This window comes from Cibotium barometz, chromosome 16 (assembly GCF_041138505.1).
Source record: "Cibotium barometz isolate CiBa-2024 chromosome 16, ASM4113850v1, whole genome shotgun sequence".
Lineage (NCBI taxonomy): Eukaryota > Viridiplantae > Streptophyta > Polypodiopsida > Cyatheales > Cibotiaceae > Cibotium > Cibotium barometz.
Genome location: NC_141061.1, coordinates 11847479 through 11919567, shown reverse-complemented (window position 1 = coordinate 11919567; position 72089 = coordinate 11847479). Strand labels below are relative to the sequence as shown.

General features: G+C 42.1%; 1 protein-coding gene across 4 annotated transcripts; it reads right to left on the bottom strand.

Annotated features, from left to right (window-relative positions):
• Positions 1–30620: 30620 nt before the first annotated feature.
• Positions 30621–50777, bottom strand: LOC147630367 (putative boron transporter 2). Of its 4 annotated transcripts, none has more exons than XM_086810232.1 (13): positions 50291–50777; positions 49973–50055; positions 49686–49878; positions 49210–49348; positions 48927–49092; positions 36338–36504; positions 36076–36249; positions 32600–32695; positions 32318–32455; positions 31921–32237; positions 31570–31840; positions 31321–31474; positions 30621–31118 (listed from the first exon to the last, which is right to left on the bottom strand). In XM_086810232.1, the coding sequence occupies exons 1-13, from the start codon at positions 50410–50412 to the stop codon at positions 31087–31089; spliced, it is 2052 nt and encodes a 683-aa protein (XP_086666358.1). In that variant the 5' UTR covers positions 50413–50777; the 3' UTR covers positions 30621–31086. The 4 variants fall into 4 exon arrangements, with proteins under 4 accessions (XP_086666358.1, XP_086666359.1, XP_086666360.1 ...); XM_086810233.1 differs by having other exon boundaries at positions 30621–31112; XM_086810234.1 differs by having other exon boundaries at positions 36076–36237.
• Between the last annotated feature and the right edge of the window lie 21312 nt (positions 50778–72089).

The window sequence follows — 72089 nt, the reverse complement described above, 5'->3', positions numbered from 1 at the left end:
CCAAGTACATGCTTTTATTGGCACCAAGTTTTGACTCTAAATAAGAGGGTTTTCATACCATAAAAGCCATTAGACTCCAGACTAACTCCGAAATATCCAACAACATGAGTGAGAGGTTGAGCTGCGAGAAGGGTGGAACTTCTCTTGTGCTCGACAGCAACGTGGAGGTCAAGCTCTCACATGCTCCATCAACGATGCTTTCTACGAGGATCAAGATATCCGAGCATTCATGCGGTAAGTGATGTACCATAACCATGCATTATAGGTAACGCCATGGTATATTGGTTGCTTGATGAGCTCTTATGTGCTCTTAATAGTGGTTCAGCAATTCTCCCATGACATTGGTAGTACATCTACACCTTTCCTGTGGCATTAGAGACAACCAAATATGTGTGGTACCTTCACATGCCACACACAAGCAAACATATGTAACACATGAATATAATATTCCCAATAAATAGGCAGTATTGCAATCAAAACATATCATAATACCATTCCGAAGAAGAGTAAAACATCGCAAGCTTGACGAGACATCAAAGCTCTCGAGTAGAAACTCTGAACAAGTCGAATTCCTCTAACCATTGTAACATATCGTGGCAAGGTCTTTTTAAGAATCTTCCCTTCTTAAGGATCTTTCCAAATTCAATTAATCTTGTCTGTCTTTTTCTTACAAAGATGATTTCCAACTTTAGGACATAAGCTTCCAAGTTTCATGGTCTAGCTACACTTCACATCAAAAATTCTTCCAAGAATCCTTAGTCCATTCTTGAGGGTCTTAAAACTACTTTCCTTTAAGGGTTTCTTAGTATATGTCTTTGTAATGAAGTAGGTTTGGGTGCACATGCACATGAAAAATGGGATCTAAGCACTTGAGCTTAAGAACATTTACATGTGTACTTTTAGAGACCTTGGGCTATATTAGGCATAGGGCTCATAGACATTGTACCCTTTTGATTATGTTGTCTTCTTGGTGTTGGAATTAGGGTTGCAGGAAAGCACACAAAGCTTGGAGAAGAAGAAGCAAGAATGCACACAACACAAAGTGTATTAGATTGTGTCAATGTACAAAAGATAAGTTAGCCCTAGAAGGATGGGCGTATATACAAGCCGGGGGAAAAAACCTCCTAAAGAGGGAAAAAGTGCCCTGGCGGTCCTAAGTGTGTTCACACACATCACTGCCTATATATATGGCAACAAATCCCCCCTGGGAGTGATGGTGTGAACGAGAGCTGGCACTCATGACAAGGGGAGTGCCATGCCCGAAGCAGATCAATCCACAAAGGGGAGCAAGCCCAAAGCTTTGCGAAAAGCTTCGAACTTCTCACGAGGAAGCGCCTTTGTGAAAAGATCGGCGAGGTTGTCCTGTGTTGGCACATAGGCCAAGCTGATCTCTCCTGCTGAGAGTCTCTCCCTGACATAGTGATAATGCACCTCAATGTGCTTTGTGCGAGCATGAAAAACTGGGTTTCTCGCAACTGCCAATGCGCTCTGACTGTCAGTGAAGATAGAGGTGGCAGACTCCTATCCAACACCCAAGTCGGCCATAAGCCGTCTGAGCCACACACACTCAACCGTAGCTGTGAAAGCTGCCCTGTACTCAGCTTCACAACTAGAAGTGGCCACAGTAGGTTGCTTCTTACTCAACCAAGATATGCATGAGCTACCGAGCATGAAACAAAAACCACTTGTGGACACTCTTGTGTCATAGCAACCAGCCCAATCTGAGTCCGAAAAAGCATGTAAATTTGGCGGCAACGATCCCCCCTTAGGATAAAACAACCCAAGATGTATGGTGCCACTCAAGTAGCGAAAGATGCATTTAACTGCCTTCCAATGCTGAGACCCTGGGCTATGCATAAACCTGCTCACCTGTGAGACTGCAAACTGAATGTCCGGCCTCGTAATGCATACATAAATGAGGCAACCAACAGCTGTCTGATAGAGTGTGACATCAAAGTGATCTCCAGCATCATGAAGACTCAACTTCAAACCTGTCTCCATTGGAGTAGCAATAGGCTTGCAGTCTTCAAGGCCAAATCTCCGCAACAATGTCTCGATATACTTTGTCTGACACAAAGCAATACCTCCATCACACTGCTTAAATTGTATCCCCAAATAATGATGCAAATGCCCCAAATCTGACATCTCAAAAGAGGCATTCAAATCAGCCTTAAAATCAGTAATATGACTTTCATTTGGTCCTGTGAGCAGCATGTCATCGACATAGAGAGCAATGATTAGATGTACACCATCCACACGTTTAACATACAAAGTGCTTTCTGTTGGACTATTCTGAAACCCATGTGCAGTCAAATATGCATGTATCTTTTCATACCAAGCTCGTGGAGCTTGCTTTAAACCATATAAAGCCTTTTTCAACCTGCACACTTTGTTTTCCTGCCCTCTTTGAACAAAACCACGAGGCTGCGATACATACACCTCCTCATGCAAATCTCCATTCAAGAACGCAGTCTTTATGTCCAACTGATGTACATTCCAACCATTATGAGCTGCCAATGCACAAATGCTACGAATGGTAGTCATACGACAAGTGGGAGCAAAGGTCTCATCAAAATCAATGCCCTTTTCTTGAGCATAACCCTTTGCAACAAGTCTAGCCTTATAGCAATCAACACTACCATCTGGCTTTCGTTTCAATTTAAAAACCCACTTACATCCAATGGCCTTTTTACCAATAGGCAAATCACACAAAGACCATGTACCATTCTTCATTATAGCATCATATTCACTTTGCATTGCAACCAACCAATTTTCTGAATTTTGTGCCTCATCAAATGAAAGAGGTTCTTCCTCTTCACACATACTAGACACAGCCAAAGCATAAGAATCTGATGCATAAGAGGCATGCTGAAAACCTGAACGAGTACGACTAGTCATAGGTGCATCAATCTTACTATCACGCAAGGTTTGCACCAGCCATTTAGGCATACCTCTAGCCTGCTCATTTTCAGCCCTATCCTCATGAATTACATCCTGTAAATCTGCATCAGAAATAGGCTGATCTATGATGTCGTTTGAAATCTGCATAGGCTGAATATTTGCCTCATTAGGACTTAAATTTGAATTCCCACCTGTAAAGAGAGGCAACAACGTATCAAATATATCCCGTGAGCTCACATTTGTCTCTTTGGTACATGATAACAAGGGCTGCACAGCATCTTCCACAAAAACAACATCTCGACTAATCAAGATACGCTTTGACTGCGGATGATACAATCTGTAACCCTTGCTCTCAGCACTGTAACCAACAAAAATGCATTTGACAGCCTTATCATCCAATTTTCTGCGTTGTTGCATAGGCACTAAAGCATAGGCCAAGCAACCAAAGACACGCAAGTGACCAATAGAAGGCTTCCTGCCATGCCAAGCTTCGTATGGAGTAATAGACTGCAAGGCCTTAGTGGGACACCTGTTGAGTACATATGCAGCACACATGACAGCCTCAAGCCAAAACGCATGTGCCAAAGCTTGGCTCTTAACCATACATCGTGCCATCTCCATAAGTGACCTATTCTTCCTCTCAGCAACACCATTTTGCTGAGGGGTATACGGCACTGTACATTGGTATTTTATCCCACGACTAGCCAGAAATGCATCAAACTCTTTAGACGTGTACTCCCCCCCTCGATCAGAATGGAGGGTGCCCACAGTACAATTGGATACATTTTCAACCATAAGGAAAAACTGTTTGAAGCACAAAAACACTTCGGACTTTGCCTTCAGTGGATATACCCATGCATGCCTTGAGTAATCATCAATGAAAGTCACGAAGTACAAGTGTTTACCAAATGATGGAGTTTGCATAGGCCCACATACATCACTATGTACAAGCTGCAATTTGCGAGTGGCCTGCACAGAACCATCCTTTGGAAACGCAGAACGCTGCATTTTGCCCAAAATACAGCCTTCACAAACATGTTTCAATGGTGCCTCAAGAGGGGGCAATGAAGCAACCATATCAAATTTCTGCAAACGCAGCAAACTAGCAAAGTTCAGATGACCAAAACGAGCATGCCATAGTTTTGCATCTGAAACTGCCTTTTTATCAGAAACTGCATTTGCTGAATCTTCCACACACTTGTCATAAGAATTGAGCCTATACAGCCCACGAAACAAGGTGCCAGATACAATAATCGTATCACCAGAAGTCAAATCATGAACAGTACATCTGTCATCCACAAATTTGACTACAAGTCCAAGTCTAGCAAGTGCAGAGACAGACAATAGATTCTTCTTTATCCCTGGCACATACAAAGCATCTGAAAGTGTGAAAGGGCTGCCATTTGCAGCAGTAAGCATAATTTTACCAATGCCCTTCACTGGGTAAGAAGCATTGTTGGCACATGTGACAGTATTCCCATTAGGGACAGCCTCAAGAGAAGTGAACATATCACGATGCGAGGTAATGTGCTTTGTAGCACCACTGTCAAAATACCAAACATGAGAGTCAACAGAAACTGCCAAACATGCATCATGTACAGATGGGTCATACTGGCAATACACGCTAAACGCCCATTCTGTATCCCGCACAACATTTGCAGAATCTGCATTTGTAGAAGCATCCGCTATTGTGGCTGCATTTGACTCTTTCTTCTTTGCCTCTTTAGCCTTTAGCTTAGGGCAATTCTTAATGACATGATCATTTGCCTTACAATAGTTGCACCTGGTCTTTTTCTTGCCTTTATCAAGAGCCTTCTCATTCTTATTGTTGCTACCTGTGGAAGGAGAAGAAGTTGCAGACCTACTAATAGGAGAAGAAACAGTGGAAGGGGCTGCCTTACCACTTCTTCTCTGTTGCTGGGCAGCAATAAATGCTTGATCAACTGCACGCTGCCTGGCCCTGTTTTGCCTGGACTGCGCTTCTTGCAAGAGCTTGTTGACTAAAGTATCATATTTGACAGCATCAGGTCTGTCCTCATTAAGAAGTCTCCACGTGGAAGCAAAAGTCTGATATGTCTCAGGTAAAGCATCAAGAACAGTCTGCACAAGAGAATGATCAGGAATAATCTCACCTGCAGAAATCAACTGTTCTTTGAGATCTTTAATCTCAGCAAGAAAAACATTCATGTCATCATCTTCCTGCATAATCTTCAATTCTAGCTCTTTACGCAGGTAAGCGATTTTTGCCTCGTTACGACCTGCATACAAACCAGCTAGAATATCCCAAGCCTGTTTTGCTGTTTTAGCTGAACGAATATGTGGGGTGATGTTACGTTTGACAGAAAGTGCAATCAAGGCATGAGCCTGCGCATCTTTACCATCCCAACGAGCTTGTTCAGCAGTGGGTAAAACAGCAGCAACAGTAGAGCTGCTAGAACCTGCAACATCCTCAACAGATCCTACATCCACAGAACCTGGACGTACATCCGTACCCTGCACAATGTTCCACACTCCTTTTGCAACCAAAACATGCTGCATCATGTATGCCCAAAGTGGGTAGTTGCTATCTCCATCCAGTTTGTCTTCAGCAGACAACATGCGAAATACATCATTGCTGTTATCAGCCATGGCCACTGACTGAAACTGATGCAAAAGCTGCCTGTAATGAAGCAAAGACTGAACAAAAAACAACTCGTGCTATGTAGCACGGTCCACAATAGAATACGTATGCCTGTTTTGCAGAAAACTGCACTGTCGAAATTTCTGCAGAAAATGACGAAAACACTTGTGCAGAACTTGAAATGCAAAAACGGAGCCCGAAACGACCTCAGATGTGAATTCTGAGTATAGGGACCTGCAAGCGCTCGTGAAAACTCACCTCAATTGGAGAACGTGAGTCGGAGGGTGCTGGCGGCGTAGCCCTGGGAGCCGATGCCTGCTCTGATACCAATTGTTGGAATTAGGGTTGCAGGAAAGCACACAAAGCTTGGAGAAGAAGAAGCAAGAATGCACACAACACAAAGTGTATTAGATTGTGTCAATGTACAAAAGATAAGTTAGCCCTAGAAGGATGGGCGTATATACAAGCCGGGGGAAAAAACCTCCTAAAGAGGGAAAAAGTGCCCCGGCGGTCCTAAGTGTGTTCACACACATCACTGCCTATATATATGGCAACACTTGGTACTCATGCGCAAGCTTTCATGGCCTTGTACTATAGGATATTATAGATTTCTGTGTGTAAAGTTTTGAGATTGTTATACAAAAATTTGATACATTTTCAAAAAAGTATGAATAAATTTGATACATTTTCAAGAAAGTGTGTAAAATATCGATGCAAATTTCAAGATTATATACAGTTGATACGAATTTTCAAGGATTGGTACAAATCTACAATACAAAATAGAGCAATTTACAAATTATGCAAAGTTTATTGTGTTGAAATCAAATCTTGATGCAAAAATACAACAATAAGTGATTCTTGATTAAATCTTTCTAATCTTGATACTTTCTTGCAAAGAAGAAAGACAAAGATTACAAGCCATTAGAGTAGTACAAATCTACAGACATATATAAATCTTGATGTATTAAAAGTAAAAGCAAGAAAAGTGTTTAGAAAACATTGTTTGTGAGCACATATCATGGATTACAACATTTTAACACATTTTCATCACTCACAAGAAATGTATAGTATATTGTTTTATTACAAATCCGAATATCAACACTATGCAAAAAGCATTTTCATGACTAGCTACTGCAAAAGTGTATGAGCTTAACAATTTCAAGTGCAAAAATTCAAAAAGTTATTGATTGACACATGTTTGCAAGTATGGCCCTACTGGGAATTGAACCCAGTCCACTAGTGTGAGCTAGTGTACCCCCCATACACCACAGGGTCCTCCTAACTTGCATACAAGGTTTCTTAATTGTGAAGATATCCAAGCAATAAGGCAAAGTTTGATTAAGAAGGCAAACAATTTGCAACTTAGTTCTTGCCATCATACAACCTTGAGTTTCTAGCTCTAGTAGAACATCATCATGGACAAGATGAGTGAGCAAAGAGACAAAACATCATAGCCTTGTGGAGTTCATCAAACAAGAATGCACAATGCTTGCGCATTCTAGCATTGTGCATTCAACTGATGAAGAACAAAACAGAGTAGATCGTGTGTTACACTGGTCCCTACCATCATACAGCTCAACAAGCACACGGTCACAACAACATGTTGCAAGCAAAAGACTTAATGACCAATTTGTGAGTGCAAAGAACTCTTGTAAATGCAAAACATTCAGTGCTAAGAACTCTAGTAAATGCAAAACATTCACACGGTTATCAAGGAAGAGAGGAGTTGAAGGGCCATTGGAGCTTCTAGGAGCTAGCCATTGCATTTGTAGCTTCTAGGAGCTAGCCATCGCATTTGGAGCTTCTAGTATACCTCCTAGACAGTCTACATGGAAATTGATTCGGGTGGAGTTAAAGCCCTGCATGGAGTTAAAGTAGACCAAGCGCAATAACAACTCTATATACTACAATATTCACAGCAATTCAAGGTTCTTGATGCATTGAAACTCACATCAGATAGGCGTTTCTACTACAACACATATATCATCAAAGCTGATGCACATCAGTGCAGCTTGTTAGACATCGTTTGGGCTTCATCGTTGGTCTAGCCAACCTACTAGCATTTGGCTAGTAAACGTGGCTTAGAGGCTAGTGATGAGCGTGGCACAAAAGGCTCAAAGGCTCAACAAGCATGGCTCAGAGACTTAACAAGCATGGTCTTGATGAAAGACTTAACAAGCATGGTCTTGATGAAAGACTTAGTGCTAACACTTTGGGACACCCGATGCTTGCTTATAAATTTCTCATTTCACACCCCTAACTTCTTATTCTAAGGAGGAATATGTAGAAAAAAGAAGTCGAGAATATGCAGTTCCCCAACCCATTCTTTCAAGAACTACTGAATCTTGCAAGATGCATAACTCTTCATAGAAGCATTGGATTGCTTTGCTATAAAAAGAAAAATTGTAGATACTTATAACAATTCCTTTATTCCAATGTTGTTTAGTATAGGATGATATGGGCATAAGCTCTAACAATAATTGTACATACCTAATCTATAACGTTTCTTCAGATGTAAGGTAAAAACTATGCCTCCATTTCTTGCTATTTCTGCAAGCAAGTACAATCAAAGGCACACCGTTGTGTAAATTTCTGCAAAACTTGGTAGCATTGGAGAGGCCATAACTCTTCATCATTTGAAGCATTAGATTGCTATACTATAAAAAGAAAAGTTGTAGATCTCAATCTAATATACAACTTCTATTCAGATGTCAAGTGAAAACTATGACTCATTTTTTTACTATTTTTTGTTGCAAGTGTATAGTCAAAGGTGTATATAGTTCTACAATTTTTTGTAAAACTGGGCAGCATTGCAGAGGTCATAACTCTTCATAGAAGCATCGGATTGCTATGTTGTAGAAAGCAAAGTTATATCTCTCAACCTAATCTGCAAATTCTCATCAACAAAATTAGTTTCAAATTCCGTATATTTTTGTGCTATAATCTATGTAAGCAACAAAGGTCATTATACAATCCAATTGTGTTTTTTTTATGGATATTTCTAATGCTTTTTGATGGGCACTTTCTTCCCTTCCACTTCACCTCTGAAGATGATTAAAATATGATATATTTCCACTCATTCTCTCTTATTTTTTCATATTAAGGAGTCATACACCCATCCAACTTGGATTGCCACCAATCAAAATGGAGAAAAGGAGAAAGACATGTAATTTTTATGGAGGAGAAACTATTAGAACCTTAGAGCAAAAGTATATTTTGTTTGATTCTGATATTGACCATGCAGAGTTGGTTGATGTGGATGACTACATCCACATCCACAAAGAGAAAGAGGAGGTTGAAGTTGGCCAAGAAAGCCAAGGAGAATCCTTGAATACATCTAACCTTGTGCAGGACATTCCTCAATGTGATGAGGATAAGAAAGTTGCTTACTTGCAGGTTGAGGATCCTAATGTGATAAGGGTATGAGAATGATTGCATATAATGGATTTGTATGTAATGTCATGATTTTTATCAGGTTGATGCATGTCAAGAAAGTCTGTCATGTAGGATATATCCTTATGGTTGCTTTATGATGCACATGATAATGCTTTAATGACATTGATGCACATGTTTTCTTGAGGTTATGCCATAACAAGATGATGTGGCTGATGCAAATTTTGTTACGTACAAATGGTGCTTTCTAAAAGCTCCTAAGTTGTTCACATGCTTTACTCACAACATTAAAATGAAAGTTTAAGTAAAAAATGAAAGTTAAATGACAAAGTGTTAACCCATGGCGGACATTGCGACATACTATATTTTACGTCATTAATTTAAATATTCTGAGTCATGGGCCGGGCTTGTCGGCACCATATGTTAAGGATGAAGGGATTGGGTGATCGCCGATGAGAGGCGCACCTTGGATATCAGTAGGATAAGGGTTAGGGTCGGCCGGCCATGTATGGGCGCCCAAGTGTGAACGGCCAAGTCACCTATATGAGTCAAATGTAACCCTAAAATCCTCATTCTCATGTGTTGTGAATACAAGAGTGCTCTTGCCTTATCTCTTTGGTTTCCTTCTCCTGCGTTTGTGAGAGAGAGAGAGAGAGTGAGTGAGAGAGCGATCGAGCACTGTGTAGCGGCACGGCGGCGGCGGAGAGGCGGTAGAGCGGCGACGGCGGCTCCTCCTTCACGGCTGCGACGCGGGAATCCTTCAAGGCGGCAGTTAAGCGGTGAGTGACACACCTTTTGCATTCTGTTTTGAGCTTGCCTTCCTGGTTGTATGCTTGCAGCCATTCGTGGCTCGCATACGGTGTCCGGCAAGTCCCCAGCTACGACCTGTGCGGCAAAAGCGCACATTTTTGGCGCCGCTGCCGGGGAGTTGCCCTGCACCAAGCTCCAGTTTGCAGCTCGGCTACTGCGTGAAGTTTAATCGACACTGTAGGAAAGGCGTCTGTGTTGCTGTTGAGGTGTTTCTGTGGTTTTCAATCTCTGTTTCTGCAATTTGTCTTCTGTATTCCTGTTTCTTTTGTTATATTTTCGCTCCGCGTGTGGGCGTACGTTCTGTTATCTGGTTTCTGCGTGTGAGAGGGATTTCTGAATCCCCAGATCTGTGCTGTGTGTGCGAACTGCGCCACGGCCAAGGTTGAACCGTAAGGAAACCCTAGAAAACTTATCCCACAAAAAAAACAGAAAATAAAAAATAAGAAAATTATAAAAAAGAAAAAAAATTAAATTTTATTTTCAAAGAAAGAACCAAACGTGTGGAGAGGAAAGCTTTTCTAATTGGAGAAAATTTTTTTGAAAAGAAAGAACCCCAATTGACCCACGACCCACGACCCCGACCCCGGTCTCGGTCTTTTGATATATATATATAGGAGAGTGAGCCTCCATAGCTTTCTCTCAAGTGAGAGCTTATGGGAAGTCGTGCCCTATATGTAGCCCACTCCCCAAGGAGTAAAGTGAGCATGTGGGATAAAGCCCTCACCCTTTCCTCCACAAGCAAATAGGCTTTTGCCCCTTTCCCCCAAAGGAAACGGACTGTTTTGAGGACTACAAGAGCTCTGGATAGGCAAACACAGTGCTGTAAAGCACACTAGGACCCTTTAAACGATACGCTCGTTTCGAGCTATCACACGCCCTAGTCCAAGTTCGACCGTACGTAAGGGGGTCAAAAACGGGTTAAAAACAACACAAAAACAAGTAAAAACGGGGTGCGAAACACCTAAGAAACCACTTGTGTGAGTTTCAAGGGTAGTTACCAACGCACGTAGGGTACCCACGTCACATGCATCTACGCTCTGGTCGGGTGCTAGAGCCTGAACCACTAGAAAGCGTTTCAGTCTACGCAGGCTCACACCATCCCTCCACGTTGGCATCTTGGCCTTCGGCTGGAACCCAAGGGAGTGCAACCCAAGATCCACGAATAGTGGATAGTGACTCGTCCTCTGACTCAGAAGCCATGGAAAGACACCCTACCAAGAACCCTGAGGAGACAAGCCAAAACATGCCAGTGTGGGCCCCACAACCCGGATCTAGCATGTTTAGTTGTCTAATAGAGACCTTTAGTAGAGCTACACGCTCTGAACATGCGACAAGCGAAGTAAATGAGGAAGGAGGGGTAGTAGATTCGCCATTCACATCTTATGTAGACCCTACCCTCCCAAAGAGTGTCCATGTGGATATTCTACCCACTTCGTTTAATGAGGGCCCTACTGAGCTACCACATTCCGATGCTCTTCCTAAAGTAGAGGTCCCTAGAAGCCAATCCATAAGAAGTGACATTGCGTCCACTTCAAGAGAACCGTTTGGCACACCAAGTCTAGATGGGACATTTCTCAATGAAAATTGGGAATATGATCTACACACAAAGACTCTAACGGACCTATACACGGGTTACACATACCATGTAGGTTGGTTAGAAGTCCTACGATCTACATCTAGCGCTACTAATCTAGAGGAGCAACAACACATGATATGTGAGGTGATTCATAGAATTATCCAAATTGAGAGGAAAAATAGGGGAGTGAACCTAGTTTCCACTGGCCCTATGAGATTTTTGGATACGGGCAAGGCCAAACAACCAACCCTATCACAATTGGAGACTCCCTCCGTGAGTCCCATAGACCCTTCATATGTTGTTTTGCCTGGAGTCTCAATGCAGGTTGAGCCCACGAGTAGTAACTTTAGCTTTCCAACCTTGGCTCAACTTTCCATTAGGGAATCCGCAATGCCTACCCCAATGATGAGCATGACAGAAAGTGCACCTGTTACCACTGTAGTTAGTACGACACCACTACCTAGTGGAACAGTACCTACAACAGTGCATGGTAGTGCCTATCGGCCTTATGTACCTATTGCTACTCATGCCCATGTAGCTCCTACGCCTCCTAGTATGCCAATGGCGTATGCTCCACGACCGCCTTATCACCACCCTTATCCAAGAGGAGCTAGGCCTAGCCACATATCATATCCTACGTCATTTGCCAACCTACTCAGACCAATGCCAACTCCTATCAGCCAGGCTATCCCAGAAGTGCCTCCACCAACTATGCCTGCTCACTTAGGTGATCTCGCAGCATTTGCTCAGACGATCGGACGATCCATTGCGGAAAACATGCGGGGCATGCCTGAGAGAGAACCTAGAAGCAAGGCAGTACAAGTGGCTAAGCTCACTCAAAACTTCAGTGGTAACGAGGATGTTAGGAAGCACATTGAAGTCTTTGAACACGTGTGTGATTCCTTGGAAGAGCACAATGAGCTCCATAAGTGTAAAGCCTTAGGCTTAACCTTAAGTGGGAAGGCCGGAGATTGGTATCGAACCTTAAGGGTTGAAGAGCGCACTCACTACCCCACTCTCAAGAGATTGTTCTTGAAAGAATACATACGCGAGGGTGTGCTTTGGGGGGTAGCATCTCAACTCCAAAAAGCTAAACGCGAGGAAGGGGAGTCAGTGAGAGACTTTATAAGTCGATTGAAGCATCTAAATTCTCGCTGCACTCCCGATGAACGCTTCAATAACAACCAACTCCTCGATAGATTCATCCGAGGATTGCGCCACGAGGACATTTACAATGGCCTAGTCATTAGAGGTCTTACAACGTGGGAAGCAGTCACTGCCAATGCAATCCAGTTAGAAGACAACTTGATGATTGCAGGTAAAAAGGTGTCTTCAGAAACAAAATCCGTTAGTTCGCAAGTATCTGGGCACGAGCCAATGACGGTAAAACCAATTGCCAAGGAGCCCAAGATATCTGAAATGTCTGTGACCGACCTTACTAAGGCTCTCCAAGAATACTTCAGGGGTAATCGAGCTCCTCAGAATAGCCATATGTACCCAAGGAGAGAGCAACAATGGTGTTCGGTGTGCTTAGGACCACATAGCACGAGTGAATGTCCCACATTCAGAGTCAAATTCAATGGGAATTGCAATGCATGTGGTAAGTATGGCCATCAATCTAAAGATTGCCTAACACTTAAGCGAATGTTGGCAAACCAGGCACCACTAGCTTGGTCAAACACACCTCAAGTACCCGCGCTAATGCCTGCACAACCTATCGAGCAACCATCACAGCACATAGTTCCAAGGAATCCGAATGTAGTCCAGTCTGTGCCATTACCACCGCCAGTGCTAGGACCACAACCTCCACATCCAAGGATTACCCCTGTAAACCAGATGGGTTGTGAGTCACATAGTGCATGTGGGGATTATGAAGAGGAGATAGACCCCACTGCTCCATACGGGATTGATACGTTTGAAATGATTCCCCAGTACTACATGGAGGATCATTTCGGGCAAGTCAAGCCTGTATATCAAGCGGCTGCTCTTGCCACAAGAGGGCAAAACCTTAATACCATGGCGAGGAGACCACCTCTTCAATGTTACGAGTGTGGTGGACCGCATCGTGTAGCGGAGTGCCCTAATAGGTTACAAAAGATCGCTACTCAGATGCAACCAAATCAAGGGAGCACATCGGGAATGCCGGTACTTACATGTAATCGTTGTGGCATAGATCATTTGATCGCTCAATGTCCACATAATCCTAATGCACCCAAGATTACGCCATTGAATTTGGTTGAGGTCACCAACCAAGCACGAAGAACCACACCCGTTGTACCCGCGAATGTAGTTACACGGTCAATGCTTCAAAATCAAAACTACATTCTTGAAGAAAGGGATACTGCATCAATCGCTCAGGCAAAGAAAAAGAAAACACGGCGGAAGAGATCGCTTAATGCCACGAGCTCCAAGCCTAGTTCAAAGACTAACATAGGGACAGGAGACGACCCCGTGTATATGAATGATCCTGAAGATGATTCCGATTCAATAGAAACCATGGGGACCAAAGCCACTACCTTAAGGGAGGAACCCACTCGGGAGCTCAATGAAGGAGAATCAAGCGAGTACAAAAATAAGGGGAAACGGAAGGAAACTTCCTCGGCCCCACAACCAAGTCAGTTAATGCCCCCTCGACCACCCAAACTGACTGAGACTCCCCAAGACAAGCCACGTGGGCCAAAAACCCTCAAGAAAAAGATTGGAACTTACCCAAACCCAGTTGAGGAGATTGAACAAGTGCAACACTTAAGGGGTTTGGTGGAAGAAACACAAAGAGAACTGGAGCCAAACCCGAGAAAAATCAAAATTCCAGACACAGTGTTTCCTACGCAAGTTCAGCCTCACCGGAACCATAAACCGTTAGCTATACCTAGTATCATTCGGGAAGAAAGTGAGGATAGGACATCTGGAAGTGGGCAAACACCCTTCTTGCTGGAAAGAATGTTTAGTGAGGGAATGCCTGACCCCATCGAAGAGGAAGTGATTCCATCTTCACCAGTCCCTAGTCAAGGGGCGATGTCTCGAAAAGTACCGTTGAATGTGTCTAAGCTAATGGATTTCATGTCCTCTGAGATCAGAACCACGATCATATCCAAATTATACGGAGATCCTGAGCTATTCTTAGCTCTTCGGGCATTTCTCAATGGAGAACTAAAGGCGGGGCTACCACAATTTGCAAATATGGATAGACCCGACACGCTTCAAGATGAAGGGGAGCATTGGGATCTACAACCCAACTTTGATGAAGATTCGGTCGTGGAAATACCTGTGAACAAGTTGGGACAGTACTTTGAAGGTGACGAATCTAATGCCACCCTCCCCATTACTACCAAGGGATTAACTCTAAAGGGAATCCTTGATGGTGGTGCTGGAGTGAGCATTGTGACTAAAAACTGTTGGGAATCTATGGGAAGGCCTCACCTCGAAGTCACAAACATAGTGGTTAAGATGGCAAACGGAACCATAGCTAAACCTATTGGGATGTTAAGGGACCTTAAGATCAAGGTCCTAGGATACAAGGTAAAACATACCTTCATTGTAATGGATTTCTCCAAGCATCCTATGTCATATCAAATGATCTTAGGATGTCCTTTCATGAGGGAAGCACAAATGGTACATGACTGGTCGAAAAACCATGTCTACCTACAATTCCAGGACTCTGTCATTCGAGTTGATCTTGAGAATGGTCGTGCACATCCTTTAGGAAGCAAGGTTATCATCGATAATCGATCGGATACCACTGTTCACTCTGCCCCATTAAGGTATTGCTATACATGCAAAAAAGAGACTGATGATGGGAAAGATTCTCCTTATATGGATGTCCTACCGGGTATGACTGAGTCGGATAACGTGGATTGGGTACACCTAGCGGCAACCATAGACACATGGGGAAATAGAGGCACAAGTTGGGTAACACCTGAAGGGCAAGATATGCCACCGTTAGTGCCAATAAACATGATAGGTGTTATGCACATGACTCCTGATGGCGAGAACATGGCAAACTCCACCGACACTGAAAGTAGCGAAGACTCTGACCAATGCAACTCTGAGTATGAATCTCAAGAAGAAACTGACCCTAAGCCTGATGGGAAAAATGAATCAAATATTCACCCAAATGTGGAAGCAAGGTGCTCAAGGCCTAGGACAGTGGCCTCCTGCAGTTCATCCGAAAGTGAAGATCGACCAAGTGAGTCCGAATCGGATAGAAACAAAAATCAAAAACTTGGTAAGAAGAAAACGAGACATAAGCGCCAACGCTATCGAGCTAATGTACGAACTGCAATAAACAAGGAAAGATCCACTGCAGAATGGCTTAGTTATGTAGGAGCCATTGATGCTCATCGGAAGATAGCGGATAATTGGGGACAATACCTCCAAAGCGTCATGTGGTGTATTCCGCAACCTCATGACGTCGCCCAATTAGAAATCGAAGAGAAGCCGAAACTAAGTCGTACTGCAAGAAGGCGGCAAAACCAAGAGTTGGCTCAACAACAAAAGGAAGCGGAATTGAAAGAAAAAAGTCTGGCACAACAAGAACCAGTAGACTTACACCCCACACCCGAGCATTTCAAATCATTCACCACAGGGGAACGTAAAGTGGTCTACACAAAAGCCCAACGAACGCCTACCAATGGGAGTAGCGGTGTCTACGATGGCCCTGCGGTAGTTAAGGAGATAGACTTAGCAGATCCGGGTGAGGAGTCTAAACCAGTTTATATTGCTCAAGACCTCACCAAGGCGGAAGAAGCTGCACTTACGAAGCTTCTTAAAGAATTCAAGGACATATTTGCTTGGACATATCATGATATGAAGGGTGTTCCACCCTCGGTGGTGCAACACACGATTCCAATGATTAGCACTGCTAAACCAGTCCAGCAACGTCCCTACCCAATGAATCCTAAGTACGCAAAGATTGTACAAGAGGAAATTGAAAAGCTGGTAAAATGTGGATTCATATATCCTATTGAGCACTCAGAATGGGTTTCTCCGATAGTCATCGTGCCAAAGAAGAATGGGAAACTCAGAGTGTGTGTTGATCTCAAAAAGGTTAATGCAGCCACCAGAAGGGATCATTACTCCTTGCCATATTCTGAACATGTTCTTGAAAGAGTGGCAGGCAAGGAGGCATATAGCTTTTTAGATGGGTACTCGGGTTACAATCAGATCACAATTGCAGTCGAGGACCAAGCTAAAACAGCATTTATCACGGAGTTTGGAGTGTTTGCCTTTCGCGTCATGGCTTTTGGCTTGACCAATGCACCTGCAACATTCCAACGATTGATAAACACGGCCTTTAAGGAATATCTAAGGGACTTCTGTGAAGCTTTCTTAGATGATCTTTGTGTTCATTCCTCTTGGGATGAGCACTTGATGTGTTTACGAAAAATATTTGAAAGGTGTAGATTATATCGCATCTCATTGAATCCTTTCAAATGCCAATTCTGGGTTAAACACGGAGTTATCTTAGGGCATATAGTGTCCAAAAATGGGATTTCCACTGACGAGAGTAAAATCAAGGTCATTCTGGAATTACCCCCACCCACCAACTACAAGGGAGTCCAACGCTTTATGGGCCACGTTGGTTATTATCGAAGATTTATTCTCTTCTTCGCCGAGATAGCTCGACCATTGTATAAGCTTCTCATCGAGTTTATTTGGACCGAAGAATGTGACCGTGCCTATGAGCTATTAAAGAAGGCCTTGGCGAGTGCTCCAATCTTGAGAATGCCTAACTGGGATTTACTCTTCCATGTGCATATTGATGCATCAAACTTTGCTATTGTGGGTGTGTGTTAACTCAACCTGGAGAACATAAGCTAGACTACCCCATTAGCTTTGCCAGTCGCCAGTTGAACGATGCTGAGATGAACTACACCACTACGGAGCGAGAAGGGTTGGCAATGATATATGCAGTAAGGAAATTTCGTTATTACCTCCTTGCCACCAAGTTTGTTTTCTATGTGGATCATCAAGCATTGTTGTATCTGGTAAATAAACCATGCTCCACAGGAAGAATCACACGATGGCTATTGATTCTTCTTGAGTTTGATTTCATGGTTGTTGTGAGACCTGGCAAGAAACATGTTATGGCTGATCATTTGTCTCGCATACCCAATGGTGAGGCTCCTACAGGGGTTGATGATGAATTACCTGACACTTCCCTGTTCATGGTGGAGACAATGCCTGAATGGAGTGAGAAGATTGTTAACTTTTTGGTTAATGGCTTTCCACCCAAGGAGCTTCGTAAAGATCTAGCTCGAAAGCTGATCAAAGAATGCGAACCCTATTGCCTGATAGCCGGGACTCTTTATAAAAGAGGAAAGGATGACGTTCTTAGGCGTTGTGCCCGAGAAGATGAGTATCTATACATTTTGCAAGAGGCACATATGGGTGTAGCCGGTGGTCACTTCTCAGGAGACTTAACTGCGCGAAAGATCTTACAATCAAGGTATTGGTGGCCCACTATGTTCCAAGATGCATCACTCTTTGTGAAGGGTTGCGATGAATGCCAACGATATAAGAAACCCCAGAGGAAATATCAGATGCCCCTACATCCAATCAAAGTAAACCAACCATTTGAAAAGTGGGGTTTAGACTTTGTAGGTCCAATTAGCCCAGCGGCCCGAAACACACAATCTCGCTATATTATTGTGGCCACTGACTATATGACCAAATGGGCTGAAGCGAAAGCGACACGTAAGGCAGATGCGAGGACAACAGCCAAGTTCCTCTTTGAAAATATAATCACACGCTTCGGTTGTCCTTTTGAACTTGTGAGCGACAATGGAACGCATTTTATAAATGACGTGATTAAGGAGCTCACAACAAATTTCATGATATCCCATCACAAATCTACTCCTTATTATCCGCAAGCGAATGGCCAAGCCGAGAGTACAAACAAGACATTAATCTCTGTTTTGACAAAGACAGTTTGAAGCTCATCGCACGGATTGGGATCTAAAGCTCACGACAGCTTTATGGGCCTATCGTACTGCGTACAAAGTGGCTATTAATTGCACACCATTCAAAATGGTATATGGCCAAGAAGCAGTCATGCCGTGGGAATTTGTCATTCCTAGTCTTCGTGTTGCTACTCAAGAGGGTTGGGATGGTAATCCCTTAGCAGAGCGTCTGTATATCCTTGAGCGACTAAACGAAGAAAGACAATTGGCTGTATACAATGCCCTTGTGGAGAAGGATAGAAGGAAAAAATGGTTTGATCGCCATCTAAAGGACAAGGACATCAAGGTTGGGGATAAAGTCCTGATGTATGGAGTGCGAAACGAAAAGAAGAAGCTCAAATATGCTGGTAAGGGACCATATAGAGTATGTGAAATTACACCGCAAGGTACCATCAGAGTGGAGACTCTCGACAGAGTTGAAACCATTGGATTCCTTAATGGGAGTAAATTCAAAAGATACTATGACCCCCTGAGCCAGGAGGAGTTACACGCAATCCATCAAAAGAAGGCAGCTAAAGAACAGGCTGAGCTTAAAAAGATACAAGCAAGAGTCGAAGCCAAAGAACGTCAACAGCGTGCTAGGAGACAACGAGAAGCCAACTTGGGAATTACGCAAGTATTTTTCGAGGAAGCAGAGGAGGATGCATTGGAATCTGACCCACCTCTAAGATACCCAATTGAGTTACAGAGTCCTTACGGGGAGGTGCTGTATAATGCATTATTGGATACAGGAGCTCAACACAATTTGCTATCATATGGCGTGTGGTGTCAACTGGGAAAACCACCTTTATCCAAGAGTTCTATCCAAGTTCAAGGAATCAGCAAGAAGAAAACCCCTGTCTCAGGAATTCTGCACACTCCGGTTGCTTATGACAAGGGAACCATAATTCAAAGCTTTTTGGTTATGCCTGCTGGTACCATGGAAGGGACTGTAATCTTAGGGCGTAAATGGATGATGGCCACCAAGTGCAATATCGATTGGGCAACCAGACAAGTCACAACGCAAGAACCAACACTAGGTCTGACCGCTCAAAATCCCGCACCTAAGTCATCCACTCAAATATTAGATAACGAAAAATCACAAAGTCCAGTGGCAAAACCATCTTCGATTGTTGGCCACCTCTCTAACGCTTCAACGCCAAGAGTGGAAACAGGCAAGGTGGTCCCTAAAGCTTCGCTTACTATGCCAAAGAGTACATATAAATGGGTCCCCAAAGCTTCGTTAACAGCTACTTCCCCTGCTCAATCTCGTTCAGCCACCAAGAAGCCTCGTAAAAGGAAAGTAGCTACCCACCCGAGAAAGGGCAATGTAACATTGCGGTGGATCCCTAAAAAATTATTAGTAGCCCAAGGGTACTACGAGGGGAATGACCAGATTTGGGTTCCTAAACATAAGGTGAATCCCTCTACATCACCTATAAAACCTTGCAAACCAATTGTTGCCACCCCAATGACAATTCAAGACCGTGGTAAGGGAAAGGTAACAGAGTGCTCCGCACCACTTCCAGAGTTAGTTTGGATTCCCAAACGATATCGATCATTACCACCTAGCTCAGGAAGGGGGGAGCCACATGAAGCTTCTAGCTCCTCATGCCAGTCACACAATCATATAGAAGTTTCTACATGCTCTACACCTACTCTTGTCAACACCCAACAAAAAACCGATGAGTCTACGTCTCCCCTTGTAATAGTATCGTCGGAAACCATTTCCTCCATTCGTCAATGGGAGCGTACACTACCATCTCTACAATTGGATGTGGCCACAAGGGTCATAAAAAGCTATTTGCCCACATCACAACCTATGACCCGCTGGACAAATTGGTTCCAAGAGGCTGCAACATCATTGCAAATAATATGATCTACCCAAGGAAAGGGGGAGTATGTACTCACGCTCGACATTCTAATGTTTCCTCCTTAACCTTCTCCCCTGACCATGTAATTGCCAAATTCAAGGGGATGTATATATATAGCTTCATACATAAACAAAACAAAGAAAACAAAATAAAAAAATAGTAAAAAGAGCAAGAGCACGTTAAGAGCAGAGATATCCGTATACAATCAAGAACTAGATTGTCCTGTCATAAACCTACTGATGCTATATCTGTGTTTGCAGATATGGCAGATGCCCGATCATCATACACTTCATCCACTCCTACCTTTGGTGAGAGGTATCATCTGTACCTTTCTCAGATATTCCACATGTGCTATCCTGTAATTGAAACTGAATGGGATCATATAGATGTACTAGCCAGAGAGGAAAATATTGAGGAATTAGAATGGCTAATTCGCCTATTGACCATGACCGACCCCTACTCCGTAGAGGACATATCCCCGATAGCCCAATGCTTTCCTTTTCCACAAGATGACTATCCTCGCATGGTTACATTTTTGATGAGTTTATGTGGATTGGGAAATGAAAAGGAAATATCTGACAATGATGAATGGACGGATGAAACTCATGGCACTACTGAGGTTGATTTTATTTATTTGGATGATGCGGATAGAGGCTTAGCCTTAGGGCTAGAGCCAAGACTCTACAACATCCTCTTACCGTATCCTCAGTAGTAGTGTGGTGACTGGTAGGTAGGTTAGCGTTTCCAAGTTTTTTCTAGTTTAGATTCCTTAAACAAGTCTTGAAATTTTCACACTGATGTGCCTCTCGAGGTATAGTGCTTGTTAGTTGATTGTACAGGTTAAAAAGTTTGAGGTGGGTTCGCTTCCAAGTCCAGAGACTGCCGCAACGTTCATCAAAATATATCTACATCAAATTGCAAGCTGTCTCGTCAAATCAAGGAGATCTCCAATTACAGGTGTAATTCTTCCATACCCACTCTCTTTCGTTTTTACTGTTCAATCAATTGCATAAACTATAATGCATGACCACATGGAAATTATCAATGTACTACTTAGTTTTTGAAGTTGCTTGCATGCTAGTGTAAATCATTAATGAGTTTAACTTTATTGGAAATATTCCTAGGCAGCATGACGTCTTTAGTTAACCTTGGAATACGATTGTCTTAGGTCTAGGGTCAAACCATCTTAATGTTTGAACACCTGGCTGTGTGTGTGTTGACCTCTAGGACATAGATTTTACCCCTTGTCGAAAAGATGTAAGAACACATTTTAGTTCAGGAGCGAAGATCAAAACAAACTTTTAATAAATAAAAAAAAGCCTACAATAAATGGCAATACAAGTCTATGATGTGCTTTAATGTTGGCCTATCGCCTTATTGATACTTGGTAGGCGAGGAGTATTCTACTCCAGACCGATGCCTTGGTTGGTAGGGGGTAGCCTTGCCTAAAGTGAGCTAATAGATTCCTGGATAATGCCTTGTGTTAAACATGGTACCAGGATCGATGTTAGTTTTGCCTTAGGAAGGTCGCCATTGTGTATAAAAATTGTCATGTGCAAAAAAAATAAAAAATAAAGGCAAAAGGCTCCTGTAACTCTGATGTTTCTTGTGTCCCTAGGCTCGTGGTAACTACTTGTTCTTAGAGTAGACATAGTATGGTCATCTGTTTATTTATTAAGCTTGGTTATTTTCCTTGACTTAGGCCAGTTATAAACCTTGATTAACCTTTGACACCTTGCTAACTCTTGAATTCCTTTCAATAATTTTAAACTCCTATTAATTTGCTACACTAGCTCACTCATGTACCCTTAAACTAAGTTCTAATAGCATCATCCATTGTGGTCTCACACGCTTGAATTTATACACTTTATATCTTTTGAATTCCAGCATACCTTCACTCTACTTCCCTGTTTTGCAGACGGTCTACCACAACAACCCTCTCGAGCTTACCATACCATAGCTTCCGAGGACGGAATCTACATCAGGAAGGGGGGCATGTTAACCCATGGCGGACATTGCGACATACTATATTTTACGTCATTAATTTAAATATTCTGAGTCATGGGCCAGGCTTGTCGGCACCATATGTTAAGGATGAAGGGATTGGGTGATCGCCGATGAGAGGCGCACCTTGGATATCAGTAGGATAAGGGTTAGGGTCGGCCGGCCATGTATGGGCGCCCAAGTGTGAACGGCCAAGTCACCTATATGAGTCAAATGTAACCCTAAAATCCTCATTCTCATGTGTTGTGAATACAAGAGTGCTCTTGCCTTATCTCTTTGGTTTCCTTCTCCTGCGTTTGTGAGAGAGAGAGAGAGAGTGAGTGAGAGAGCGATCGAGCACTGTGTAGCGGCACGGCGGCGGCGGAGAGGCGGTAGAGCGGCGACGGCGGCTCCTCCTTCACGGCTGCGACGCGGGAATCCTTCAAGGCGGCAGTTAAGCGGTGAGTGACACACCTTTTGCATTCTGTTTTGAGCTTGCCTTCCTGGTTGTATGCTTGCAGCCATTCGTGGCTCGCATACGGTGTCCGGCAAGTCCCCAGCTACGACCTGTGCGGCAAAAGCGCACACAAAGTGACGTTTGAATCTAAGCTGCTTATAAATCCAAGAAGGTATGGAGCTAAGCTGCTTGTAAATCCAAGAAGGTATGGAGCTAACTGCCTATAAATCTAGTAAGGTTTGGAGCCACAGAAGAGGCCCAAAGAGGTCCCTATACCGAGCTGCCTATAAATCCAGTGAGGTTTGGTGCTAAGCCACGTGTAAATCCAAGAAGGTATGAAGATAGTTACCTATAAATCCAGTAAGATAGTTACCTATAAATCCAGTAAAATATAAAAACCCAAAGAGGTGTTGACTCACATGATAAGTGTTTAAAAATTTGAGGATCCCATTGACATGGATCCAAAGATGATTTGTGATTATGTTATTACACATGGTAATATGATTTGTGGATAATACTCATGATACTAGGATTCCTCATAAAGGACCATATGTCATGTAATGATGATACCCATGAGGTTATGATATCTCAAATGATGATGTTCATAATGATGATTTGTTTGAAGTCATGCCACACAGGCAAATGGTCTTTCCGTGAGATAACACCACCCAATTTGACTTTTGGGCTCTAACTGCTCTTAAGAGGTCACTTTATCATGTACATGTTCCACATGATGTGGATAGGGATCTTCTTCGACATGTTGTCTTTGATGATCCAACTCATCTATGCTTACTACATGGAATGCATCCTTCATCTCTGTGGGAAACTCGGGGTGGACAACCTAATGGACATAGATGGTGAGTAATTGGTCAATTCCAAATACATCATTTGTTGTATGTTGCCTTGAAAGATTATTTTTACCAAGAAAAAATTGTATTATTAAAGCATTAAAAAGAATACGGCATGAGGACTAGAGGAGAGTCCCTATTGAATTGCTTGTAAGTCTAAGAGTACTGCATGAGGGCTAGTGGAGAGGCCCAGAGAGGTCTTGATCGAGTCACCTATAAGTCCAAGAATACGGCATGAGAGCTGGAGAAGAGGCCTAAAGAGGTCCCTACCGAGTCACCTATAAGTCCAAGAATAAGGCATGAGGGACAGAGGAGAGGCCTAATGAGGTCCCTACCAATTTGCGCGTAAGTCCAGGAGGCATGAAGACCAGAGGAGAGACCCAAAGAGATCCCTACCGAGTCGCCTGTAATTCTAGGAAAAACGAAAAGAAAACCAAAATGTTAAAAGCATTAGAAAATTATTTAAAAAAATGACGTAATGATTTCTAGAACGCGGTTACTTTTTGGGTGCTGTAATTTCAAGACCCAAGGGAGGACTCACTTTGTGGACACAGAGTGGAAGCAAACTTCCTAGACTCTTGGAGACGACTCTTGGAGACGGACTTCCGGAGACGAAACGCTGACTTCCCAGACACATGGAGCAGAAGCAAGTGGCTACATAGAATCACCTACAGAGTTGATTGATGTGGATGACTACATCCACATCCACAAAGAGGAAGAGGAGGAGGCCGAAGTTGGTGGCCTAGGCTGTTAAGCTTCACTAACAAATAGATGGTAACACACTTGCTCATGGACAAGATTCTTTATTGGCATATGCTTGCGGATTCTTCATCGGATTGGTGGAAATCATCTTCCCACCATCTCCTTGGTCTACCATCAGTTTTATGTGGTTCTACATGATTATATTGTATCACTTGAGATGGCTTACGTTATACCTTCTAGCATCCACTTAATCACACATTTTCATGATGTAGGTATCTAAACCCACATAAAAGGATAGCTATGAGGTCTTGAGACACACATTCATTATGGGATTCATGGAGTCCCATTACATAAATTAACCTCAAGTAAGAGAAGGGTGAAACAATGCAAGAATATATTGCTAGAACCAATTATCCCACATGAGATGCACATGTAATGAGAGACTAGATGATTTGTCACTCATTAATCGATTTATAATTAGTCTCATTGATCGATTTATGATCAGTCTCATTGATCAATTTATGATCAGACTCAAGAGTAAGAGGCTTCATGACCATCTCTACAAGTCTAAACACTACATCTTCGTCGATGAATTTTATCAAAAACGAGGTAATAGAACTAGTAGACAATGTACGAGACAAGAATAAAGAAGTTTTCCACTTAAACCAAGAGATAGGGGACAAAGCCTCATCGACAAAGGGTGCCCAACTAGCACTAGCTAGATTCCTATTCAAGGACAAAAGCATGGAGGATTTGGCAGAAAATCTACTTGACCATTTAGGCTAGTAGTGATAAGGCCAACCCCAAAGGGTAACCTCGAGGCCATCCCTAGCTAATTTCTCAGAAGTGAGACACCCACATTTATTTCGCTATGCAATTTGCCGCCCAAAACCATACACGCATAGAGTGTCCACCACTAGTGCTAAGGCCTAGACAACAACATTATTCTGCTCATTGTAAGTGCCATGTGGGAACCATGATACAACCCATTGTTGGTACCAACAGGGGAAGCACCACAACCTATGGTCTTGGCTCCAAAGAAAACATTAGCCCTATACCACCCATATCAAATGCTTCTCAACTAGTGCATAATCTAGAGTGCCTATTTTTTCAAAACCCTATATTAAGATGTATGTATAGACTACCACCAATGCCAAACCCACCTCTGGTGTTACCACCCCAATCGTTTCCTCCTAAAATCGCACAAGACAATGGTACTCGGTGACTTTGCTAGCACACTCTCAAAGTCCAGGTTAGGAATATAAGTTATATGAGCATTCCTATTCATAGGGATAACTAGAATAGCCCCCATCCATTAACCATGCATCCTTGTTCGAGGCTAGTGCAATAAAGGGCCATAGACTTTAATAACATGTCACGAAGGCCACCCCTTCAATATTTTTATTACAAGGCTGGCACCGTGTTTCCAAGTATTCTACTAGAGCCGTTGCACCAAGTGCCCTAACTCTATCTTTAAATCGTGCGTGCTAAACCCCAATGTCATTCTACACACAGACACATGTTATCAATGTTTACCAATGTGGATTCAAACATACTTTCAAGAATTGTCCCAACAAAGTGACAATCACCTTAGTGATCAAAGCATCAACTAGTTTGACAAGCCTTAACTTGTTAAGTGTACAAGGTGGGCTTATTCATATAGTCCTCCTTAATGCCACACGATCCCAACCATGGGATGGTGTGAGGCATGTGAGGCCTTAGGCTAGGGAAAAAATGGCAATGCGCTACCATCAACATTCAGATCTCTTTTATTTCCAAATGCAAATTATGAATCAGAAAGAATATAGTAGGTTTTTAACTCTACTACCTCTGATTAAAAACATATACATTTTGGTTGGAGAGATGCACTAAATGAAAACCACGCTAATCATAAGGCTCCAGACTAAGGCAAACCAGACCAAGATGAGAGAAATTTCCAAGGAAACATCCAAGGCACCTAAGAAGCCGAAAGCTCAGGCTTCAATCTTCAAGCCAACAGTAGCCAAAGATCATGAGGAGCTGTAAGGCCCAAATGTTACAATAGCCCCAGAAAAGGCTAAAGGACCAAAACTAGAGGTCTAAAAGAAGAAAAACTTAAAGAGCATGCAAAAATGTAATCCACGATCACTTGTTAAGGATAATGACATCGTGAGACCATTGAAAGTGGTTCATATGATAGCTCTCAACCTACCTCCCTCGTGGAGACAATGGGTGATCTCCTGCTCAAACTAGCTCTTCCCAAACAAAAGAAACCCATTGACTATGCAAAACTCCCAAAGAAACTCAAAGAGTAGCTACCGAAACCCTATGTTGGAGAAGGGGTGTGAATGAAGCAAGCCCAAGCACTTATAAAGAAGGTGTAGGCTGAACTAGAGTCAAATACTTGAGCAAGTGATCAAGTATGAACCACTAACCCCACCACCTGAGTCTATCCAGACCCTATAGAACCAGTAAGGTAACCTCAGAGCACACCAAAGGCCGTAGCTAAACCCATGACCATTCTTAAGAAGCCTCAAAAAGAGCTAGTTTCGGAGCATCTTCCTATGGAGCCAATACAAACAAATTTCGGATTACTAGAATTCAATGAAAGAGGACTCAGTGGAGGTGGCCTTCCATGGGTCATCATAGTCACCATTATATTTTCTCATGTGTGATAGGTGGCGATTTTATTTAAACCCCATCAGGGGTTGAAATGACAATTTCATTTCACCATTATATTTTCTCATGTGTGATAGGTGACGATTTCATTTCAACCCCATCAGGGCACCGCCTCTCTCCTAGGGAAGAATCATTGCACATTCCCTGCACATTGGCAGGTCTAACCCCACCTCAAGTGAGTACGAGCCAAGTGAGAATATTGCATGAGGGACATAGCAAGCCTCGCAACCTTCTTATCCTTAGAAGTCCGAGTCATGATAAGTTCTCTTTCACAAGTAAATTCTCAACTTTTAAGAGACTTATCAAGCTAGAGATGATTGGAAACCTAGAAGCCCACACAGTTAAACCTAAAGAGTAGGATGATGAGTTGTGCCATTATAATAAGCGCTCTCCTTCCATACCCAAGCCAAAAGGACAGCCAAAAGTTCCCATGAACAAACTAGGACACTACTTCGAAAGTAATAAAATGAATAATGTGTTACATGTCATTTATAAAGTCATGACCCTAGTGTGGGCATAATCATCAAGAATTGTTGGGAGACTTAGGGAAGCCCACCACTTGTAGTCAAGTTTGCTTCAGACGGGAACACATCAAAACCTTTGGGCATGTCCTTCAAGATGCAAGATTAAGACCTTCAAGCTAAGCTTCTACCACACATTTGTGATGATGGATTTTCAGAGAAGAGTGTTATACACCATGACCCTCATAAGGCCTTTACATATGAAAGATGCAAGGCTGGTTCATGATTGGGAAACCAATCACATTTGCATACACAAAGGTAACCAATCCTTAAAAATAAACTTGATAATGTGATTAGAAAACCAAACACATTTACATACGCAAAGATAACCAATCCTCGTCTCGAAGACCATATGTAAGAGATGCAAGATTGATTCACGATTGGAAAACCAATCATATTTCCATACGCAAATGTAATCAATCCTTAAAAATAAACTTAAAAATAGGGGAGACATCCCATGGCTTGAGACATTCTCACCAATGAGTCTAACACAACCGCTCTGATCACATCAATTACAGAGCTTGTAATATAACAAGATGTGGGATGGTGAAGATGAGAACCAAGAATATAAGTCCCTCCTAGAACCTGTCAATTCGTGTTTTGAAAACCATACACTCTTTCAAAGAAGCTTGGAACAAGGTTTGCATAATTGGATGGCGTTGAAATCACACCCATGTTTATTCCAATGCATTTGAAAGAGAACCACAGTGAAATCCGCTCGCCTTGAGCTAGTGTTCTCCCAGAAAGACCACCTAGTTGCATGGCAAGCCTTTGTTGATACCGAGGCTAGCCACAATATATTATCTTGGAAGACGTGGACCTCATAAGATCACCCATCCCTCACACCATTCATAACAACAATTATCACAGTAAACAATCCCCAATCTATGACTTGGTTGTTTTGAAGTTGGATCTTATATTGGAACTAAATCTACGTCTTACAAGTTTTATGTGACTCCCTCTCCCCCCCCCCTCCACCCCTTCTGCAGGTACAATGAAAGAGAGTATCATCCTTAGGAGGGAATGGATTATAGTCACTAATTATGTAGTCAATAGGCAAGAAGAGAATCGTAACACTCGAGCTTTCCCATGGAATAGTTATATCATACCCTTGGTGAACGAGAGCACCCTGCACCTATCAACATCCCAAGTCTCCTCCTCCACTTGGAAGCCATCACCCCAAGTAACTCCTAATACTAAACACTCATCTTGCCTCATCGCACCAACCACCTCCTTAAACCATTATGGAGATCCAAAAGACGAAGACCAACTCCCAAATCTCAACCTCAACCTCCCTTCAAGGAGGTCACCAAGGAGTGGATACCCAAGAGTACCCTGGCTAACCAAGGAAAGTACAATGCCCAAGAAAAGACCGAACCACCATTTAGCTAGAACCCTACCCAAGAGAAGAGATTTACCAAGTGAGTTTCATGAAACAAAGTTTTATCCAAATCTTGATCCCTATTGGATCCCCCGTTAAGATGTTAGAAGCTCAAGACTTCTACAATGAAAAACCTTCCATTTGGGTCCCAACTTGGTAAATGTATTTGCCATAAAGAAGCCTCATCTATAAGCATCATATTGTGAGAGATCAAAACATACTTTCATGCCATTCCATCAGGATCTGGACTGCTATCTACCCATGGTAATCCTAGCAATCATAAGATATAGATCACAAGGATCCATGCCACTTCCACAACCAACAAATGCGGATACCTAGCAGCATGAAGAGCCTCCAAATTGCCTATCACTTTCCTTGCCACCACTACAAGCTTCCTCTAGAATTATCCAAGGTTCTCACCACTTGACCCTCCATTTAGCTACGGATCAATTCCAAATCATACAATTTAATCACATGCCAACTTCATGGCATAACGTGGACCATCTACACATTTCTCTCTTGGTAGCAACTTCACTACACACGCTTGGGTGACACAAGGACACGATCACTATTCGAAAAGGGAGTACACATAGATTGACATAAGTTCTCGCCCAACCTACCATAAGCTGCTTTACTATCTTACCCATTTGAATGAATACTTATCCTTAGTAAGACGACACTAGAACATGTGAGTAACGTCGAATAAGGAAACTCTAAGGAGTCGATGTATATACTTTCTTAAGACTAGTGATAAAGGCTGTGCAATTTTTAAGTTTGCCCCATCAACCTAGTGCCAAAAATTAAGTCATTTTTTACAATAAGTAATGGAAAATCATTTCCTTATAATGGAACACTTGTGAGCTCTTTTCCTCTCTACTCTTACTTGCTCATGATTCATGTATGCTAGATGAAAGCTTGCTTGTAGGTTTTCTTGTTCTATTAGCTTCTTCTTCCCCCACCTTTTGTGAGAGAACCACCGTGAAAACAAATTTTAATTTACCCCCATCTAAACGAAGAGAGCTCTTCCTCCACCCCTTTGGCAAAGAAACATTCCGGTGTGACAATTGAGTGAAGATGCAACAAACGAGCTAGAACACACATGACGAAGTTGCATTTGTGACTCAAATGTAAGAACCAACGACACGTGCCCTAACAAGGCTACAATAAGCTCAACTTGAACAATGCACTACATATGTATCTTACTACTCTTTCCAATCTCAATTCTATATCATATTTGAACCTTGCCTAAGTTCAATGCATGGCCCTTTACTACTATGTATACATACAATTGTGCATCTTGCCTTGCGTGGCCTTTACATGTATGCTATGTGTCTAGATATTGACACGTTATATAGAATTTTATCATGTTTCATTGCACTTTAACTAAGTTAAAACGCTTCATGTCATCAAAGTTTTGTATGTTAATTCTTTTTTATGTTATTACTTGAAGACTTCTATTTATTTGTTTTTTTGTTATATGAGCAGCGTGAAGCTGTACGCAATCAATGAAAGCTATAAATAATACTGACGAGAGGACAATGATCCAACAATGATAGAGAACAAACACTCTATATATGGCATTCTAGCAAGAGTAAATCACAAAAAGTTAGGCTTTGCATTATTCTCGTAGGTTTTTATTTGTGGGTTTGACAAATTCAAATGGAAGCGAATTGAAGCTGTGGTGGAAGCCTTTATTAGCTAAAATAGTTCTAACTACAACCTCCTTGCCTTCATCAAGTGGGCCACCCTCGTGCACAGTATATGGTGCTTGTATGCCATATGAGAGTTCGGTATCACTAAGTATGCTGATCATCCAAGAACATATTTGATGTGTAGATCTTTGTAATGAGCTTACAGGCAAATATTTGATTACTACATTTGTCATTTGTGCCATGCAACATGGGCCATTAATCTCATTTGTCAGAATGCAGCAAGACATTACAAAGGCTCCAATCTTTTCACTTCAAAATCTTTGACAGATACCCATTTAATATATAACTTGGTTACTGAATTCAAGCGTTCAACCAAAAATGCCACCACAAAAAACTCATCTGCCCCTCCTGTTTTGATTGCAAGTTCCTGTGTAATGAACATGCATGTCTCCCCTAACCTCCGCACCAAGTTCTTCAGCCTATTGGTGCTCATTAAAAAAGTAATCTATTTGTACCTGATTCAACAGACAATCTCTGATACATGGGATTGCTCTGTAAGGTCCTCCATGCGCTTATACACCATGCAACCACACCTCATACATAAGGGTGCCTTAAAAATCCATTAGTTTATAGAGAAGAGAGACAGCCATGTCCGAGTTACTCGAGTTATAGCATGATTTAACTTACAGCTTGAGGAAGCCAGAGACTTCAGGCAAAACCTTTCAGTGGAGGACAGTACGTAAGAGACCGACACTTCAGCTTAAGCACTTCAAAGATCGACTATCCGAGGAGAGCCTGGCACTTTCAAGAACAGAAAATAAGATGAGGAAGAAACCATCAAAGAAAGCCTAGCCACACTGATCCTTTCACAAAACATAACAAGGGTCTTCATGTACATCATCTCCCCCGCCCATCAGATGTTCAGGGGAGATACCCCACCTATGAGGAATGTACACTAGATCTCTCCTTTCATAAAGACCGAAGGAAAGACCATTTCACATACCTGAGGACTTCATGGAGGACGATCTTGACAAGGATGGGCCATATCGATGCTTGATTTCTCCCCGGCTGTTAGTCATGATTTCATCAAACAGATCACCCTCCTCGATCTGAACATCCAACTCCTTCGCCCTTCCAAACCCATGCATCTCCGCCTCCTGAAACAATCACTTGTGAAGACCATACTTTTCACTTGCTCAGACAAAACTTTCAATTGCATTGGCACATCATCTGAATTGTGGGAGTTGCTTACTCTCACAGCACGATTGTATGGCATGGCTGGTGCTTCTTCGTACTCTGCTGCATCCAGCTCCTGCAGATGCTGACTTTTGAAGAACCTGGGTAAAACATATTGTCGAGCAGGTACTAGCAGCATAATCAAAAGTGGAAAGAGAACCCCAACCAAAGGGATCCAAGTAATGCTGAAGCATGCAAACAAGTACACCAGCTGGAAAATGGTAAAGAGAGCAATCGTCTTGAAGGGGACAGCCTCTAGGAAAGAAGCATGCGATTGCTCAAACGCTCTGGAAGTAAAAATTTAGATGTCAGTTTCAAAATAGTGGCTAGTAAAACTGTGACAGTGAGGGCTTTGAGGAATCCATACTTGTAACGTCGACTGGCCCCAGTGAAGAGCAGTAACAGCCTTTCCCAAAATTGATTACCAGGCAAGCTGTCTATGGCCATGAAGGCAAAATAGCCCCACAAGACAGATGTCGGGATTTTCTTGAGAACAGGCATCGCAGCTAAACAGCCCACCACCATAACTGACTGCAACAAGTTGCTTAGCCGCTGCTCTTTCACTTCTACTGGCAGCAACTCATCCACATCCTTCTCAGGGTCGAAATTGTTTTCATCAGCTTGGCCATCCAATTTGCCACTTAGTGTTGGCTGCAGACTACTACTTCTCACTTCTTTCAAAACCTGCATCGAAGATTGTTGGTATTGGTACAGTTTCCACAAGAATGTCAATGAAATCATTGTGCGACCTCTGAGCAACATACCCGAGACGACGGAGGTTGCAGGACAAGTGGTGACCCTGTTTGCTTAAAAGCCTCTTGCATGTTGCCATAAAGCTGTGACAAAGTAGTGTTTTGCTGGATACTCTTCCTTGCAACTTTGACCAGCTTGTTACGCACCAACTGCAAAATACTCAGCTGAATAGATACATGTGCCTAGCAAAAACTATCAATACTATGGATCGACAGCGTACCTTAACACTCAGTAGTTTACAATGTTATGTCTTTAACATTCAAAACTACGGGTACACGTTGAGTATGATTTACCTGGTGCTTCAACGTCGCCAAGCTTTTCGTGTGCATTGGGGATTGAGGAATAACACCATTAGAAGGAGGAATACCAAGAAGCCCACAAGTAATGACCTGCGTATCATTGGAAAATTGTGAGAGTGAACAACTGCAGGGTGAGAGTGGGGGCATGAAGGGGCATGAGTTGGGAGTGGGAGTGTGAAAGGCTACTAGCTGAGTGTGGGTGTATGTAATGCTACTGGCCAGGTGCAGGTGTTAACCGAAATGATGAACACAACAAAAGACTTAACGGAAACACAAGCACACACCAATAACCTACAAGTTACTATATTTATATCATATCTCGAGAAAATGCTCTATGTACAAGACTGTCAAGTGACATCATGAGAACCTCTGCCTGCAAGTAAACCTTGGTCGAAGATGGAAGAGGAAATGTACTGCTGAAGTTCAAGGCTGAAATCTGCACCTACTGGCTGCTCCAGGACTTAAAGAAGGTTGGCTTAGGTGAAGGAAAGATACTATTGCAAGAAATGAAGGAAGAAGTGGGCCATTTATGTTTCACAGCTTGGTAGGCAAATTGGTAAGGCATCAAACTCTAGAGCAGAGGGCTTGAGTTTCGCCTCGGCTGAGGAACACGGAACCTTCATTAGTATTTGTAGCCTCTTCCCCGCTCCCAATGGTTGAGCTTGGAGAAGTGCAACCTACTGCAGGATCTCTGCCCAGAAAAAAAAAAGTGGACTATTTAAAGGTGCTGAACATTTTTAGAGGAAAAACGTATTTGCAGTCAGCTTTGTCCTTTTAACCTATTTCTCACCGATGAGAAAAGGTCCCTTGGGCTCATTTTTAGGGTCCAATCTCTTGGCCCAACCATGTACTATGGTGTAGAAACTTTTCTAACACCATTCTGGCCAACCACTTTTCACTGCCCAACCTGCTGCTGAATTCTAATGTCCAATAGTATCCCAATGTCCGACCAAGTCCTGTGCTGCCTACATGGCTGTATTAGGCAGCCCATAATGAGGTGTGTAACAGAGTGAATCAGAGTGTTAAGTATGGCATGAGAGCAGGACATGGGGCTGGGAGTAGTGGGAGAGAGTTTGTACATGTGTGCGTGTGCGTGTGCGTGTGTGCGTGTGCGTGTGCGTGTGCGTGTGGGTGGGGGGGGCATGGTTGTCACGGTACAAAAATACGATACCGTACGATACGATACCGTACGGGAATTTTTGGTACGATATGAAATTTTCGGATACCATACGATAAAATACGGTTTTTATTTTTTACACTTACAACCTATGGAGCTTCAAGCTTGAATGTGAGGAAAGGTTTGGGAGGGGAGGCGTCTACAGTGCTTGAGGAACCAGAACATGGATATGTGTCTCTCCCAGTTGGATCTCCCGATTGTCTCCAAAAAAGAACCTGGATGGGTAATGCAATACCAAAGGTCTCCCAGTGTAGCGTCTATGACTAAGGGACCATCCTTGCACAAATACGAGCAGTGCATCTAGGGTGATAAGTTTAGGGACTCCTCTCTAGATCAAAATGGCCATGTCCAAATCTTCTCCCTCATACATAACTTGAGAATCTAATTGTCTAGCCTACCTATACCAGGGATCTCCAAGTGACGTAGCAAGATTCTCTCATCCTACCAATCAAGTGTACACTACCGATCTACCTCGCCAGATTTTTTAGGTCTCTCAACAAACCCAAGTGGACACGAAAGTTACGAAGTATTGCGAGCATTTGGGATCTTCGTTAAGCAGGGTTTCTATATTTTTTTTAAGCATTTGGGAAAAAAATTTCAAGGAAAAAATTTTTAAAAAAAAACACTCGTACCGTACTGTATCGTGCTGTACGAACCATACGGTACGAACCCATTCGTACCGGTACGAGAAACAACTGGGGGGAGGGGGAGAGGAGAGTGGGAGAGTGGTGTACATGTGCGCATGTGTGTGTGGGTGTGTGTAACAAGATATTGACAGTTTCATGTCAAGAGCATTGGAATGTCTATGGAAAACCACAGCTGAAGGCGCTCAAGCTATTGAAAGATGAACTTGTTTGTATGCCTAAGATGCATGGTAGTTTGAATATTCTCAACATACATTATCATGTGTCAGCCAGAAAAGCCACTATGATTGCTGATATTCTGTGACAAAAAAAGTCATGGGCAAAATTATGCTAGCCACCTTATGTGCAAATATGCAAACCTTGGCATTTGGCAACTAGATCCCTACACATTGGGACATTGTTCTTGGACTTTTTGATGGTAAAATACCCGGTTGTCCGTATTCCACTAGGCTTATTCACGATTGGAAACAGATCCTCTCACACTTGCATTGGTCTCGCAAGAATGCCAACACCAAAAACTCTTTGGCTTTGGAAAGTATACACTGGAGCAGAGTCATCGAGGAACTACTAGCATTATTGGAAATGGAGCAGAGTCATCGAGGAACTATTAGCATTATTGGAAACTCAAAAGGCTTATTTTCTGTCCACCAAAGGTATTCAATATATGTACAGGATGTTACAGATGCGAATGGACAGGTTCTCAGCTTTCCTCAAGTAAATCGTCAATATGATTTGGCATCTCAATCTTGCGGCCCAGACGGAGTGTATACTCAAAAAAGGGGACGTGGCATCCTCTAGGACGAAGGGATCGTGCCATTGCCACTCGCTTAGATCCCACTGCAGTCTCGTCAGTGGTCTGCCCTCCAATCACCATAACCTCCGTAATCTCTCTCTGGCCATTTTGACCAGGGGAGGGTCAACGTGCCACCTGTGTCGTGAAACCCGATCACTCACTCTATAAAGTGCAGCTGCCAAGGTCCTCTATTGAGGGGAGGGAGCGGCTCAATCTGGCCTGTGGCCCAATAGAAAAAGTCATGAGAGTGCCTCCATTTATCTCATAGAATGGATCAAGCTCTCGCGCTAAGAACTCCTCTGGGGCACGGAAACAGAGAGCAGGTATGGGTGGTGGTCTCTGAAGTCGAGCAAAGGCAATGGTATGGGTGGTGGACTCTAATGTGCATACATGTACCATAGAAATCTGTGATGCCTCTTTGAGAGGTGTCCTATCAGGGCTCGGCCTGTCTCTCAACCTGCTGCCTCAACACTACATCCCTATGTTGTCTAAAGTACATGCCCAGGCATCTCTGATCCTCATATTGTTATCACATGTGCGAGTGGCCCGAATCCCTCTCGGAAAAGGCAGTGGAATCTCCTCCATATCTCGTAGTAAGCCAATGAGACACACACACACACAGAAAGAAAGAAAGATTTTATTAACGTCTTCCAAAAGACCGAACTCGGCCTATGAGACAAATCGGTGGACCTGTATGGGGTATCCTCTGTCATCCCAACAAAATGAAAAAGTACTGAACTAAAAAGCTGAGAGAGAGAGAGAGAGATGGGAGTGAGCGATAAGATTTCAAAACCTGCCACCAGCTTTAAAGTCAAAGAAATGCACTAAGTTTTCACAGCGAGCAAAATGTCATTACCAGGAAACCCAACAGAAGTAAATCGTAATGGTACGTTGAAGGCCGCCTCAAATTAAATTCTTTCTGTTGAGCAAGTTGAGATGCGACACTGTGATCAAAATAGTAAAGGACGGCTATCATCGTAGCCGGAATAAAGGCACTGAAAATATGTAATACTGGGACCTGTAGCATTTCCTGTCAGCAACCAAAAAAGAAACACACTAAAATCTCATTTGGTACAAAGCACAAAAAACCTCCCCCAGCATGGCTGAAATCAACATACCCTGGTAACTGTCCAGTTCGCTGCCGCACTGGATGACCATGGGTTTGGACTGAAAAGCCGTCTGGGTACACCTTCAGGTACACGTCCTGTAGGTACATAAGATACACCAGTCCAAAAGAGGACCATCAAAGGCACTCCATAATCCGCAACAAATCCACGAAACCAGCCTGGAAAAATTACGCAAGATATATGACACCAGCCACAGATATCTATATACCCATTTAACGATACACACCACATTCTATGGTAAATGTTAGTTGTACTCAACTTGCACGTGTATATAATGAGTTCAGACCTTCGCATCATCAAGCATGCAAGATGATATAACTGGCATCTTGCATCTCAAAATATGTTAAAAGCTTTTACATTAAATAAATGACTGAATTTCCCGAGTGAGATATTCTTACCTTTTCTATGACAACTCTCTCCAGACCCTAATCAGATGGTACAGATGTGAAGGCTCCAGGCAACTGGACATGAGAAGTTGATAGACAGACTCCATCAGAAACTGCCTCCCCAAGGATAAGGCAATTTCACACATGGACCGTGTCTGGCACCTTCAGCAGGCCTCACAGTACAGCGGGCAGGTTGGGCAGGCCACTGGACAGCAGGCAAGTCACCTAGCTGTGAGCACCTGATTTGCTGGTCATGAGCAGACCTGCAACAATTCACTTCAGGATTTCTGGTTGGGCTGCAAGAATGCAGTAAGGGCTCTATAAATAGAAGCCCAACCCCCATTCTTTATCAGAGTATTGATAAACTTCAGCCTTTGAAATCTGCCTGGACAGCCTCTCCCTTATCTGAAACAGTGGGTAAAAATCAGCAGCGAGATCATCTCCCACCAGTCGCAGCCACCGTTAACAGCCTTACACAGAGGTTCTAGGATGACTTTGAGCTTTAGTGTTATTGTCCATGGGGACAAGTCTCGCCAATTGTGACACCTATGAGTATGCAGGGCAGAGCCAGAAATCAGATAGCAGCCGACAAGCAGAGTCGGACAGCGCAAGTGACACGTGGCACTGCAACATGGCAATGATGAAATGGCAATGGTGATGTTGCATTGATGATGTGGCAATCAAGTACAGCTGGCCGACAGCTACTACTAGCCAACTAGGTGTAGCATGCGCCAAGCTAGGACCGTGTGAAACAACGAAGCCTTTCTTTAAACCTGAGTTTAGTGAGTCTTTACCAATCCTTTAAAACAGCATACATGAATCTAAAAGAGATGTAGTGGAGACGACACCATATGGGGTCCCAAATTACCCACTAAAGGGTGGCCCCCTGCAAGCAAGAGTATTTGCTTTATTTCTTCTTCTGGAGAATTGTATACAAGTTGAACTGTGTCCACAAGACTGAGCGGACAAACTGACTGACTGACCGACCGCCAAACGCAAGGACAAAGCGACCAAACGCTGGGTAGAAATGTGCATAAGCTTTAGGCGACTATGGAGCTATCTTCAAGAGAAGTTTACCAGCCCGAGACTGAGGGTAGGTGTGCTGAATACTCCTGAAGAGACTGAGCTTCTTTGCCTTGGGCTGAAAGCACAAGAATGGCTGTAGGTATGCACAAGTAAGAGCCTAGGCATACATGCTTGACTTCTAACGATAATCTCTGATTTGTATCTGCTGATTTAGGGACTGAACATGCCTTGCCTTTTTATATGGCTCATGGATGCTGGTCGGCTTCGTGAGGAGGGTGTCGGCCTGCAGAAATCCCACAACTGGTGCATAAAGGCATTAAATACCTGGTCGGCTGATATTGGCTGCTGGTCGGGCTGCTGGCCGACTGGCTGTCTGGCCTTGCCTTTTTATTTGGCTCATGGATGCTGGTTGGCTGCCTGAGCCCACGACTGGTGCATAAAGGCATTAAATGCTTGGTGGCTGATATTGGCTGCTGGTCGGGCTGTGGGTCGACTAGCTGTCTAGCCTGGCCGACACAGCCTGGCTTGGCCAACTAGCTATCATGCCTAGCCGACTGTTACCCAAGCCCACAAAAGGGCTGCCGACGGGCCTAGATGCATGGCAAGGGGTTTGGCTACCCCTTGCAAGGCTAGCCTCCTTTTGTGGCTGGCCCCTTCTACATGCAATGCAACTATATGCCTAACATGCATCTATTGCTATGGTTGCATCTAAATGATGAACACTTGCTGAATCCTCCACAGTGGATTAAGAGGACTGACCTAACACTGGCTGGGAGACTGACCTACGTAGCTCGTGCCTGACATGTCCCAGACTGGGCTAGCAACATCGCTTATCTTCTTGATGATGGGAAAAGGACCGAAACTTCTCAATGACAACTTTGGACAGTGCTTGCCCACTTTCTTGAGTCTTTTCTTCATGATCCTTAAATATACCCATTCACCTTCTTTAAAATTGACGTCTCTCCATGACTTGTTTGCTTGTCTGGTGTAAGCCTCCTGAGCTTGGATAAGACGCTCTTTGACGGCTCAACGATGGATGAAAAAGTTTGTCGTCTTGTTGGCTTCCAAGGCAGGAGAGATCATCCTTGTGAGAAGGGATGAAAATCTTGAACCAAAGGCTGCCTCGTACAGAGTTCTACCGACACTAGATGAGTGAGTGTCATTGAGAATCGCCCCACTTCGACTGCTAATCATGGCAGTACGCTTTAAGCACATCAAAAGCCAACTGATTGTAAATCTCGGTTTGGCCATCGATATGGGGATACTAGATAGAATGCACTGGACAGTTGCAATTTGGTACCAAAGTTGTCGAGCATAACTCTCCAGAAGTGAGATGTAAACTTTGGGTCCGGATTGTTGCAAGATCAGGGTGTCCAGTTTTGTCTGGTTTATGCTGGACTGGGACAATTCTTGGAGAGCAATTTGGGAGGGTAAGATACTTCAAATGAGATCAAGCAGCTAATAGAAAGTACACATGCACTTAAATTAACTCAATATAACTTAAATTAATATAAATTAGTCTAATTAATCAAAATTAAATAAAAATATGATGAAATGATAAAAATTTGATCTTTCCATACTTAAAGTGATCCAATGTTTTTTTCTATAGATGCACCATTATAGGTACACTAGTCCTTATAGATTTTAGATGATTTACATCAAAAATGAAATTTTACTAATTAGATTATTAATATTTACAGGCCTTCTAATAGCCTGGAAAATTTTTGGAAAAGAGATCATTAAAAATCCAACCGTTGGATTTGTAATTTTTACTAACCACCACATTCTAAAAATGTCTCACTATCTGCCACTCTTTTGATCTACAAGATTGAGTATTTCAAGTGGTAGTTATTGTGGGTACAAAAAATGGCATATATTATAACACTTTAAAGACCTTGAAATATTTAAAGAAAATAGACAAATAGCTTAATATTTTCTCAAAAACTCAAGTTAAGCTCTATATTATGTGAACATCTAAGGTACAAAGTGGGAATCACATATGAGTTTATATGTAAAAGATATTAGCATTTTATGAAATCAGTCCAAATTTGGGACAGCATGTATACATTGACTTTGTACCTAAGGAAATGAGGACTTTTGACTATCTCATGCTTAATCAAATTCTAAAACTATATTCCCAACTTTGAATGTGATGTTCCAACAAAAGAACTTGAAAGGAAATTCCTTCATTTTCTAGGAGAGATTAGCCACTAAAGGTAAACAAATGCCTGTTTTTTTACTATTTATAGGGTGCCTGAGTGGACAGAACTGGGCACCCTGATCCTGCAACCACCCGTCCCGATCTGAAGTAATGGTCCGTGTGGCAAACCACAAACTAGATACCAATGTTGGAGAAAAAGCCAAGCTATATCTTCTGTTGTGGCCGTCTGCTTGCATGGTATAAGCATAAAAATTTACTGAACCTATCAACTATCATCATACACTGAGTATTCCGAGATCCAATCAATGTGAGAAGGGGTCCAACAAAATCCATCGAAATGTCATGAAACAGATCCTCAAGAACAGGCAATGGCTGAAGCAACCCTACCTGTTTGGTATGAGGTACTTTCACTTTTTGACAAATGGAACATTGTGAAACATAGTTGTACACATCCATGCGCATCTTCGGCCAATAAAATGATCTTTCTAACTTCTCCAAGGTACTGTTGCTCTCACGATGACCACCAACAAGTGAATCATGGGCATCATGGAGGAGTGCCGATCTTTTCTCCCTGAGAACACATAGTCGACCCTTGTAAAAGAGCCAACCGTCTTGAATGGTATAATAACCCGATTCTCTAAATAAACGGCCATACTTTAAGGAGCTCCAAATTCTGGACAATCTATATATACTGCATCTTCATGTTGTCTAAATCTTTTCCTTGCGTCTCCAACACACTGGACTCCTGTATTGTCTAATTACTACCTTTGCGACTCAGAGCGTCTGTGATGGGGTTGTTCATACCCGATACACACTCAATCATTCCGCCAAACTATTGGAGAAACTGACTCCATCGGTGTTGTCTATCGCTCCACTGGGCACTTGGCATAGTTTGTAACCATTTCAAGGCTTGGTGGTCTGTCTTCACAGTAAACTCCCTTCCATAAAGAAAAGGTTTCCACTATTTCAAGGCTGTGATAACCCCTTGCAACTCTTTGTCATATACACAATAATTTTTTTATGCATCATATAACTTTCTAGTGTAATACGCCACAGGCCTACCTTCTTGTTACAAAACTACTCCTATGGCGAGATTATTGGCATCGCTGATCACCTCGAAGGGATCATCCCATGATACGAGTTTAAGAACTGGTGCCTCAAAAGCCGCCTTTTGCAAAGCAAAGAATTGCCCCAATCGAGAATTGCCTTTTATCTTCTCGGGGTCGAGGCGAATGTCATCGGAACCAATAACATATACCTAGATGAATCCAAGAACGTGACCAAATTTACCTTTTAGGAGCGTGCATGTTGTATACTCATGGTAGTCAACCCACAAGACTATATAACTATCAACTCAATTATGCATAGTATGGACTAGATACTACGACATCCCCACTAACATCATCAATGCCCAATAGTGGGTGTAGAACTCTGTATCAAGATATGCTCTCTCTCTCACACACACACACACGAGCATATATTTACACAAAGCCCTTCATACTGAGTTTCTGTCAAACCTCCGGAGATGCAGGGCAAACTCAGCCATAATGAAGCCTAGCACTAAGGGAAGTAGCAAATAAAAAGAATTAGTACAGCAAATAAGTAGTTGATAGGGCAAATGCACCGCTAAAGATAGAAAGAATAAGCACAATATCAACTAACCGCAACTCAGACGAAAACTTCACAATGTGAAATCTGCATGTTTGCTTCCAAGAACATGCCCAAATTCACCTTTTAGGAACGTGCATGTTATATACTCATGGTAGTCAACCCACAAGACTATATAACTATCAACTCCATTATGCATAGTATGCACTAGATACTATGACATCCCCACTAACATCATCATCGTTGGAACCGATCACATAGCCCAAGTATTGGACTTTTTAAACTCCAAATATGCTTTTCTTAGCATTAATGTATAGTTCGTTGTCTCACAAAAGCTGCAAGACCTTTTACACATCTTTCACGTACTGTTCTACAGAGGCAAAAAAAAAATAAGAATGTCATCCAAAAAAATGAATATACATTTACCGATGAGTACAATGAAGACTCGTGACATCATCTTGTTGAATGTCACCGATGCATTGGTCAAACCAAAAGACATGACCACAAACTCATAATGCCCTCATTCTGTTAGAAAGGCAGTCTTTGGGATATCGGCTTCAAAAATCTTGACTTGATAGCCACATTTGAGGTCGATCTTGGTGAAGTACTGAGCACCATTCAGCCTTTCAAGGATGTACTCTATCCTTGGCATGGGAAACTTATTCTTAATTGTCAACTTGTTCAAGGCTCGATAATCCACACAGAGACGTGTGGTCTTATCTTTCTTCTGCACAAACAAAATCAGTGCAGCAAATGGAGAGGATGAAGACCTAATGAAACCAGACCTCAACAATTGTGCTAGTTGCGTGTCTCCAACTCATCTTCCAACACCTTGCAAAGACGGTACGAAAACTTACTAGGTGGCACAGCTCCAAGTACCAACTCTATGCGGAGGTCTTGGTGGAAGATCGTCCCTCTACATGATGTCCTCAAACTGCTAGAGGAGGCTAGTCATCTACGGCTCTAATGTAGTCGCGTTGGATGTCGCTATCTGCAAGGGGTGGACATAGATCATCGCACACTCGGCTCCCTTTCTAATAGCTCTACTGGCTTAAAGGTGGGAAATAAGTGGAATACCCTGAATGCTTCGATTCCCAAGCTTAGGCAAACCTTCGAAGATTGTGAAGGTGTCTTGCCTCCAATACAATGAAGTCCCTCTAAAACTCGGCCTTCTGAACTGTGAAGGCAAACTATTGAGCTTTCTGGAAAATATGAGTACGTAGGCCAGGAGTGAATCTGTCCACTTCCAAATGATACGACACAAGGACACATTTCATCTTGGTCGCCAACTACGGAGAAATAGCATCTTCTGAACTGCCCATGTCGAAGAGGACAACAAACTATTGCCCCTTCGCTGTGCCATAAGCTCTAATAAGACCTTTTCGACGCGCCTCAACTCCGCACTCCTACTTATCATCGAATACCAATGCGGGTACCGCATCCAAAGCGGCCAAAAGCTGAACAACATTGGTGGTTGAGGGCAGGGGTGGAGGTGGAGGGGTGGTACGGCTATGGCGGTAGCCATTGTAGAGACTGGTTGTTTGCTTTTTTTTCACTTGCCATTTGGTACAATCCTTCTTGTCATGTCCCGTGTGGTGGCAGAAAAAACAATGATTCTCTTTGAAGTATCGTTCCTTCTCATCTAATTGTAAGAATTCTCCAATAAAGCCCTCCTTGATCTTTTCTTCAAGGCTCTTCTTAGGTCCATCCAGTCGCTCCTTCCCACTAAAAGAGTTATTTTGGCCCTTCTTTTGATCCTTGTTGTTGGGAGCCCCCTTACTTGGCTGCTGGTTAGACGCCTGGTGCTGTTGGGTGGTCTGCGTCTGCTACTAAGGTTTGGGGGTGACTGGAGCGGTCTTGGGCTTGCCTCCATTGAGCATCATCTCATGATTTTGCGCAAGAGTCAAAGCCCTGTCATAAGTTTAGGGCTCAAAATTTCGAACGAGGAACCGAATGTTTGGATCCAATCCCCGAATGAACTGCTTGAGCTTCTCCTCCACGGACTTCCCCAATTGTTGAGTTGATGTGCTCACTTTGGTGGAGTAGGTGAGCACAAGAGAACCATTCTGGGTGAGTTTGTAGAACTCATCTTCAAGATTTGTCATGTTCTGCGGAGGTAGAAACCTGGTCTTTAAATCGAAAATAAGTTGTCCCAATCATAGTCCGGTAAGCCAATGTAAGGATCGGTGTGCAAACAAGACCAATGTTGCCACCAAGTAACTCCATCACATGTGATGAGGTGTGGAGCCGCCGATAGACTTTGTCTTGGGTTTCTGTGATTTTGAAAAGAAAAAAGTGGGCAACAAAATGGTGAATAAGGTGAGTCACAACCGAATGGTCGCACTTGCCGTCGAACTTGGTGAAGTTCGGTGAGCCACAGATAGCTGTTGTCGAGGCTATGGCTGGGGTGGCTGGGATTGTGGAGGATTAAGAAGGGTGGAAAGAAGTTACCAGAGTCCAGAGTGTCTGTTGGAACTCGTCCATCAAGTCTTCTTGGGCCTGTCGCTCATGGTTCGCCTTCACTTCGAGCTCTGCCCGCAATCGCTCCTCTTTGGCCTTGCGTTTGGCTCTCTGCCAATTGTGTAACATGCGGAAGCTTTGGGGGAGATCGGTAACTTCAATGCTCAAAAAATCAACACACTTTTCACGACTGAATTAACACACAAAACTGAATGAAGATGTGCAGAAAATAGAGAGAGAGGGAGAGAGGAGAGGACACAGATTACTCAATGGGATTGTGGGCTCACTATTTATACTACTCCATAAACAGCAGTCGGCCAGTATTAAACAGGCGGCCACTATTTATACTACTCCATAAACAGCAGTCGGCCAGTATTAAACAGGCGGCCAGTTCTGAATTCTTCCCACGACTGGATATTAGCACTAAATGCTGAATAAAGTAAAAGAAATGCTGTGCACCTCTTCCTGGCTGGCTGGGCATCAGGCGCATGATCCCAAAAGGGGCTGGGCACTGTCTTTAGGCTGTTTGGGGACTGGGCAGCCTGTATGGGCTGCCCCATACTTGCCCTTACAGCCATAATTAGGCTATACAGCCTGTAGGCTTCCCCTAGCTTGCCCTTAATGCTGTCCTACAGCCCCTCCATGGCTGGTGGGTTCAGTCAAGGCCTTTCTGGCCCCTCATGGGGATGGTTTCACACTATCCCCATGCCCACACAAAGACTTGGGGTAGCCCTATGGCCTGGCCCCTTTTCCTAAAAGCAAACCCTAACTACCTACACAATGATCTGGCATCCAGTACCATACCAAATACACAGAATCACTGTCATCATTCCAGAGGGAGATTCACAGCGCGGACTGGCACTGTTTCATGTGCAGGACAGTGCACACCTAACCTTGAACTCCTGTGCAGGACAATGCACACCTGACCTCGGACAACTGGGATGGATCCCTGGCTGACTCGTCCCGGACTGGGCTCACATGGGACCAGTTTACCATCCTAGGTCCTACACCTTCTGTACAGATATGTCTACGTGGCATCCAAGTGCGGCAGGCACGTGACAAATTGTTCGGCCAGTCTTGCTTCACGGTCTTGCTCTTCCTTTTCAGTCATCCATCAACACCATTGTTCCATTGAGGAACTTTGTTCTTTAGGTCTCCTGCTGGGCCAAGATTGCTTGTAGTTCTGCCAGTTTTTTTTCCCATATGCACTCTTTCGAGTTGAATCCGGAGTTGCCTTATCTATTGGCTTCTGGTTGACTTCGTCTTCTTTTTGCGGAAGCGTTTCTTCGAATGGCTCTTCTTCTTTAGTGATGTCTTCAGAGCTTCATGCCATTGTGGATGGGCAATTGGGTTTTCCCGATCTCAGCTTTACCATCCATAGGACGCCCTCACTCTAGGTGCCTCGTTGAATCACCTCCCAAGCTCTGATACCAATGTAGCATGCGCCAAGCCAGAACCATGTGAAACAACGAAGCCTTTGTTTAAACCTGAATTGTTGAATTCTCCACAGTGGGTTAAGAGGACTGACCTTACACTCTTAAGGCTGGGAGATTGACCTATGTAGCTCGTGCCTGACATGTCCCAAACAGGGCTCACAAAGGGGTCACGTTATACGACAAATATATCACAAATATATCCTAAAAGGTACTACTTCTGTACATGATTGTTGCACAATTGATGAGCCAGTTTGTCACCGTGTACCACAATGCATAGACCCACGAGACAAATTGTGTTGCATACGGCTTTGACGGCTGCCACTCTCTTGTGGTGAGAAGACCACCTTAGGCACCACTCCGTGACTAGCTGGAATGACTGCCGCAAGGTGGTCTGGAAGTAGTTTATTCTTGTAGATTACGAGTGTGAATTAAAGAAACAATGAAAGCATTTTATACAGAAACATGGCGAATTGATAGCCGACTATCTCGCTCGTTTCTAAAAGCTTTTGCTGATGCTCCCAAGGACCATCCGACGGTTGGAGCAGGTTGAGCGATTTGTGGATGGTTTGAAACTATCTTTGCATGTCATGATCTTTCGGATGCTATTTGTCTTGCTACAACCCTCAAGACACGGGAGAGTTCCAAGTCTGGGACTCAACAACAAGGGCAACAGAAAGGCAAAGACAAGGGTAGCCAGTCCAAGGCCAAAGATGATAAGAGCAAGGCAAGTGGGGAAACCTCGGTGACTCGCCTCACCCTTCAAGAGTCGCACCAAGATGGCTCCTAAACGCTTTTATTGTGACTCCACCGAGCACATTGCAAAGGATTGTCCGAAGGCCTTGGAGAAGCAATCCGAGGAGAAGGCTTCTTCGAAACCAGAGTAGTCCAAGGAGGAGGCTTCTTCAAAACCGGATGATGAGTGTGAAGGAGATACATGTACGCGCCTCAACTTTTTTCAATTCTCGAGTTGAGCACACACCCAAGGTGCTTCATTGCATCACGCCACAGGTATGACCAAAAGACGTTTTCAACCAATTCTCTGAGGAAGTCTGCACAGTTGCCATTTGCACTCAATGGAGAATCTTTGGCTTCCATGGCGCTTGCTTCAGTTTATGAGATCATTCAGGAGGACTCACATGTCGTTTGCATTGGGTGGAGTATCTTCACTGGCTAATGTCATGGAGGCACCACAAGAGGACATGTCATCAAATTTGTCTTCCTCATGGAAGGATAGGCCAGTTGGTGTATATGCACGATACACAGATTTCTTGGAGACAGTACCGACAACCAAGGTTTTGACTTCAGTATATCAGATGTATTACTTGGAGTATGTTCCACATGAACATGGGTGGTTAGTCATATGAGCACCGAGCAGTACTGACGGATCCAGATTTGGTGCAGCGTTTCTAAGAAGTATGGTTCTTGGTTCTAATTTGTTCCTTCAAAGTGTATGGAGACAATGCAAGCATTTCTTGTGCTCCATTTGAGCCAATGCATTAGTTGGTTGGAGTTTGGATAGCAAAGTTTTGCTCGACCATTCTCTAGACTATTCTTCCGTGGGCTACCAAAGGATATTCAGAGATTTGCAATGTTTTTTCATGGACGGTTGGACAAACGGAGAGTTGCTTGATCAGGTGGAAGTTGATCATCCGCAAGTTTCTCTGTAGGTCTTCGTGCTGATGCAGCGAGGACGGAATGTGAACCTTCGCAATGGACATAAGTGATCTTCCAATGTTCGGGATCTTGGGTATCTTGGATGAGCTTTGCTTGGATCTTTTCTTGTTATGAAAGGGCACTTTATATGAACACCGTGAAGTTAGGATAACTGCAATGCAAGTAGGGGACAATGTAACACACCTCCAAGTAAGCAAGACAGAGCTAGACATCAGATAGCAACCGACAAGCCAAGTCGGACAAGGCAAGTGGCATGTGGCAATGATGACATGGCAATGATGATGTGGCATTGGTGTCGTGGCATTAGTGACATGGCAATCTGGTACAATTGGCGAACAGCTACTACTAGCCGACTAGGAGTAGTGGTGCATATATATATATGGGTCACCAAATCGTCATATTCATCTACCTTCTCAGCATCGTACTTCACAGAGCGTTTCTCTGTGGACCAAGAGTGAACAGTATGTCACATGGCTATGATTGACGTCTTCATTCTCAGCCACGTCTTGTACTTGAATTTCAATTGTATTACTTCTTTCTTGTACATAATCCAAAGCACTACACACAAAAGAAATGGTCTGTCGATATGGTCTGGCTTCCACGATTGGCAATTGATTCCTCCATGCAGCTCACTCGGGAGGGACAGTCCAGTTGCTGGTAATCACGATGGCCTTCAGGTGGACCACCTCCCCCCATTCCAGTACAACCTTGACTTCCCCTTCCTGGGTTTCTTTACCGCCACCGAGTGGGCGTGATCAGACACCTCAGAGCCAGAGAAATGCCTCTCAGGCCACCATCACAGGCTTCTTCATATCACACGCACCGACCATAGGGGTCATCACTCAGATTCGACAGGAGTAACAGGATGAGGCAGGCCACCACTGCCCACATACACGGGCTCGCAATCCCTCTACCCCACATACTTGGGGTGTTACCAGGGAGAGAAAGCGCAACCTCTTCTGGGAGCCAAGCGCCCTCAACCCCAGGGATCCTCGCCCTCCACTGTCGGTTGCAAATTCAGGGCATCCTCATCAAAAGATCTTATTATACATACTGGCACCTTGTATCATCCACATGGCTACATCTGGACACATGTTTCATAGTATACGTAGCTAGTTTCTTTTTTTTCAGTTCTTTCCATGTTTCATGGAGATATTGTAGCTTTGTTTGGTCTCATAGTCCCATCAAGTCTTTTGAAAACGTTAATCTCTGGTCTCCCTTCCCGTGCATTATATTGTTTACTGCTTACTTCAGCATCGACTATCGTATACTTGTACATCAATGTCTATTCAAAAAGTATCCCACAATTTTTGGGCACCTGCAATCCAGCAAGACAAGCCCATGGGTTTCCAAAAGGACTGAAGATACAAGAAACAAATTACACCTGTAGAGTTAGCCCGAGTAGTGGATATTTTCCCCCAATGTCCAAACTTGCAGGCCAAAACTCCATGGTTCAAATGACAAGCATATCCATATTCTCTGCCAGAGAGCTTGAGTTCCCCTCATAGAGACAACCTCTGAAAGCCTCTGCAAAATTTTGCTCACACGTTTCACAGCATCTCAAGGCCTTGGTGTGTGCTTTTCAACCTGTGCTTGTATCAATTGATACTTCTCAATCAAGGATGCAAACTCCCTTTGTACAAAGGTGTAAGCAGCATATTTACTGACCTATAGCACAAATTGAACCTAGAAAAGGCTTCAATCTAACCATGACAATCCACTTGCAAAAGGTTGAAACCAAGTCCATCTTGGATAGTAAACAATGAGAAATTTAGCCCTAACATTAACAATAGGAAAGCTTGCAACCCCATAACTCAATCCAACTATACCTGGTCCATACCACCAGGATCGAGCCTTTCTGCTTTGCAATGCAGACATAAGAAACCCAAAAGAGAGTACTATGCCAAGCACCCCATTCCCAAACCGCCATGCTGGTTGAAATTCTTCAAGAAAGGGGTTTTCCCTTCTTGGAATGAAAAATTCTCCCAGAAGTCCCTGACCACCATCGTTAAATGAGTAAACCTAACTTCTGTTACATATAAAATACCAGACACAAAAGGAAAGGAAACAATTGAAGCTCAAGACCACCCAAAAAAGAGAATTGAAACTTACCTTGATTGCCTCTTGCATGAAAAGCATAGCTATAAGTAAGCCAAACAACTCTCCAGCCATACGGGTAAATCTATCAATGAGGGAGCATGCACCAAGGATTGCCAACAAGAACAAAAGTGCAGCAGTCCAAACACAAACCCTGTCAAACCCCAAGAATGTCAAAAAGAACAACCCATGAGTCTGCAACAAGGTGGCTCCAATGAATCCCATGTAACCTACGATTAAGGTTGTATCTATCTATCTCAACAAACTGGATCCAATATAGCCTATAATCAAGATTCTGCCTACCTACCTACCTATCGCTCTATCAGTCTGTCTGTTGATCAGTATATCAATATTCCCTGTAGATAGATAGAAAGATTGATAGACACACTCTCACATATGCACACTTACGTATGTATAGAAGATTGCATGTGGAAGCTTGTATGCATGTATGCCAAAACTTTTAGACCTTCAACTGTGCAATAGAATCTCACCATCCTGTCCAGGCTAGAAATAGCCTAGGCCCAATCTCATTTTTATCCTTCACAAAGTTAAACATGAAGGTGTACATAATCACGGTTGGTTCTGCTACTCCAAGAATCAAGAGTGGCTGACCTCCCAGAATTGAGTGTATGACACCACACAAAGAGGTAGACGCCAGGGTCTGTACAGCTGTTAAGATTCCATCTGTATACAAATACCAATCCACAGCATGAGAATGCCCTAAATAAGTTGCCTATTCAACCTATCACATACATTAGTTTTCTAATTCAACACTTACTTGTGGAGCGGTCTAGCTGCTCTCCAAATGAGATTACTGGCAATGCTGATGCAAAAAAGATGTATGTGGTAGGTGCTAAAATCCTGCAGACACAATGTAAATAAAAAAGCTAAGGATTTTGTTTTTTTTTTTTTTAAGGCGAGGTTGGCACCATCAACTGAATCTAGGAAATGCTGTGTAAGCTTGAAAGCTGATGTAATCAGAAGGATCTTTGTTACATAGCTCCATACTATGGAACACTGTTAGGTAGTAAAAGACTGAAGACTGAGAGAAAAACTAAGCTTCGAAACACACAGGACAAAGCAGAGAAAGTGGCACCTGAAACCGCTAGTGAAGCCGCTGGTCCAATCCTGCTTGTAGCACTGCAGGCGAGCTCTGATGTCGTTCTTGATCCCTTGGAAGGGGACGAAGGTCTCCTCCATGTTGTTGCCGCTACTCATTACCAGTAATGCTAGTGAAAAAAACCCTCAGAAGACACAGGAAAAGCCCCAAAACGAGCACTGAGAGCCCTAAGATCACAGAGCACAAACCCTAACCCAGCATGCAGTACTGCATGTGTCCTTCACAGAGGTTGCACAAGCAAAGCTAGGAGGCTTAATGCAGGTAGATGGAAGATTTAATCATGATAAACCCCTTTCATCCAGCGGATAGGCGCCCTGAAAGCTGCAGCGGAAGACCTAATCCAAGATGAGAAGCTCCACATACATACCGCGAACCGATTCAGGCAAGCAGGAAACCCTATGAGAAACACCTAATGGGCTGCAGCAGGAAAGTCCGATCCGACTCCAACTGTAATCCAACGCGAGCAATTTCAAATGTTCACGGCAAGCCTGTGCAGAGCTTGGAAGCGTGGGTACGTACTGTGCAGGCATACGTGGTGACGGTGAATGCGCACGCGGTGTGTTAGCTGACACCAACCTGTGCACAGTAGGGAGGAGTACTCTCGCGCGCGAAAGATGCCAAAATGCAGTATATCACATTAAACATATATTTTATAAATTATTGGGTATTATTAGTCATTTTTTTGGGTTTCTTTTGCATGGCAAGAGGAGGGTGGCGAGCTGTTACGCACTCCCCCCTTAGGGCCTGTTCACATGCTCCCTTTGCTTGGGGCCTGTTCACATGCTACCTACAATCTGCCCTTGGTTGGCACAGTTGTAATTTTGGGCGGTGTGTCCCTCGGTTGCCCCACTTATCAAAAAAGATCCACAACTTACAACTGGTTTGCAACCAAGGCAAGTATGTAAACAAGCCCCACTTTCAAGTGTGAAGAACTCGAAGATCCTTCATGGAACCAATTGTGTCCACCCCAATGCTTCGTCGTCACCGCCCAAAATTTAGGAACATGCACCAAAACAAGAATACCTATCCTTTTTTCTCAAAAAAATTAAAGCAGCATTGACAAATTTATAAATTCCAATGGCTTCACAATTACCCCATGAACATGTTTTTGACATTTATGCATATAAACCTTCTGTAGTGTTACTTTATTTCAAAGGGCCTATAAAAGAACAGTGCGCATGGATAAACAAGAATAGGTAGAAATGAGATGAAGAGTTGATTTTCACTTGACACATCATTGATGTGTTTTTTGTGATGATTTTATGTGCTAGTATTTTGTTAGCTTATACCGTGGGTGAGTTTGAGTTGACTGCCTTTGGGGGTGTTCCACTGCTGGCTCTTTTACTCTAAATATGTGTTTAAATTTACCTTTTTTGCTTACGTTTGGTAAGCTATAGTGGTAAGACAATGGTAAAAGTGATTGAAGTAGTAGCGTTTTAAAAAAATAGGTAATTAGTCAAATTTAAAGAAGAGATTCCTCTTTTTGTAAAAGAATGGATTTCAAGAAGACTTAGACATCCTGATTGTATGTACACACACACACATGTACGTGTATGTGCATGAGCATGTGTATGTGTATGTTTATGTTTATGTTTATGTGTACATGTAGTACATGTATGTGTGTATGTATGGATATACATATGGATATCATTGCAATAGGATGTGAACTTCAAGATAACAATTGAAAGACCAAGCATGAAAATCCAAATCAAAAGACCTATTGTTAGTGGACTTCTTTCAGATTACACACTAGAAGACAATGCATGATAAACTAGAATGAGAATCTTTGATTGTGTCATTTTTTGTAAGTGCCATTATTAAAATATATCCAAGATAAAATCTATTTTAAAAAATCAAATAACAACGAGAAAACTTCTAATGAGAGTAAAAGATCAATGATTCCCAACCACATGTCTACAAGTTAAAGATGGAAATGCCAAGCTTGAAATGCAATAAATTACATGTGATATCCTGAGAGAAATACTTAATCAAAGTTTTTATTAATCTATGCATTAGATCATCATAAATCTAGAAGTCGTTAATCATATGTTTGTAAGTTGAAGATGGAAGTACCTTGATATGCAATAAAACATGTGATATCTCCAAAGAACTACATAATCATTGATCTCTACATTAGACCATCATAAATCTAGTAATCATTATCATTCTCACTAATTTTGATCTTGAAGATCATCGTAACCATGTCATTCATGTTGATCATGTTAAGTTCATTAACCAATTGATTGAAAATCTCAATTACTATATCGCTTGTTCCTCTTGCTAAATCTTGCTCATCATTTGGAGCATCCACCCACAAGTATGCAAGATGCTCACATCCATGCGCAAGTATGCAAGATGCTCACATCTAGCACCATTGCACCTTCCATATCATGTAGCACCCTTGCACCTTCCATATCATGTAGCAAATTATGTCCATGAATTTATCAACAAATTATGTCCATAAATTTGTCAACAAATGTGAGGGCCCATTTTGACAACAAAGTATGTCCATGAATTTGTCAACAAATGTGAGGGTCCATTTTAACAACAACAAATGTGAGGGTCCATTTTGACAACAATTGACCAATTTGGCTCTCTTATGTTTCTTGCACAAGTAGTAGACATGTTGCACTTGTATAGGTAAAACTAAAGGTTGAGCATCCACCTTATATCTTCCTAAGACAACAAATTATGTCCACAAATTTATCAACAAACGTGAGGGTCCATTTTAACTACAATTGACCAATTTGGCTCTCTTGTGCGTCTTTGCACAAGTAGTAGACATGTTGCACGTGTATAGGGAAAACTAAAGGTTGAGCATATAGTATGTATCTTCTTAAAACCTTGGCTATGTTGTCAACCATTAGAAACCCATGAACATGCACCTTTACTAAAGCATTTCCACCAGACATATTAGCTTTATGCCAATCACATAGTAAGATGATGTTTTTAAGGTCCCAAAGTTAACGTCAATAATGCTTTCAATTTGGCACTAAAATGTGATTTGCACTGCTCACCTATTCACAGAACTTGCATTGACTACCATGTTGAAATGTGGCAATTACCATGGAATCACAAGTGACCATTCTATTATCTAAATCATATGCACACAAATGCATACATGGAAATCGGTTAGAATATTCAAGTGTAAATGTATTATTAGAGTGTTCAACTCTTATAATGTTTGAATTACCTTTACATGCATTCACCTGTAAATCTACTCGATGTTTAGCCTTGTTGAAGCAAGGGTCATGTGGGAAACTTACCGAACCGCCAACAGCTTCACCCTTACATGTGGAGAGATGTTCATTATTGTGCTTCTCTTGAACTTATCACTTCAATGTGAGGGAGGCTGTCGCACTGAAATGAATATTGCTAAGATGTTTGGGGATCGATCCATTGTCCCTCTCTAGAAGGTACTGGATGGGGGAGGGAAGTGGGGAGGGATGTGATTAGGGTTAGAGATTAGCCGAGGGAAGTGGGGAACAAACTCTTAGGTTAATAGTTTTTTGTTAATGGTATTTTGTAAAGAGCATTCTTTAGTATTTTTTAGGAAAAAGAATGTTTTGAGGAAAATCAAATTGCTTTTGTAAGGTATATAGAAGTGTCTTTTCTCAAAAAATTCTAAAGCATGCTTTTCATAATAAAGTATTTCTGCCAAAAATCTGAACTCAAACTTTTTAGAGTTTATTCCCATGTGTAAGACCCCACTGCCCCCTTTGCGCACCGGATTCCCGGTTGATAGGAGCGGAAGTAGCTTCCTCATGCGCGGGGCAAGGTTTCCCACTCGGGGCCTCGCCCACGAATGTCTGAACACGAGACTGATCTGGTGGTCACCGAAACTCGAAAAATTTTCCTTGCCCGAAAAACGGGGACGATTCCACCTTTTTGATTTTCTTAACGAATTTTCTAATGGGGTCAAGAGAACTAAACTATCCTTCACCTGATTAAACCAGATAGAAGGAAAACTATTACAGACTTAACTTGAAGAAATCAATGCCTTTTTCTTAACCGAAATCAGGCACAGCCGTCGACATTTGAGAAAGTCTTCAAGTTTTTATTTAACTACTCGAATTCTAAGCGTATTCCTATTATTTCAATTTCATTTATTAATACTCCACTGATTCTAGCCTAACCCCATTTGGCCCATGGGTTAGCCACCACCCAACCATTGGAATCGGTAGAACCAGACAATTACTCACCCACCCATAATTGAATGCCTTTCTTAACTTTTGCTTTCGAATATAGATACGCACACACTCCTCTTTAAAACTTTAACTTATAAAACAATTCATTGACAAACAATTATTGGTTACAGATGTCATAACTCAAAATTTTCATCCAGTCCCTTATTTCTTAAAAAAAAAAACAGTATCACTTTGGACTCTCCGTTGAGACCAACTGGTCAGCCCCAACAAGATCCAGTAACAGATTACAATAATCATTCGTCCATCATACATATCTTCCACGACATACGCATGGGTGTCCTAGGCACCGCGAGCCCGTGCATCGCCTGGTCAGAATCCTCTAGGATCCTCCTTAGGTGCCCTGGCATTTCACTCAAGGACCGCTTCGTCGACCCTCGTCCATCATACCATAAGCATACCATTTTAACCGTACCGAGGCTGGTCAAGACCTGGGCAGGCTTTGCCGTGTGAGTTGTCCTTTGAACACTCCCCGCCAGCTGTTGCAACCGAACTTCCCTTAGAAAAACATATACCAAATGCTCCCTCCAGCATTCTGGCGTAAGATAGTCCTTTAAGAAAAACAGGGTTTCTACGCAAGTTTTTAGCTGGATTTTCTTTTGAATACAAGGAGTATTTCTTGAACCAGTATCCCCAAAACTTCTTGATCAAATTTCAGAATTTCATAACAGAATTCCTCGAATTTCGTAACCTTGATCCACAGATCAATTCAAAGGGTCTCAAACTTAGTTTTAGATTTGGCGGGAGATTTGAGGGTATTTTCCTAAACTAGTCACATCTTCTTTCCTCGAAACTGACGAAAGAGTTTGGTCTTGGTCATAGTCTGATTCAAGGTTCGAGTCTGATAAGATTTTTCCTGAACTATCTTTCTCGAAAGGTTTGAGAATTCAGTTACTATTTTACTGAATTTCTTTCTTTGAATATTCACTTAACTGATTTTTAAATTAGTTACGAATTCCAATGAGGAATAAATTAATCATTTATCTGAATATTTCGATCTCGATAGATTTCTTGAAATTTTTTTTTATACAATCCGTGAGTATAAAATGATAGAAATTTCTCTCTTAGAGTATTTAATTATTCATTTATCAATTTCTCATAGAATTTAAGAGAATTTTAATTTTGATATAAAATTTTTTATGCATCTATTTATGCACATAAAAATCAACTTCAATGGGAATAACACTTAAAAAAATCCTTTTATGCATATATTTATGCATAAAATCAATTTTAATAGGAATAGAACTTTTAAACTAAAAAGAATTTCTTTATGCATCTACTTATGCATAAAAATCAATTTCTTTATGCATCTACTTATGCATAAAAATTAATTTTTACAAGAATAACGCTTTTATAATAAAAAATTCTTTTATGCATCTTTCTAAGCATAGAAATTAAATTTAATGAGAATAACACTTTTATAATAAAAAATTTCCATTATGCATCTTTTATGCATAGAAATTAAATTTAATGAGAATAACACTTTTATAATAAAAAAAATTTCCATTATACATCTTTCTATGCATAGAAATTAAATTTAATGAGAATAACACTTTTTGAATAAAAAAAATCCATTATGCATCTTTCTATGCATAGAAATTAAATTTAATGAGAATAACACTTTTATAATTTTAAAAAAAATCCATTATGCATCTTTCTATGCATAGAAATTAAATTTAATGAGAATAACACTTTTATAATAAAAAAATTTACATTATGCATCTTTCTATGCATAGAAATTAAATTTAATGAGAATAACACTTTTATAATAATAAAAATTTCCATTATGCATCTTTCTATGCATAGAAATTAAATTTAATGAGAATAGCGCTTTTATAATATAAAAATTTCCATTATGCATCTTTCTAAGCATAGAAATTAAATTTAATAAAAATAACACTTTTATAATAAAAAAAATTTCCATTATGCATCTTTCTATGTATAGAAATGAATTTTAATAATTAATGTCAGTGATATCAATGCATATTTATAGGTGGATATGTACATGGAGTAATTAGAATATTTCTTTTAGAATGCAAAAATGGTGGGAATTACTCTTTTGGAATAACATAAAAACAAACTTTCTTTTCCACAAAATTCTGGAAAATTTTGCCATCTCCTCCTTTGTATGGCTGACCATTTCTCATTTTTTTCATTCTTTAATTGACTTAAATTAACCCCAATTATATGTATAGGACTCTAATCAACACAATTTTCAATTTTCAAGAGAGTAGATAATAAGAAAAGTTTAATTAGTCTTTTTGTTAATCTTTCTAGGATTAAGAAAGGCTGGAATGGAAAGAAGAGAAGGGGGTGGCCTTTTCATCAAGGCATAGCATTTGAATTTACTTGAACCAACAGTAAAACATGAAAATCAAGAAAATCATAGATTTAAAAATTAAACAAGTTAGAAAATTTAGCTTACATGAAACTTGTAAGCTTTTCTTTGGCTTGAGAGATTGAGGGTTCTACTCTTGTTTGAAGCAAGAGTGGCCACCAATTTTCTTTGGAGAGTATTAGGCCAAAAACAATTGAATTATCAAGAAATCCAATGTAGATGGCTCAGGGCGGCAGGAGTAGAGTAACAGTGCATAAACACTATTAAGCTTTTACAAAGGGGGAGGCTTCTATTTATAGGAAAAAGTGAGCCTCTAACCAAGCAAAGTGATTCTAGAATTTTCCAGATTAGTTTGGTCAATTTTTGACCATTTTTGTCAGTTCAGCTTACTTTTTGGATCTAGTTTTGAATTAGGAGAGAGGAGAGATGAAATATCTCATTTAATTGATTTAAAATTGGGGGGTAATGTGATGAGAAAAAGGCACCTCCTTTTCATGAGGGGAGATCCCCACTTTGAGGTGTCAAAATTCGGTTTTTTAATTGTTTTCTTTGGTCCTTAGTCCACTCTTCATCTTATGTGAGCATTTACTCATTTTTTTGGGAGGTTTTCTTTCAATTTATCTCCTCCCTACATTTGGATTAATCTTACTGGTCCATAAGAACCTTAATCCAAAATTTTTAGAAAATCTAGACCCTTAGACTAAGGTCTTTTGTGCAGATTATAATTTATTTCTAATGCACCTTAGGAATTTCTTTTTAAACTTCTGTTTCGGGAGAATTTATTTTAATAAGAAAGGATATTTTTCCATCCAAAGATATCTAAAAATTGAATTATCTCTCTCTAGAATATTTTCTCTCTCTAAGCCAAAACAGGTAGAAATAGGATCTTTTATTATTCTGAAAAGGGGGATTGATTATAGGGGAAGAAACTGGACATCTTGAGGGGCTGGGGAGGAATCTTACATCCTCTCCCACCGGAAAAACGTGAGATGTCCTCATCTCGTAAACTGGGGATAATCCCGCATCAGTTCGGCTTCTTTCTCCCAGGGGGCGTCTTTAAAAGGATAGAACTTCCATTTGACTAATAATTCTCTCAGAATTATGTTCCTGAGAGCCTTCTCTCAAACATCAAGGATTTCTTCAGGTTGGAGTTCCATCTGCCCTTGGGTTGAAGAAGATAAGAGTGCATCATCATTAAGCACATGATTCGGGCTCGACATATACTTCTTAAGTAGGCTGACATGAAATACATTATGTACTTTGAGATGAGGAGGCAAAAGAAGTTCATAGGCTGGCTAAAACAACTTTCTTTGTAATCAGATATGGCCCACAGTATCTGGGGGATAACTTCTTGTACTTCCCAAGAGATAGAGAACTTCTTTTGGGGCATACTCGAATAAAGACCATATCTGCTTCTTCGAATTTTCTGTCTGACCTTTTCTTATCTACATACTGCTTCTATCTATCCTGAGCAGCTTTTATATCCTTGCGGATTGACTACATCTGATGCTCCATGTCGTCAAGCATCTGTCTGGATATCTCGACCCTAATCAATGGGTCAGACCAAGTTAATGGTGCTAGGCAGTCTTGTCCATACAGAGCTTTGAAAGGGCTCATCCTGATACTTCGGTGATAAGAAGCATTGTAGGCGAACTCGACTAGGTGCAGATAGCTTAGCCACTTCTTGGGTTCCTTGTTGCCACAGCATGACTGAAGTATCTATTCAATTACTTGGTTCACCCTTTCTGTTTGACCATCGATCTCGAGGTGGTAAGTTGTGTTGAGATCCAAGAAAGTTCCTACTGCTTTGAAGAATGCAGCCCAGAATCTTGATGTGAATTTGGGATCTCGATCACTTACTATTCTCCTGGGTAGGCCATGCAATCTGAAGATTTCCTTGAGGAACACTCTGGCTACATCCACTGCAGTGTAGGTTTCTTTTACTGGAATCAGATGGGCAACTTTGGTTAGTCTATCAACTACCATGAAGATGGAGTTGTAACCTGATTGTACTAAAGGTAGTCCAGTAATAAAATCCATACTGATACATTCCCACTTCATCTGGAGGGATGTCTAATGGATGTAACTTCCCAGGCATTTTTACTCTCTCGGCTTTGACTTTCTGACATATCAGGCATTGACGTACATGATTAAGTACCTCCTTTTTTAGTCTAGGCCAAAAGAAGCTTTTCTTTACAGACATGTAGGTCTTGATAAAACCTGGATGTCCTGCTATAAGGCTATCATGGGCTTCATTCAGAATTTGACCCCCCTTAGTCCCCTCATCATTGGGAATGCATAGCCTGCTATTATAATACATAATTCCTTCATCCAAGATGTACCCTTGAACTCGGTTCAACTCCTGAGGAGTCTTGCTTTCCTGAGGAGTCTTGCTTTCCTGCATAAGTAGGGTAGCAATAGGGCCAAATAATCTATCCTACATGATCTTCTCTCTTGCTTCATTAACCAATGGATTTGACACCACTGTGATTTTCCAAGCAAGGAGGCTTTTCTGTTGAGGACATCTGCTACCATATTTTCTTTGTCTGGTCGGTACTTAATTTCAAAATCAAATTGTTGCAGGGTCTGCATCCACCTTCTTTGGTGCATGTTGAGATCCTTCTGAGTGAAGATCCACTTTAAGCTCTGATAATCTATCATCAAAGAGGGTATCTCAATCAGAGACAGAAAAACAGGGTCGTGATGATGAGGAGGGAGGTAGACTACTAGATCAAGTGTCAAGGAAGCTAGCTCTGATACCAATCGTTGGAATTAGGGTTAGGGTTGCAACAATTCACACACAAAAGATAGAGAAGCTTGAGAGCACACAAACTCACTAGATTAGAATGAAAAAATGTGTGCCAGATACAAAAGATAAGTACACACTCCAATATGAGTAGCTAAGATGGTATACGCACGGGGGGGAAAAACCTCCTTGTGAGGGAAAAGTGCCCCGGCGGTCCTAAGTGTGTTCACACACATCACTACCATATAATGCTACAGCACCTTAGTGACCTCGAGATATCTTAGCCACTGGGTGTCCATGGGTTTACTGTGTAGCAGGGCATTTTGTCGAGCGATATATCTCTTTTGTTTCCGCCACTTCTTGAGGCATTGGGTGATGTGACCTTGTGGTCCAGACCCTTCTATGCTGGAGGCTTCATCCTCTTTTTCTATTTTTCTTGGTTGTACATTTACCATGTGCATTGAGGTGGTGGGAATGATTCCCATTTCAACGTATTTAGTTCCTTTGGGGAGCAACACATCTATGGTGGCAAGTACATGCATCCAGTTTTCACTGATGTCGAGAGGTGGAAGTGACACATAGATTTTGGCCTCTTCCTCTTCCCATGAATTCTCCCTAATTCGTTGGCAAACTTGTAAGGATGTAGTTTGTTCTATGGTGACCGAATCATATCCAAACAATTTCCCTTCATGGGGTGCGCCTTCCACATATGGAGATCGGTTTTCAGAATTTGCGAATCCTTTCGAACATACACTTGGTCTAATGCCCAATCGTGCACCACCTTCCCTCATGAAGGATCTGCCTAAGATAATATCATAAGAATATGGCTGGCATAGAAAGTAACAGAACGAAAAGACCTTAAGCTTTATATTTTTCAATAACCCCATTGGCATTCCTTGATGCTTCTCTCCCATCCTTGACTTTTAACTTCTCCAAGATGGCATTACTAAGTTCTTCCACTGTCATGTTGCCAACTTGCTTGTTCTTGGGTCCCATGTCCTGATGTGATGACTAGAGACTCATGATGCCACTACTACCAAAGCTGCCTTGGACAACTCAAGCATGTTATCCTCATATTCAATCGCCAACTTACAGCACTTATCTAAAGTGGTCGATCGCGCTAACAGCAGATAATAATGCATCTTATGATCTCAGACTCCTCTTCGAAAGTAGGGCAATAACTGATCACATCAATTAGCCTTTCCCTCAATTTGCATCTTGAGTTCAAGTGTTTGAGCCGAGAAACATAATCTCGCATGGACTCATTGTCTTTTTGGTTGATGTTGTGGAGCTATGCCACAGGACTCCACCTATAACCACTTCAAGCAAAGCTCGATATGAACACATTCTTAAGCCGTGTGAAATTAACTTTATCCTCAGGCTTTAGGGTTTAATACCATTGGTGGGCTTTCCCTTCTAGGGTCAGAGAAAAAGCATGTATCATGGTTACATCACTCACTCGCCCACATGTTTCACAGGTTACCTCAAAGACCTCTATGTGTTGGATTGGGTTCCCATCTCCTGATAACTTTTGCACAAGCTTTGAAATGATGTGTGGCTTCATTTGGGATGGTCTGGATTCTAGGGTAGTGCCTAGTTCTCTAACCATGCCCCTGCCCATTTTTGCGGCCATATTCAATAGATCTACCCTGGCGATCGCATAAATCTGTGTTAGGATCCATAATTGGCCTTCAAGGAGCCACCCCCCCACCTAGACCTCTTCCTCTTCTTGTATAGGTTCTTCTATTCAATTCGGGTCTATGGTTGGGTTTGGGTAAATCCTCATTACCTGCCTCAGCCTGGCTTTGTTGGATTAAAAGTTCCATGCTCTGCAAGAATGTGGGATCATTGATCATTTCTTGTATATCCTCTCTTGTGTAGAGCTAATCCTCTCCTCCTGCAGATGCCCTAGAAGTAGATTTTCCACCTCTTCTTGTGTTTCAAGGATTTCATCAGCCTTTTGTTCCTCATTGATGGGTTCTAGGGCTGGTATCCATCCTTCTATCATTCCCATCCACATGTTATCAGTGGCATTTCTCAAGGTTTCTAAATCCTTGCCACGTGGTCGAAACAGATTCAAATTATCCATTTTCCTCTGATCCACCATCGTTCTTCGCGTATCGAGATCTTGCCTTTTTAAGCTCAGTAGTCTGTAATTTTTGCTCTGCTTCATCCACCTTCAAGTCCATTACCCTTCCTCAGATGTGGGGAACAAGATTTGACTTCTCTTGGCAGCATTTTCCTTGTCCCTCCTAACCTTAGGGGTCATCCCACTAATCCTCACTATGTTAGCATTTTTGGGCCCAGAAGTTAGGGTTGTTTGGGTTGATAAGTCTAATCTTAAACCTTGTCCTATGCTTGTTGATGGCCCCGTGGCCATAGATTACGCTTCATCTTTTGTGTCATGTTGGAGACCAAAAAATCTCCTGGCCATATCAAAGATTCCGCTGGACTTCGCAAGAGAAGAGGGTTTTTCTTCCTCTCCAAAGTCAAAGAATCTTAGCCCTTCTTCCATGGATTCTTTGCTACTTGTTTCTATGGTGGTCAGATTTCTCTAAGCTACAACACTCAATTGAGTGCTTGCCAAGCAACCTGAACCAACACTTCTTTGGTAAGAAGATTGTGGGTGATTTGATGCACTGTTGTACGCGGGGCAAGGTCATCTCCAATGAGTTTCCCTAATCTCAAGTGTATGAGAATGTGTTTCAATAGACTAAATCACTACTCTAACTGCTACGATTGGTTTTTCGTCGAGTTCTCTTCTTATCGCTTGTGAAACAGCAGACTATAGTTCACGTTATGAAGTAGCAAACCGTGTCTCACATTGTGAATTGTGTTTCACAACACAGTGAACCACTCGTGTTTCACACTTCAAAATCTTAGCTTAGAATTGTAGTAATTTGTGTCAGGGAACCTCTCTTACCAAACTGGTTTGACAATCCTTTAATTTGTGAACAAGACTTTTCTCGTCCCGTGAAATAGCAGGTCTCCGTGAACTAGCTGACTGTGGTTCATGTCGTGAACCAGATGGTGTTTCACGTCGTGAACTATTTCGATGCATTTTCATCACGAGATAAGGTTTTTGGCATTTCTTTGTGTTAAACATGTCAGGATAAGGCGCTCTAACTTTATTAAGGCAATCCCAGAATTTTTGACATTAATTGCAGAGTGTTTCACACATCGTGAAGTAGCAGACTATGGTTCACGTCATGGATGACTTCCTGCACGTTCAGGTGTTAATAGCCCACGTCAACAGAATGATGTTTAGAGTGCTATTTCCCTATCCACCAAAAGATCCAAAAAGGTTGTGCCAAGCAATTGGAATGCAATGCAAGTCACCAACACAACCAATGGCTCCTTGTTTTTATGATTTTCGTGATTTTTTGGAAAAAAACAGAACAAAGTGTGTCACCAACTACTAGCTCATGATTTAGAAATTGGTGACAAAAATAGCAAAATTGAAAGTAAAACCAAGTGTAGCTTTCCTTTAGGCAGTACCAAGTACTCACCCACACTTCCAAACACACGATTTTCCATAACTAGTCTAATTTCTTCTCTTCCACACAAACCTTATCTACACAATTTTTCACAATTCACCTTCAAATGCAAAGGCAATAGTGAATCTTGCATAATGGGAGCTAGATATCTAAGAGGATGGAAGAAACAATAGTGTTTCGGCAGCAGCGGTACAAAAATGTTATGGGCTACGACACCTCCCAAGAGGGAACTCCATGCAACCACAATTAAAAGAAGCAATAGATAACAACTATCATTAGGTACTTACCAATGCTTCGAGCTCGCGTCCCTTGAGGCTCTCCATGCTCACTTTTGGAAGCTCCACTCCTCCAATCTCCACCTCCATGCTATCACGCAGAGTCGCTCACACCACAATGCAAGAAGGCAACCTTTCTCTCACTCTCCACCAATACACATGCATAGAAGAGGAACATGCACTAGAGTATACACACACTCTCTCTCTCTCTCTCACACACGCACACAAGACAAAGCAATAGCTCTCATAGAACAAAGGGGGATTGTGTTCTTTCATTATTAGAAATTGCCTTTTATGGCCCTCATTCACACTTGGGTGTCCAAAACTTACCAATCTAAATCCTTGGGTGGCCAGTATCTCATAATGTACAATGTTTATAGTGCCATTACATAACACTTATTAATGTCCTCAAATGGAGGAGCATCTTTGTTAATCCAAAGTGGGATTAACATTAGCCCATGAAGCTCGTCGGGGTGGTAATTCCTAACCATAGCCGAGCACGCTTCTTCTTTGAGATCTACAGCCTAGGCCATGTTGACCACAATGTTTTTCCTCCGAAGTTTTGCTTACTGCTCTTTAGCTTTCATTTCTTTGTGGTAATTTTTTCTTTGTTTTTTGTCATGAATGGCCCTGAGGGTGGTTTCAATTAGTGGGCCATAGTAGCATTTTAATTTACTACCATTGAAATATCCCACTATCTTGACATCGTCGAGTGTATCTATGCACACTATGCCTTGTTGTTGTAGGGTGATCTAAGTGACTAGGAAAGGTCCTAAGCCTATGAGCTTGAGTTTCTTTTTATGGTTTTTGTGCTAAAGAGGAGGACCATGTCACCCTCGTTCATTTGCTTATACTTTAGTCGGTCCATCAAACCATTGTTTATGCCTTAGCTTTTCTACAATCATGCTATATACAGCTAGGAGCTATGTTTCGTCAAGCTTTTCAAGCTCAAATAGGCGACAACCTAGGACATTCCCCGTGAGTTTTTCTTTTACATCAATTCATAAACTTGGGACCAAGAACTCCATTGGCATAACTACTTCAGTACCATAGGTCAAACTGAAGGGTGTTGCATCGGTGGGCAGCCTCGTAGGATGTTCGATAGGCCCAGAGTGCTGCCGGCAACTTTTGTTTCCAATCGTTGTGGCTGGCCTCAACCGTTTTGGTGAGAATGGCACATAGAAATTTATTGGTGCTTTTTTGCTTGACCATTAGCATGGGGGTAATATGGGGAAGATTTCCTATGAGTGATAAGGAATTCTTGTAAGAGGAATTGGATTACCTCATTAATAAAGTGCGTTCCATTGTCGCTCACAATCTTAAGGGGGCATCCGAAGAAAGTGATGACTAACTCATACAGGAATTTTGCAGTAGAGCGCACATCAACTTTACGGGTAGCCCTTGCTTCTACCTATTTTGTGCAAAAGTCTGTAGCTGTGATGATATATCGAGATTGAGTGTATCAATGCCCCACAGGGACACAATAGGGTTCAGGAGCATAGTATCCTGCTGCATACTATCCTTAAAGTGGGGAATCGTCACTTAGTGTCATTCATCACACCACTTTGCGTATTCCGTTACATCGGGCCATTAAGGTGGGCCACCATAACCCGCCAGCTGTGAGGACTTTGCATGCAGTGATATATATTGAGTCTTTCCCCTAGCGATATAATAAACTTTGAAGAAATAAAAAATGAATTTTCTTGTCTTCAAGAAAATACTTCTTGTCTTTAAAATTTATTGTCTTCAAGAACTTTTTTTAATCGGTCTAAGAAATTTTGATACATAAAGAGTCATTTCTTTTAGAAGAAATCGGCGTGTGAACGTCACAAGCACAGGATGTTGTACCTGAAGTAGAGCCATTGGATATCGATGTCAAAGAAGCACTCCATAGATCACAACCATAAGGAGAAAGAAATCTTAGAGAAGAAGTTTTGAATTGGACCGATTTCATGGATGAATACTTGACATAGGGTACAAATGATGATACACCATGGTAATCTTCCCATTGAGCACATGCCACTAGGCTTTATGACGATGATTGTCAGATGATACACTATGGTAGTCTTCCCATTCCTTGCTGTCAAAGCACCTTATATTGATAGTTGAGTGGCCTTCTAGGTCCATGTGGAATGTCTCCAAGCCAACCTGGCTCAAATCCAAGAACTTCTCAGAACTTAAACTTTCTTCCTGATTCTAGTGGTAACCAATCTCCATAGACTTGTTTATCTCAGAATTTTGCGTGATGGAGGGTGACCAAATGTTCCATGTATATACTTAGCCACCCCAATTCCATGGGGACAGGACATGAATACTATGGCTAAACGACCACCCATGCAATGTTACCATTGCACATAACCTCACTGAGTAGCTGTGTCCAATAAAAAAAGGGATGAAAATTACTTCTGTAGGTGCTTCCGCATTCACCCCTTTATGCGTTGGGTGTTGTTGGATAGACCACATGTATAAGGATTTTTTGCTGAGAGTAGGGGCAACAGGAAAAGCTCGTGAAGCTAATCCCAGCACTAGCATTAACTTGCTGAGAGTAAGAGATGACTTCATCCATACGGTCCCTCTCAATGTTGTGACTAGATTGCAGAACAGATAGAGGACCGCAGCTCACGCTGTAGCAGAGGCATCGACCTCACAAAACCAGGGATGCGTAAAGGTTTTTTTCTTCAAAGAATGTCTCGGAAACAAGCATGCACAACTAGACGCTCGAGAAAGAAAACCATAAAAATTGGCAAAGGGGATAGCCGGGTAGTTATTAAAAGTGGTTCGGAAGATGGTACGACCACCCATGCATCAACCTCTTTGTCAGAAGAGGAACATCTAGTACCTTTAGCCACCCGAGCTAGGGAGCCAATTGACACTAACCAGCTCCCTAAAAAGCTAGCCGAATACCCTAATCCCATCAAGGAAAAGGAAAGGCTCTTGGCAGCCTAAGAATTGGTTAGGGACTGCCAAGCTCAGATAGAAGATGATCCCAACTGCTTAGCTAGATCCATGCCCCTTTGTCTCCAACATGTGACTTACTGAAGAGGCTCAAGTATATAATAGAGAGCTCCTAGAATAGACACCCCCTCATAGGCCAATACAAGAAGTAGCACCCACTGCAACACTACCCCCCACTAGGGAAATCGGGTAGTTGAATATCTCAATAACTTGGGGGATGACCATCCCAAAAGAATAGACCCAGAGGTACCAATCCAAATACCCTATATGAATAAGAGCTTGAGGACAAGCCAAGGTGACCTTCCTCAAGGAATAATCTCTGCTCATAGAGACATTGCAGGTCTCTCTTTCTTCCTCTCTTCTCAGATCCAGATCCCCATTGGCACCTGGCTTCAAGAGGTAGCCCAAGCTTATGGAAGGATATAAAAGATTAGATGGAGGGACACCTTTGAGAAAGCATGCACGAATCGGTGGAGCTAGATAGCTCTAATGAGACAAAGGAAGATGAACTCATTAAACCCCAATAACCTTCGACGACCTCTAGGTCACTGCGATCCTAGATAGGGGAGCATGAGTGAGCATTGTCACAAGCAATGCTGGGAAAAATGGGGGGCACTAGCCATGGGTGATGACATGACATTATTTGTAAAACTCAATGATGGAGTCACCGCCACTAGATCCATTGGTCTTTTAAAGGATTTAAAAATAAAGATCCTTGGAACCACCTTTCGCTACACCTTTGTGGTGATGGAGTTCGGCTCGACAGCCAGTTTCATATGACTGCATCCTTGGATGACCCTTCATGAGGGAAACAAAAAAGATCCATGACTAGGATACTGACCATATCTACATATACGAAGGAAAGATCATACATTTAAGATCAACCTATGCACATGGAAGGTACATCCCATGAGTGGCCGACCCTTCACAGAGTAACAAAACTACCCAATCCACTATAGTCCACCTATGTAAAAAATGTGCCATAAAACAATATATGAGGAAAAGGATAGCAAGGAATGTGCACCTCTTCCGGAGCCAGAAGACTCTGAGAATTGGATGCATATCCTTGCCACTTTGGACATGCTTCCAAGGCACACGGGAACCAAGTTCACTAGCCGATGGGCAAGAGATCATATATCTCTACATGCTTAGCACTGCATACTTGCTTGATGTTGCCACTCATCATTCATGAACTTGAAAAGGTCGATAAAGCAAAACCATCACGGGGACATGCTCACATAGAACTCGCAAACCCGATGGATTCCCTGGCCAAGAATGCTATGTTTTCCTACCGATTCAGACACCCACTGGCTAAAATACGTAGGGGGGTTGAAGCACATGAGCAGTTCAACCAAATATGGTAAAAGGAGTTCACAAATAACTCCCTCTTGGTCCACACGACCACCCCCAAGCCCATTGACCCCCAACCCCCAACCGCAAAAGCTTTGCTGCTCTACGCACAAAGCACACAATAAGAAGTTAGCGCTGGTGGAAAAAGAAGCCAAAAAACTGATAGAAGAAGAAGTACTAGGGCAGAAGAGACTAAACAAGCACCCAAACACTTCAAAACCTTCTAGATGGCTGATATATTTGTACAATATGACTCGGCCCAAAGGTCCCACAATGGAGAACCAGGGATCTCATGTGACGGTCCACAACCAAGGTGAAGGAAATTAACCTGGCAAGCTCAGGCAAAGACCCGAGGCCAATATACATTGGGGATGACCTCTCTACTAAGGAAGATACCGAAATCATTGCTCTACTCACAGAATTCCAGGATTGCTTCGCCTGGAAGTACACAGATATGGAGGGTGTACCTCTTGAAGTAGTCAAACATACCATTCCTATGGTTGATGGAGCGAGACTGGTCAAGAAAATATCTTACCCTATGAACCCAAAGTACTCTTAGATGGTTCAAGAAGAAATCGATCGACTCAACGCCAAATTCTATGAAATTAAGCACACAGAATGGATATCACCAATAGAGATAATACCCAAAAAGAATAGGAAGGTACAAGTGTGCGTGGACCTCAAAAAGGTCAATGCCACCACTATATGGGATCACTATCCCTTACCCTTCACAGACCATGTGCTTGAACGAGTTGCAGAAAAGGAAGCCTACAGCTTCCTGGATGGATTCTCCGGCTACAATCAGGTATTGATCGACCCCAAAGGATCAGCACAAAATGGCCTTTGCCTACTAAATGGGGAACTTACGCGTATACCATGTGATGCCTTTTAGGATGTGACCAATGCCCCCGACACCTTCCAGCATCTGATGTGCACGGCCTACAAGGAGTATCTTTGAAAATTCCTTGAGGTCTTTATGGATGACCTCTGTGTCAATTCCATGTGGAAAGCACACCTTAAATGTTTACAGAAGGTGTTAGAAAGATGCAAGTTGTACTGTATTTCATTGATCCCTCTCAAATGTCAGTTCTGGGTTAGGCATGGAGTTATCCTAGGACACATTGTCTTCAAACAAGGAATCTCCACCACTGACAACAGCAAGGTGCGGCTCATCCTTGAGCTGCCCCCACCCACCACCTTTAAGGGAGTCCACTAAAAATTTTAGATTATGGTCCAATTAAGGTTCTAATGGACCAATAAGATTAATCCAAGTGTTGGGATGAGATAAATCCAATGAATAAAAGAAAATACCCAAAATGGAGTAAATGCCCACATAAGATGAAGAGTCGACTGAGTACAAGATTTATTAGTTAAAAATTATGAAATATTACTAAAAAAATGAGATATTTTAGAGTTATCATTCATTTTTTTGACACCTTTGTAAGGAAAGGGGGAGCCTTCAAGGAGGCACCTATTTCACGTGTGGAGGAGTTTTAAACTCAAAAATAATAAGATGTTTTTATCTCTCCTCTCTCCTAGATAAAACCAAATCAAAAGGGGAGCCAAACTGGTCCAAATCTTATCCAAATTCAACAAACTGAAGCTGGAAAATTCTAGAACTCAGTTGGACTCAGTTACAGGCCTCCTTCACCAATAAAAAGACCCTCATTCTTTTGTATTCTCATATGTGAACTAAACTATGCCGGTATTACTCTAAAATAAGCATATTTTCTATTATCCTCTAATAATCCTCTACAAATTGAAGAGATTGGAGCTTCTCTCTCTCTTTAACCTTCCTTGGAGTCTTTATCAACATACTAAACCAATTGATTGGTTGGGGGCCTCTCCATAGACTAAAGAATCAAGCAAATTAAGAGTTAAAGTGTGATTTATGGTCTTTTTTCTTAATCTCTAAATGTTTCTCACTTCTCAACCCCTCTCAAGCTTAAGAAGCATTTAATTGAATGGCTCTTTAATGCAATTGAAGCTCTCTAATGTTTCTTAATCTCTAAATGTTTCTCACTTCTCAACCCCTCTCAAGCTTAAGAAGCATTCAATTGAATGGCTCTTTAATTGAAGCTCTCTAATGAATTTTAGTGATGATAAATCTTATAAAGTTTCCAGTACTACAATTAGTCAAGGCTTCCAAATTATTAAAAGGGCTCAGAAAGAGGCAAGCTGTGTATGTCATTAAAATGAATCCAGTAGACATAAAATGCAAGGCTAAAGAACCAGAGTGGTTAAGTGAGTATGCAGATGTGTTTCGTGAAGAGCTGATTGAGATGCCTCCGTCTCGTGAAGTAGATCATGAGATCGAGTTAACCCCCAGAGCTCAACCAGTGGCTCAACGTGCATACAAAATGCCAGTCCCTGAAGCCATAGAACTTAAGGAGCAGTTAAGACAACTGTTAGAATAGGGATTTGTCAAACCCAGTGTCTCACCTTGGGGTGCACCCGTTCTCTTTCAAAAGAAGAAAGATGGAACGTTAAGACTCTGTATTGACTACAGAGGATTGAATCAATTAACAATTAAAAATAAGTATCAATTCCTTGGATTGATGAACTTCTGGATCGGTTAAGTAGGACCCAAATGTTCACAAAGATAGATCTCAAATCCGGGTACTACCAAATCAGAATCAAGGAGCAGGACATCCCAAAGACAACATTCAATACTCGCTATGGGCATTATGAGTTCACAGTCATGGCATTTGGATTGACTACTAATGCCCCGATGACATTTAATCATCTTATGCAGGATATTCTCAGAGAATACTTGGATGATTTTGTTCTTGTCTTCTTTGATGATATCTTGGTATACTCAAAGAATGCTGTCTGCAGATCATGAAGATCATGTGCACAAGGTCCTCGAAATCCTATGAAAAAACCAACTCTTTGCAAAAAAGAGCAAGTGTTCTTTCTCTGTTAACCAGGTGAAATGCTTGGGATTCATAGTATCAAAGGATGGGATTTCTCCTGACCCCGCAAAGATCCAAGCAGTCGTAGAATGGTCGGAACCCAAGACAATAAAGGAAGTCAGAGGATTCCTAGGATTAACCGGATGGTATAGGATCTTTATACATAGGTATACTCAAATAGCATCCCCTTTAACTAACCTTCTCAAGAAGAGTACACTTTTTCAGTGGACTGCAATGTGTCAGAGTGCCTTTGTGACAGGCTGAAGACAGCCTTAGTAACCAACCTTGTCCTTAAGATGCCAGATTTTACCAAACACTTTGAGATAGTTACTGATGCCAGTGGGTTTGCCTTAGCCGGTGCTCTTATGTAGGAAGGTCATGCAGTGGCCTATGAATCCAGAAAACTCAGAACACATGAGAGAAATTATGCCGTCCATGACTTGGAGTTACTCTCAATAGTGTATGCTCTGAAGTTGTGGAGACATTATGTTTTGGGACAAAGGTTCACCTTGATGAGACAGATCATCAAAGTCTGAAGTGGATCTTCACCCAAAGGGATCTCAACATGCGTCAAAGGAGATGGATGCAGACCCTGCAGGAATTCCATTTTGATATTAAGTATCGACCGGGAAAAGAAAATGTGGTGGCAGATGCGCTCAGTAGAAAAGCCTCCTTGCTTGCAATTACAGTGGTGTCAAATCCATTGATCAGTGAAGCAAAGGAGAAAATCATGTAGGACAAATTCTTTGCCCCTATTGCTACCCTTCTGATGCAAGAAAACAAGACTCCTCAGGAAATGAGACGAGTTCTTGGATACAAATTGGATAAAGGATGCATATATTATAATAATCGGCTCTGTATCCCAAAGATGAGGGAATAAAGGGAAGAAGTTTGAGAGAAGCCCATGATAGTCTGATAGCTCGACATCCAGGGTTTATAAAAACCTATATGTCTGTGAAGAAAAGCTTCTTCTAGCCAGGACTCAAAAAGGATGTACTTGATCATGTGCGCAAATGCTTAATGTATCAGAGAGTTAAGGCAGAGAGAGTCAAGATGCCAAGGAAATTGTAGCCTCTAGACATTCCTCAGATGAAGTGGGAATGTATCAGTATGGACTTTGTCACTGGATTACCTTTAGTACAATCAGGTTACAACTCCATTTTTGTGGTAGTTGATGGGCTAACCAAAGTTGCGCATCTGATTCCAATGAAAGAAACATACTCTGCAGTGGATGTTGCCAGAGTTTTCCTTAAGGAGATCTTCAAATTGCATGGTTTACCCAGGAGGATAGTAAGTGACAGAGATCCCAAATTCACATCAAAATTCTGGACTGCATTCTTCGAAGCAGTAGGAACTTTCTTGGATCTCAGCATAGCTTATCACCCTGAAAGAGATGGCCAGACTGAAAGAATGAACCAAGTAATTGAAGATATCCTTTGATCATGCTGGCAAGGAACCCAAGAAGTTGTTAAGCCATTTGCATATGGTCAAATT

Excerpts from the sequence above, each read along its gene's own strand:
- LOC147630367 (XM_086810232.1), bottom strand. The coding sequence starts at position 50,412 with ATGAGTAGCGGCAACAACATGGAGGAGACCTTCGTCCCCTTCCAAGGG. Across the intron at positions 31,475-31,569 it reads CATACAATCGTGCTGTGAGA|GAGGCGGAGATGCATGGGTT; the intron begins GTAAGCAACTCC and ends TGATTGTTTCAG. Across the intron at positions 31,119-31,320 it reads GTCCTCCATGAAGTCCTCAG|TGCCAGGCTCTCCTCGGATA; the intron begins GTATGTGAAATG and ends TGTTCTTGAAAG.